This window comes from Seriola aureovittata, chromosome 18 (genome assembly GCF_021018895.1).
Source record: "Seriola aureovittata isolate HTS-2021-v1 ecotype China chromosome 18, ASM2101889v1, whole genome shotgun sequence".
Lineage (NCBI taxonomy): Eukaryota > Metazoa > Chordata > Actinopteri > Carangiformes > Carangidae > Seriola > Seriola aureovittata.
This window is the reverse complement of record NC_079381.1, coordinates 3,221,357-3,282,500: the sequence shown is the minus strand read 5'-3', so window position 1 is coordinate 3,282,500 and position 61,144 is coordinate 3,221,357. Positions and strand designations below refer to the sequence as shown.

At 40.7% G+C, this 61,144-nt stretch overlaps 1 protein-coding gene across 2 annotated transcripts; it reads right to left on the bottom strand.

Moving 5' to 3' along the window:
* Positions 1-6,166: 6,166 nt before the first annotated feature.
* On the bottom strand, positions 6,167-29,842 carry st8sia3 (ST8 alpha-N-acetyl-neuraminide alpha-2,8-sialyltransferase 3). 2 transcript variants are annotated; one of them, XM_056404205.1, is made up of 5 exons: positions 27,214-29,842; positions 19,962-19,991; positions 16,499-16,618; positions 14,478-15,035; positions 6,167-11,293 (listed from the first exon to the last, which is right to left on the bottom strand). In XM_056404205.1, the coding sequence occupies exons 1-5, from the start codon at positions 27,465-27,467 to the stop codon at positions 11,011-11,013; spliced, it is 1,245 nt and encodes a 414-aa protein (XP_056260180.1). In that variant the 5' UTR covers positions 27,468-29,842; the 3' UTR covers positions 6,167-11,010. The 2 variants fall into 2 exon arrangements, with proteins under 2 accessions (XP_056260180.1, XP_056260181.1); XM_056404206.1 differs by lacking the exon at positions 19,962-19,991 and having other exon boundaries at positions 27,214-29,836.
* Positions 29,843-61,144: the final 31,302 nt, after the last annotated feature.

The following is a 61,144-nucleotide window of genomic DNA, read 5'->3' as shown; positions in this document are numbered from 1 at the left end:
TGTCCTCTGGCTTGTTGCTACTTTAATCATAACATTTGATTTATTGATTTCCTCTCGGCCTAAAGACGGTGCCAACCTTCAGCGTGACGGCCTCAGACTGAGGCTGAGAGTTTCTGAGTTTTTGCACTTTCTGATCAAAGAGAGGAAGAAGAGGAGGAGGAGGAGGAGGAGGAGGAGGAGGAGGAGGAGCTGCATTAATATTTCTGATCTCCACACAGTTGAATTGGAGACCACCACAGAGAAGAACATAAGTGCATGTGCATATGATCATCTCATAATCATTATTCATGGTCATGATCATTTATTTTTTACACATTTATCTAAAAGATCAGTTTCGCTCTTTCTTTGCTCACCCCTTGAAAATTGTATTGATATTTTTTCTAATACATATATTCCACTTTATTGTCACATACATACTGTATACACACACAAACACATGAATACATGCATTCACACATACACATATGCCATATATGCACAACAGCTAAAAATGTAATGCACCCAAGTGCTTAAACTGAAACTCGAAATAAAGAGTAAATGCTGATCATAGCAAAGTGCAAAGGTCATTGACCCTAAATGCTGCACGTGTTGCACAATATAGATTCTTTTTCATTTTGTGTAATTTGAGTGTAAACACTCAGATGTCTTTCTATTTTTTTTTTTTTTTTACTCGATGATAGTGTAGTTTGTGTTTGCTGGTTCTTAGACATGTGGACATGTGTGTGTGTGTGTGTGTGTGTGTGTGGCTTCCTCTTTCTTTCTATTTTTCATCTCATAATGTCACCATGGATACTCCGAGATCTTCTGCGACTTCAATTGAATTCATCTGTACTTTTCTTTGGACAAACGTGGGGAATGTCTGTGTGCTCAGTGACACTGTGAATTTCATTTCTTCTGTTTTCACAATCTGTCTTTTATTTCACAGTCATTGATATTTCCATATAAGTTCTGCTGTTTTTATAATTAACACTTTAAAACCTTAAAACCAGTTCTTCACATTGCTTCTTTACAAGTATATATAAAGATTTATTTGACAGATTTTGTGATTATTAACCCATTTGCCTGTTTGCACATGTATTTATCTATTTGCTTACTTAAATTATTAGCCTAATTATTTATTAATCCATGTCCTTTTTTGTTTGTTTTGCACTTGTTTGTGTTTTCACCGTCAGCTCCTCTCACGCTTCGCTGCTGTTGTGACCTCATTTCCTCTTGCAGCAATCGATAAAGTGTTTCTCCTTATCTGTGAACTCCAACAGTCACACTGATCTGATCCAGTTCATATGAACTATTTTCCTTTTACTTTAGTTTCCAGTGTTTTGTTTTGTTTAGTTTTGTTGTAGTATTCTTTAATTCATCTCTTTAATTCTCATATATTAATTGTGTAAAAATATCAAACATTATCTTCACTGTGTGTTGATTAAAAGTTGTACTTTCCTTTGAAAATATGCAAAAAAATAAACCTACAGTGTATTAGGAAGGAAAAATATTACAGCAGTTTTTAAAATGCATGAAAATTTACAAATTGCTTCCTTTAAATACAAAATAATCCCAATCTGTTCGCTTACAAATCCAGTTGTTGACTCCTGCAGGTTTTCTTTTGTTAGCAGCTGCTGACATGAAGCAGCAGGATTGAAAGGGTCAGAGGTCAGAGGTCAGCCACCCCCGGCGCTCGCCATCTGACCTCTCTCATTTACATACATGCTGACCTACATTCTTATGGCGGTTCTTTCTGTTTCTTTTCTTCAAATATCCCCACTTAAAAAACAGAACAAGATTTATTTCAACATGAAAGATTTTCTGTAATTTAACTTAGAAAATAAAATACTAATATATAGTATTATATAGTATTAATAGTATTATATATATATATACATATATACATATATATTATTTTTTTTGTGTGTGTGTCTCTATATATCCACAATATTTTACTTTTTGATTTTTAAATGTATTCTTTGTTGTTCATCACTCATATTGTACCAGTTATTTTGGTTTACATTATCAATACCATTAGGATTATTATTGATTATTTGAGATTTGTTGGCAGAGGAATAATGACATCATTCATCAGTAGGTGATAGTGAGTGATTATGAGTTAGGGGGCAGGAGGGCTGTGAGGTTTTTTCTCCATTTAAAAGCCATTTTTACTTCACTTCAAATGAATTGTTGTATTATATCACTGAGTTAGACGTCATTTTGTTTTTTAATCCTTGAGATTTGTGTGATTACTTATTTTGTGAAAAAGCACAAGTAGGATGATTATTAAAATGTAATTTAAAAAATGCTGTAGAAAATGACTCGACTCAAAATTGTCTGTTACTTTGAATATGAAAAACAAAACAAAATCATAGTAAGAAAAAAAATAGTTTTATTTCTAATAAAATTCCCATTGTCTCATCTTCCTGTCATGTTTGCGGTTGAGAAGATGCTCTGTAACCTCTGACCTCTGAGGTTGGACAATTCACCACGTTCCCCTCCCTGAAAACCAGCAGGACAGTATCGACCTGCAGGCTGCCGCTGCCTGACATCATCTCTGTTTGCAATCCAGAAAATGTGTGTGTGTGTGTGTGTCCATGTGTGTGTGCGATCTTGTTCTTGTATCTTTGTGGGGAGTTAATGTTTATAAAGTGACAACATTTATTTAAAGTGAGGACATTTTTTAAAAAAAAAGACAGAACAGCTGTTTTCACGTTTTAGAAAAGTAAGGGCAAAGTTTTTAAATGAGGAACGTTTTGTAAAGTGTGAAGGTTTTTAAAAGGTGAGAATATTTTATCCAGTCTTCTCTACTGAGGGATGTTTGAGGGTAAAAAGGATTAGGAAACAGATTATGTTAAGTGCAAACACCACACACACACACACACACACACACACACACACACATAAATGAGCTTAAATGGTTGATTCTTAAGACATTCATTAGGAAAGCAAATACAAATATATATATATATATATATATAAAAAATGTAGCTGTAATATGTATGGTCTCCTCACTACTGAATACAGTTTTACATTACATCTTATGTCATCAGTCTGATGATCCCTGTTTGTAATTATTTACATGTAATTAAACATGTTTTAAGACTGTCACTGTCTTTCTTTCATGTTGTTTGTTCCCTCTTATCATTTTAATTATTACATCACAACAAATAACAAAAAGAGAAGATGAAAATCATGAGTTTAATCTGATTAACATCCATATGATGTTGTTTATATAATGCAAGACATGTGATGAGTGAAATAATCATCAACACCATGACTGAGTGTTTCCACCTTGACCTGCAGTGAACCAACAACAGTCTCATAAACACAGATTCAGACAGTCAGGGTTTCATACGTCACAAACCTAAGGAACCAATCCTGTCAACTCGTGGGGATGGGGGCGGGGCTAGAAATGACCTGAAAACTTGTAAGTACAGAGAGAGAGAGAGAGTTAGCATTAGCACAACCACTAACACCAACAGCTTGTCACGTTAATCAAAATATTAATCATAGCAGAGGATTTTTACTAACAAGATTTAGACAGTAGTATGAAATGAGACGGGGCAGCGGTCAGTTTGACATTTCAGATCAATTTGAATGACGGAGCCTCATACTCTCTTCCATTCTGTTCTGTTTTCAACATCTGGCTCCTTCCTCTACAGAGGTTAAAGGTCACAGAATCATGTCTGACCCTTGTGCAACGTGGACAGATCATTTTTTACTATTGATTATGTGGCACTGATACACACTAACACACGCACACACACACACACTTGGATCATAAGTGAGTCAATGATACTAATGAGGTGAGTTGTACCACAGGAACATGGCTGTGCAGCGTCACTGTCCAGAGTTGGAAATTTGGGTCATTTGACACTGCAACAGTCATTACTTTTAGAGCCATCACATTATGACCTCAGCTGTTGAACAGGTGGACATTTTGACCTTTTGGAAGCCAGAAGGAAAGTTCACCAAAGTCATCTTCCTGGGGACCATGAACGTCTTCACTGAACTTCATGGCAAAACTTCCTTGCCCATACATACGGCTAGAAGTGTACTGTAGATTCCTTACTCCCAGGCTAACTCAGGCTTAACACCAGTGTTACCATGGTAACAATCAATGACACCTAAACTGAACACTAGCACCAAACATAATTTGTGGTTGCTAACATTGTTATGGAGAGAGCAGCCATTTATTGTTCCAAGTCAGACTGTTCTTTTTATCATTCACTCTTCATACACTCTCACTCACTGTTGAATTCTTCCAAAGACAAACATCTTCTTCTGGTGTAAACGGAGCTGAGCGGTCTGATGTTCCTCGGTCGGCCATTTTTTTTTCAACAACCCCTCCGACCTGAACGACCACACAGGTCGTGTTTTTCAACCCTCTGACACGACCCATGGGATTGTCTCCTGAATTATGCCCCTAGTTGTACTGGACTTTGGTTGTCATGGTTGCAATAATAAACATGCCAGTTGTATCGACAGCGGCGTACCTACCTTCGTCGCCATGGTGACTACAATAAAGGTCATGGCCTGGCTAGGTTTAGGCACTAAAACTACTTGGTTAGGTTTAGGTTAAGATCATGATTTGGGTTAAAATAAATACTTCCTTTGTTGCCATGGTTAGGGGTTAGGGTTAGGTGGTCATGGATTTTTCCCATTGCTCCTGTCATCATTACTACGACCACTAGATGTCGCCTAGCAACAAAACGTGACTATGGGTCATAATAAACTAATGCACAAATGACCTATGGGCTTGGTTTTTGAGGACGACAGTCTCTTTTGTAATTTTGAAACAAGTTTTAATTTACCCAGAATTCATTGTATCACAAGATAGTCAAGAACTAAACTGCTTTGTAACAGATGAATTCAGACGTCTAGCTGAAGTCTGACTATTTGTTATTTCTAAGACACAGTCAAAGCCTGTCTTTGAGAAACCAACCCCTGGTCAAAGTCCTCACATACTCCAACTTTACATCCATTCACCTTATTTCCATCTGTCTATGTGTTCCAGCTGACTGTGGATGTGAACGCAGACTCTCCTGTGTTGAGGAGACAGTGCTAACCTGTACGTTGCCCCTTGAATCAATGAAAGAAGAAGCATTGCACGTGCTGCAAATACTCACAACGGAAGTGTTTCCCACACACACACACACACACACACACATAAAAGTATAAAACATCTAAACCATTGTAAGGTTGTTGTTTTATTCTGTTTTAAACCTCTCTCCAGCTCTCAGGACTGACGCATCGCTGCTGCTGTGCCCAGGCTACTTCTTCTGTCTGTAAGACGTGTGTGCTACAAGTGATGCAACACAGGGGACGTGCAAACGGACAAAACACAAACACATTCAGAAAAACATCTTCATCAGTTTGACAACACACGAGCTGCAAATACTCACAACACAACAGAAGTGATGAGGCGGCGCCCCGGAGGCTCACCTGGTAGAGTGCATCCGATGAAGGTGGAGTCTTAACCGCGGCGGCCTGATGTCGAGTCCGAACCCGATGAAGGGGAACGAGGAAGATGGGGGACAGACCCTTGGGAGCTTTTTTGGACCTTTACTAGGACTGATAAATACTTGGCTCTGAGCACCAGTGACTGAGCAGGACACTCCCTCCTTTTCTATTGTGAACTGAATTTTTCACTTCCATATATGTGAGTTAGAATCTTATGTATTTATTTGTTTTTCTTTGCATTGCTCAGCACATTTCCTCTTTATGCACCATGTTTCACAATATCTATGCCTGAACCAGTAGCTGTACCACCAACCCTATAATGTCATTTAAATTCAAAACTTAAATAACAAAAGTCACAACTGGGCATTGAACAACAAGTGCGTCCCAGCAGGTCCATCACTTTTCAGAGTCCCCTGGAAACACTTCTGTTGTGTTGTGAGTATTTGCAGCGCATGTGTTTCAAACTGATGAAGACGTTTTCTCAAGTTGTTTGTGTTCTCTCTGTTTGCACGTGTTTCCCTCAGGGCCACCGTAGTTTATCCTATTTTGGACAAAATATGATGAAATATGAGCCTTCACAAGAATGTAGATCAAAATTTTTTAAAAACACAACAAAACTCAAACTTCAGAATACATGAAAAATTGTTCTAAACAACGGAAAGGATGAATTCAGAAAGGATCAGTAAACTTCCACTCAAAACAAGACAGGACTCACTTTGTCAAATTGATTATTTCATTCATTTTAATGACTCAATGATGAAATAAATACAGAGTAGATATATTTTATTTCAAGTATCGGATGACTAAAAGATATTTGTTAATGTACAGCTTATTGTGGATGATATCTAAATGTGGTTTTTAGTACATATTATTTTCATAGAGTGAACTCTAAAGACATATTGATATGGATCTAACCAGCGTCATTAATATGAGTTTCATTCAAGATGCAAAAAATACATTCTTGAAAAACATCACCTGATGCTTACTGAGATTGTATATTAAAAAAAAAAGAAGGTGAAAAACAAAGAAAAAAAAATGCATCTTATTAACTTTAACGAGTTTGTAATGTGCTCAGGTCAGAAAATAACATCATCACTATTCTGTTTAAATGGTGAATTTAACCATCATGCCAACAATCGTTTCGTCAAAGTCCTGAAAATATCACATTTCAAGTCACAGACATCTCATTTTGGAAACGAAACAGTAGGAAACTAAAAAAATAAACAAACAAATTAGAGGCAAAAACAGCAGCTGAGATTCTGCTGCAGATTACAAAAATAGTTCCAGTTTCTCTCGTCTCTGTCGTCTCAATGACACACTGCAGCAAATATGAAAACGCATGGAGAAAAAAAGGAGTCACTGCCTTGCAAAAAAAAAAAAAAGCATGTTGAATTTGATCATTCATATTTGATATGCCTGGAGACCACATGTGCCTGTATGTGCATGTAAAATGCTGTTTCACATGTGGAATATGCCCCTTTGCTTTTCTATAAAGGCTGGGTGGTGTAAAGGGGGGGGGGGGGGGGGGGGGGGGTAGTTGGACAAAAGCCCTCCTGTTCCTGTTAAACAACAAAATCAGTCTCTACCTGATTCAGGGATCATGCACCTGATCCGTGACCCCTATGATTGATTATTATGATTAGTATTGTTAATTCTTATTCTTATTCTTACTCGCAGTACTTTTGTACCCTTGTTGAAGAACCCTCTTGATGACCAGGCCACCTGCCTCTGTTAAGTTTATACTGTATATTTGTGGTTCTGCAAGAAATGCAAATTGCTGATTACAGTGTGTGGAACAATCTGGATATTTCAGAATATGAGGGAAATATGGATCAAGTCCAAGGTTAAAACCAACGGAAACCAAATATTACTGAGTTTTTTTAATCAGAATCATTAATTAATTACCAATGGCAAGTACTAGATGGATCTGCAAAATATTAGCATACCACAAAACACACACAGAAGCAACAATATATGTACTTTGTACAACTGCACCCATTCACAAAAACCTGAGTATACAAATGCACACCACTATGGGATGCCAAGAGGGCCAAAATCTTTGTCACTAAATTGGATTTTTGCCATTCAAATGAAAGAAAACCTGTAATTATGTTAAAAAATATGGTTTTCACCTAATATGTACAATGTGGAATTCATGGTTAACGTTGCTTTCTTCTTCTAATTATTCCTCTTACTTCATGTCGGACACATTGGAAATGATCACATCATCACATGAATGAGCCAGCAAAGAGGGAAGTACAGGTAGTCTTTCATCATTAGATGTAGACTCCCACTTTGTAGCATCCTGTGGGTTTTAAATTCCAGCTCAGTATCTCTACGTTTTCTGTTCATAATGAAAAAAATTAGCAAAGCTTTGTTTCCACCCAACGCCAGCGTTCAGTGCCAATACAGGAAGTAGTGTGGTGGAAAGTAAGGGTGTCAAGGATCGGTTGATGGAAGGGGGGGGTGTAACGTATCCAACTTTTGTGCAGGTGACTGGAGTTTGTCTCCTCTCACTGTGTCCTTGTAGAGTCACGATCCAGCAGCAACAATCATTTACATTTATTCATTTGGCAGACGCTTTTATCAAAAGCGACTTACAAGTGAGGGACGTCACTGAGCTTCAGTGCGAGAGCTTATCTGTGCTCTTCATCTGTGGCCCTTGTAGTCACTCATTTATTCAATTTAAGGATTTACAAAATAATTTAAAAACTAATACTGGTTTACATTCTTCTCATTAACTCTAACAATCTATTTCTTATAAAATTGACATGCTAATATGAAATGTGACACCAAGAAAGTAATATTGATCCAAATATCCAAAACAATAAACCAATCAGGATTATAATTTACTGCCTGAGTCTACAGGTGAGAGACAAATTGAAGGATTTGTGTCCACTACATATCTTTATTTACTATCATTGCTAATGGATCAAATGCACCTGCCTCCCAGTGTTCAGATCAAAATCTAAGCCCTCATTGACACCCTCCAGCAGCAGCAGCAAAGCTACAGAATACCTGGGTATGAATGGAGCCACCTGGCTAAAGTGGCGATTCATGCTGCGGGACTATGAATCTACTTTAATCCTGATGTTTCTTTAAAACACACAAAAATATAGGGGAAGAAATTACAAAGTGAACCTTCCTCATATGTTTTTTTGAACACAATTCTATGGAAGCCAAGAAAGGCCATACTCGCAAAAAACCTTTATATCCCGTTACCTAAAGATAAGGAGATAATTATTCCGTTATCTCGAGATCACAGGATAATTATTTCATGATCTCGAGATAACGGAATAATTATTTCATCTTGAGATAACACCATTATCTCGAGCTGAAGAGACAGTAATCTCCTTATAATTATCTCCTTATCTATATCTTATCTCGTTATCTCGAGATAACAGGATAATTATTCTAGATAAAGATAATGCCATTATCTCTGTTATTACATTTGCGAGTATGGCCTTTCTCAGCTTCTGTACAATTCACAAAGCCTAATTCTAAACTATATTGTAGACTTGCTGTTGATGCGTTCATTCCTGGTGCCTCAACTGTCTTACTCAACTCCTCAGATTCGCTGTCGTGGTAACGCCACCGTATGTACAGCTGCATTTAACCAGGTCAGAAGACAGCTCTACCTTTATACCTTGTTTTCAGCGTCAACCTCTGTGCTTCTGTGGCTGTTACAGATGTGTTGTGGACACACAGCCTGACTCGGTATTCAGTCTAAGCTGTTTACGGTTTAAGTCTTGTAACAGTAACAGGGGCCACAGCAAACAGCTAAAGGTGTTAAACAGCCGTAGCTCTAAGAGTTTATACTTTAATTCATTCTTAAGCAGTGCTGTAGAAGCCAGATATTTTTCTTGGGAGCTGGTGGAGACCAAACCAGAGCTAAAAAGATTGTATTTTGGACTTAGATTCATCCGGTGGATACAAACACAACTCAAATGATAATAATGTTGCTCTGTGTCTGCTGGATGTGTTAATAGGCAGCTTGTTTGCATGTTAGCTGAAACAACTTTGTCAGGTGATATGTCAGTGTTGCTTTTTCAACTTGTTCTGAAGTCCCCCAAAATTCAGTGAATGCAGCTTCGCAAATAAATGTACTGAAATCTGGGTAACAAAGTGACTACATTACTGTGCACCTGGCTAATCTATGGTTATCTTATTTAAATTTTACATTTATGTATGTTCTTATATAAGAGCGTCCGCCAACTGCCTACATTTTAAATGTACTTGATTTAAAGTGTACCACCGGTGTGACAACCCCTGCCCCTCTGCCTGCCAGCGTGGTTTGTTGTGCTACTTCTGCAGATGCTGGGAGTCGGATGGTAGGTGGAGGTGGGAGGGTGGTCTGCTCTACCTGCCCAGGTGGGCGGGGCTTCCAGAAGACATAAGGGAAGGAACAGCCCTCCTCAGGCTTTCTCTCTCAGCCTGGCCTGCTGCATCCTCCTACAGCCTTCCTGTCTGTGTCCAACATGCATCACACTCATCCTCACTCATCCATACACTTCAGACAATGATATCTCTCTTACTTTCACACCACACCATTTAGCTATCATTTTGGTAAATTTGAGTTGAATAAATGAATTCTGAATGATATATCTGTGTGTGGCCTCCCTTGTTGTTGCCGGCTGGAAACACTGATACTGTCCTGTTCACCTCAGCTGCTAAAGAATTATTTATAAAACAAAAAAGTGTAAGTGCAAGATTGTTCCTGGTGGGTCCGAATGTCGGGTCCAAGTGAAGATGACACACTGGTACCACGTGTTAGCTGTCCTGCACTGACATCAAAGTCCAGAGGCCAGTATCACTGTTGTTTTCAGACTACAGAACAACACGACTAGTACCAGGATCAGACTACATTACATCAGCTCAATAAAGGCCCGACCCAACAGATACGCAGCGGTGGGAACGTCCTAACAATGTCCCAACACGAAGAAAAGAACTGATATTTTTGCCTTCTTTGCCCATTGTGATAACTTGTACACTGTGCTCATGTCATTGACCCCCAGCAGGACGGAGCCCTCAATGCTTAACAACATGGTGAGGCAGAATGATGGCGGTTTCATTTGAATCGATCAGAAGGATCTGCCTTTTTTATTTATTTATTTATTTTTTTAATGCAGTGCTAATGTTGGTCCCAGCCTTGGTTTTAAATGGTCAATCTGCTGATTCGCAGCTGTGGTGCCAAGAGTGATGAGTGATAAAAACACCATTAAGTAATACGAGCCTGTGATATTCTGCTGAAGAGCAACGCCGCCTGGAAGTTCAGCTGCAGCAGGCTTTTCCACAAAAAAACAAAACAAAACAACTGAAATCCTGCTCGACTTTAGGTTCTAGAGCAGTAAAAAATAAATGCACCTTTTTTCATCTTGAGTGCAGGATTATGGGCTTTAGGCTGAACACAGTTTAAGGACCCATTGCACCAACTCAGGCGTAGAGCCAAGATTTTGCTTCTGACAAAATCACTTGAATCTCGTCCTTTTCCGTCTTGTCACTTTGACAACTCTGGCCCGTGGAAGCATCGGAGAGGAGTTCAAAGGAACTGCTGCAGTTTTAGCCCTAAGCGCAGTGGGACAGGGAGAGCTTCAGCAGTCCCTCCATATGCATCTTGTAGAGGAGTCTGAACTCTGCGGGCAGCTGATGGGACTCCTGCCATTTGGTGGTGAACTTGGTGCCCTTCTTGTCGTAGTAATGGTACGGCAGCTCCTTACCCGTGTTGGGGTCCCAGCCGAAGGGCCAGAAGCCATACAGGTGGATCTGGTCACACATGGACGACGCCAGCGTGTACATCAGGATGCCGGTGCTCAGGCGCTTTGGCGACAGCTGCTTGGTTTTCCAGTAGCTGTTGACAAGAGAAAAGAACAATTGAAATTACATTTTTTCATAATAACATTAAGGTGCAATGTAAATAACATGAAAGTGGAGCCATTTAATGTTGCCTCTGCTGCTCAGTTTGCTCTTGCATTAATAATTCAGGGTTTTAATAACTTTGTTCATGGTTTATTTTAGGGTTTATTTTATGTTAAAAAGGCACACAATCAGTTTATTTTGAGAAATGGGGAAAAAAATTGGTTTCAAAGTTACTAATAAACTATAGTTTAACTCTAGCTTGTTGTTTTACCCATAATTCTCAAAATGCTGGCAGGACTTTTACTACCTCAGCTGCAGATAAACAGTTCTTACATGTATATTGAAGACAGACCTCAGTGTTTCCTGTTTGAACTCGTGATGATACTGTTTTCTGTTAATGCTAACTCAGCCGTTCCTCTGCTTTTACCCTTTATCTTGACAAATACAGGATCACATGAATTTCCAAAGCACTAATTCAAACAGATTCATGTTATATTCACCACCCTGTTGTTTCGGGTTTGTCTCCTCTAACAGAGATGCTGTTGTCATTCACTAATTAATTCAAAGTGTTTCTATTTTCACATCACTTTGAAGCTACTATCAATTAATCTCAACACTTCCTGTCTCAATGATTCATAATAAAAGCCTCTCGATACCAATAGTGCAAGGTTTTTCTTTTCATTGCCAAATGCTTAACACCGACCATAAAACGGCGTAGTAGAAATAATCAGTATGACTTCATTAATAAGCATTAACGATGCTGATGAGGAAATTTACAGCACATTATACTGACACCTCCATATGAGCCATTAAAATACATGTCATTATAATAATTAGCACAAAGCTGAATTTCAGTAAAATAAAAAAAAATTTAAAAAAAGGAGAAATAACTGTTTGCACTGGTGTCAGGTTTTGTCCATTTATTTCTACATGTCAATCATAATTCTGAGCCTCAGCTGTTACTGACAAAAGTCACTTCAGAGAGTTGAATGGAAAAAAAGGAAATAATCTGATCACTGCTGATGCTTTCATCGGGCAGTCCTGCTCTGCAGCATCACAGAGGGGAGACTCTCCGAACTGGCCTCAACAAAAGCGTCTCCAAGAGTCCTCGAGGTGCTGAAAGCCGTCTGAGCTGCTTAAACGTGGTAATTCTTCCAGAGCAGGTAGATTTAATGGGATTGGTGAAGATTACGCTACTGTACGAGGTGCCTATTCTGCTGCTACAACACTAAGCACCAGACTTAAATCCCTCTCCACACACACTCTTACAGCTCTGCACCATACCTTTCACTAAATAGCTGTTTCCTTATAATCCGCTTTGGAGCCTAAAGCTCCTCTTTGCCATATAGAGCACAGTTCGATACAATACAACCACACGTTAGCCAGGTTCCACTCACTACTACAAACTGGACAGAGACACAGGGAGACAGATAGATAGAGGCAGACAGGTCCTGACACATTTTCAAAGAAACTAGAATAACTGCCTCGTGGTTGTAACCCTCCGCCATCCAGACAAGTTACAGGAAATATGGTCACAATCTCTTCCTCCGGAGTGACAGCATTGAATAATGGCCAGAGGTGTTTTTGCAGAACATTATGAGAGAATAAATTGACCTTTGACCTTTAGGATATAAAATGCCATTATTATATTTTATCCTTATGGACATTTGAGGTAAATTGTGTCATAGTTGGTGCATGAATTGATATACTGCATTCACAAGAACGTGAGATCATCTGGACCTTGACCATTAACTTTTAACCACCAAAATCTAGTCAGTTCATCTTTGAGTCCAAGTGAATGTTTGTGCCAAATTTGAAGAAGTTCTGTCAAAGCGTTACTGAGATATTGCGTCACCGAGAATGGGACGGACGGACGGACGGATGGATGAATAACCTGAAAACAATCTGACTGTTTCCAGCACGAAGGAATAAAAACTGAGCAGCGTGTGTCCTGAGTAACATGTCATTTTTAGGGGACATGGTTGACCATCCTTGCCAGGTGGAAATGGTGTCACGACGCACAAGGTATCTCTGACAAGCAGAAACACTACTCAACATTACTCATATTTTTGTAAAACCAATGAATAGTATCCAAATTTAATTTTTAGAGAATAATGTTGGACTGAAGGACTGGACTCTGAACATATTTTTTCCTATTGACAACAAAACCCATACCCAACCATGTATTGTTGTCAAAAACTATTAAAACACATCATTGAGCCACACTGTAGCACAAGGTGACAAGTTCCTTTAGTACAATTTACACAGTGGTTTACTTTAGCCAATCCTACATACACTGTCCTGGAAATACTCAGTAGAGCATCAAATGTGTATCAATTCGCGGCTTAACATTTGCTTAAAACTACAGTGCCCAGCTATTTTAGGAAATTACTGAGTGTTAGAAATGTAACCGTACTTTGAGCTAGCCTGGAAACCAGACCAATCAGCATGCACGTGAGAGAGTTCAGGCCAGTCACAAACATTTATGTAAAATGGGGCTGGTTTGATACGATGACTGACAGAGGAGCACCACTGAAGCATTTTCATTAAAAACCAAGATGGCCGTCGCTGATGTGAAGAGGTCTGTTGAATCCTTTACTGCAACTGTATTAAAAAAACTGGATGGTATATGTTTTTAAAAGAAGGACAAGTAATTGCACGTTGCGTTTGATGATCAGAAAGATGTGTTTGCCATACAACCAACAGGATTTGGTAAAAGTTTAATTGACCAACTGGCCCTGCCGGTTGCTACTCAACGTTTCGTTGGTCTGATTGGTTCTAGGTCTATCCACTTGCTTCCAGAGGAATTTTGGTCTGTGACCCTTGAAAACCCACCTTGGAAATCGAAAATGAACTGAGAGGTTCAAGTCACATTCACAAAAGCGAATAGGTCTGGCAATGAAAGGCTAAAGTATTGAGAAATGCATTGCCAGTTTCGGTCTTTTGACAGGATTTGTTGACAATAATAAAAATATGGAATAAGACAAGCCTCATTTTTCACCATGCAGTAAATACATGCAGAGTGTGAACAGCCAGGTCACACTTCACCTTGGACGTCATATTGTATATTGAGATTTGATCTCAATCAATCAGTCAATCAAGATAAAGAGAAAACTTATATTACCAGGTGTGATTCAAAGGCCTGTGACCAGATGTGGTAGTGTGGTGTATCTTACTTGTTGATGTATTGCATGATGTTTCCAGGCCAGGCCAGCTGGACCTTCAGCTGACCTCGATGCTCCACGAAGAAGTCGACCAGTGTTCTCGTCACCGTGGCCGATGTGTGGAAGAAAAACGCCGGGATCCACAGGATGGCACCGTCCAGCTTCTTCAGGCTCAGAAAGAAGTTGTTCCTGTCCTGTACAGTCAGTAAATTGTTGTAGTATTTCTCCAGGATACTAGGGTTAAAGGTTGTCATGTTGGTCCGTCGCCCAACGTCCTTCTTGAAGATCTCGGTCGGTGCAAAGTTGCAGCGGAAGACGAAGTCGAACTTCTCGATCTGGGGTCCGCAGCGCGAGCCGGTGAGGATGCCGCTGTTGCCGACCACAGCGCAGACATTGTAATGTTTGTTAAGAATCGGCGACGCCTCAGGCAGGAGCGAGCGGAAGTTCTCGCCGATGGAGAAGACGTACTTGTGGCTGGAGTAGTCGTAATGCATTAGCTGTCCGTTTCGGACTGAGCCTCGTGTCAGTGTGAAGTTGTGCGGGATGTCGATGTACTGAGAGATTTCGTTCCTACGAGACAGAGAGACATTTCTGTTCATCGCTGCATTCTTACAGTAAAAAAATGTCCTTTTCTCTACAGCTACCAGACAAAATAACACCAATAGCTAGACATGTTGGACTGTAAGCTCGTCTGAGTGGACAGAATAACATGGATCTTCGCATTATGGTATTGTATTGCACTCTATACTATAATTGTTGTTATTATCGCCACCTCCTGCAGTTCTAAACTTGTAAGTCAATGAAAAATAAGCAAATATTTTGGCATACTCGCCAACAGTACCATGACTTCCATATTTCTCAGTTTGGTTTTGTTTTGAATGAGTGTGTAGAAAAGTTAAAGGTGCAGATTCAAATAAATAAATAAATAAAACTTTTTTTCCCACTTACCCTTAGTGGTATCTATCCATGCAGATAGTTCTGGTTTTCATGTTTGGTTTGAGACATGCTTCTGAATCTTTTACCTCCACCAAAGATACATAACAAATGAAACCAAAACTATCTCCATAGTAGCTGCAAGGGAAAGTTGGAAGATATTTTTTGTTGTCATGTTTGTGAACTGACCCTTTATGATCTTCTGGTTCTATGACAACAACTGCAAATAAACCAGCTGTGACTGTTGCATATCAAGGAATTTAAGCTTATTTTACAGCTGCAGTCACTGCCCTGGATATGAAATATAAGTGTATTTGTAATAATGACAAACATTGGATCAGAGGAAAAAGCTGATGAAGGGTTTAAAACTAATGGTGAACAGATCTGATGAACTATAATCACAATAAAACCAGTCAGTGTATTGGAAGCGCTCCTCTGCTTCCCTTCAGTTGTCAGTAGACTGCCCATAACAAGGGGTGTAGCCCTGAGCCCCCTGTTGGCATTTTGACAAGACTTGACTTGGACTTGCCTTGATTGAGTTGAGACTTACAGTAACTTTGGACTTAACCTAAAACTAGTCTGAGTCTAAACAGCTGCGCTAAAAGTTCACGCAGCTGTTTTTTTGTGAAACAATCAGCTGATAACATCACATCAGTTATTTTTGTCAGAGTCTATATCAAACTTTTCTGCATATTGTAAAATAATTTAATCCCTGAGTTTTAATCCATTATAAATATAGTTACAAATTTTGAATCATGAACCCAAATAAATTCACATTGAATAAGCAGATTCAGTACTGGAATCAGATTCAATAACCAACAACAACACCAGCCAACTTGTTTCAACATAAACTTTTTTGTAAACAATAAATGTTCCATGTGAATTCTGCCTTATGTTTGTTACTGTGACACTGGTGAAGTGCTCTTTGCTCAAGAAATAGAAACCTGAAGTTTTTTTTTTTTTTTTTTTTTTTTTACAACTAGTGCTCACTGCTGTAAGTGCTAAAAGCATGCAGAGCTTTCAGGATCATCGGAAAACACGACAGAAAGAGGGAGAAGTGTGTGTGAGTGTGTGTGTGTGTGTGTGTGTGCACAACCTACCTCTGCTGCATAAAAGCAGTGCTGTTGTACCTCCACTTAGAGGAGTTCTGCAGGTCCTCGCTGAGAGCATTGGTCAGAGGGGTGAAAGCTGGATCCAAATATTTCATCGCCAGCTGGGAGCTACACAAAGCGGGAGGAGAAGACACGGAGGTTAACCCAGGCTTCCCGCGTTAGGAGGTCAGCTTCATCCACTTGCACTTTAAAATGTTTTGAGAAGCATTTTAGCTCTTCTAAAACCAGGTCTGTTGGAAGCGTCCTCTTTTAGCAGCTTTGAAAACCACCATGGGTGATTTGAGGCAGGAGACAGGAGCAGTCAGATGATCAGACAGGTTACAAGACAAGAGTTTAGCCGGATTTATCACTTGATTTGGGAGTAAAAGTCCAAACTAAATTTCCAAAATAAGAAGTCATAAATTGTGCATAAGAACACTTCACACTTTACACAGTGAAAGAAGGTGCTGAGATTATCCAATCAGTCAAACACAACTCTTTTCAGGAGGCTACAGAAACACATGGATTTAACTACTTGCGTGATTTTGTTTGAATTTCTCACACATACATTTAAACTTGGTGTGGAAATACCACGTGAAATGTCCATAAGTATCCCTCATCCCACAGTAAGTACAGTGAGTCACAGATGAGTTAGGAACTCGTTCTGTAATCTTGTTAGTTGGGTAATAATTTTACTGTTTGCTTTTGTTTTTCTTTCCAAATAATGGACTGTCTGAAACCTGTCTGATTGTCTGATCACACTTTGTTGGAGCAATGTTCAAGAAAAAAAGGCCAAAATGATAAAAAAAACAACCTGAATTGCACTATCAAACAGCTTCAGCTGAGCTCTGATGTGGTTTCCTCTATCAGTGATACCTTCTTCAACAAAGCTAAAATGCCTGCAAAAGAAGTTGATTGAAATGTGCAAGTGTTCGAGGAGCCATTCAGCATACAAAGTGTTGTTCCTTTAGGAAACCAGCTGCAGCTAAAACTGATTCAGGCGCTTTTATTTACACTATCAGCTCAGTGTAAATGCAGAATCACGGCCTTTTCCTACTCGTGAGTCTAGTTGAAATCACTTCAGTGTACCGTGGGAAAATGAGCAATCAGGCCAAACTGTTGCAGCAATTCTGTCCATCTTAGCAAGTTATTCATAATTAAACTGGGTATGTGACGTAAAATATTTACGCTTCATCCAAATTCACTTTCATGTACTTATTTCATCCCCAATGACGCCTTGTTTTTTTAATACGGGGGCCAGGGTACTTGATAAGATGAACATTTTTTTGCAGTGCAAGATGCCTCAACTTTTCCATTTCCCTGTGACAAGTAAGTAAATTAAAGCCAAGACTAAACCATGAGGCTCACCTTGTACAGCCCATACTTTGTAAGCTTTTCTATGGAAATCTTGACATTTTGAATGTATTTGTGATTTTCTTGTCCATGGTGCTGTCACCTGGACTTCCTTCTCAGGTCAGAGCTCAGTCCACATCTCCCGTAAAACCAGTTTCACCCGGAGTCAAATGAGGAAATGACAATGTGCATCTAGTAGAGAAGACAGATCCAGGACGGGATTAGCTAGTTTAGCTCAAAATGTGGAAGTAGAATAAAACTCTACTGTCACAGGTAGCTAGAATATTGAACACTACGAAGATTGCCTATCTTCCAGGGAGTTTGTATTTTCATTATGAAGCTAATGAGTGACATAATGTCTGGGTTTCATGCTGTCGGTCCAGGGGCTGGACTAACTACAACTCTACAGGGAAACATGTGAAACTAACTTGTTGGCTGGCAAGATACAACATGTCAAGCAGCACTGTCACTTTCTTAATAGAGAGAGGATAGCAGTTTCTCACTTCAGGTCTTTGTGCAAGGAAGGCTAAATACGTCCTGGATTGGATGCACAGAGATGAAACCGATCTCTCCTCATCTGACTCTGGGAAACGACTGTTCAGGAGGAAATATCAGGAAAGGTGGTTAAATCAGAGAAACCTCCCTCTGCTTCTCCGCTACCTTTGACTGAACATCAAAATGTCAAGGCTTCAGGTCAAGGCTCTGCTATGGCAGACACAACCGGTCAAATAGTATTTGCAAGTAAGTTTGGTTCATCCAGCAAAGAAAACCGGGCCGGTGGAGATAACTGGTCCGTGTACTTTCAGCCACTTTGTTTAATCACTTCAAACCAAAAGCGAAAAATGGACAAACAGAGACATTTTTCCGTTGCTGTCAGAATTAAAAAAAACGAAAATCACGAACATCAAATTAATTTGAAATATTTTCCATTACTTCCTTGTCACCTGACTAACTTTCTTCATTCCTCAATTCAAAAAAGAAAAAGGGAATTTGCAAACACCAGAATTTCTTCTAATTTGATGTTCTTGTTTTTCGTTTTGTAATTCCGACAACAATAATGGAAAAAGGGAGAAAATGGTTCTGTTTTTCCGTTTTGTCGTTTTTGGTTTAAAACAAAAAAAACAATCTGCCTGAAAGTACACGGACCATCACTGCATCAGGACAGTTCGGATGGTGTCAGAGGTTTGATCACTGATGTTTTGACGAAATCCATCGGCAAAAGCTTCTGTGATCATTCACACATTCAGTAACTTTTCATACTGTCCTGCGTGGCCAAACCCAGCCCCAGCTGGTGCCCAGCCAGGCTAAAACAAACCCTAAAGAGTATAAATAAATACTGTTTGACCTGGATCTGATGGCAGTCAGACCTGCAGCAGCCTCATTTTATTGTTGCAGCGTCTACCATCTTTGTAGATAGTGAGACTCAGCCAGAGAGGTGCAGTGCTGGATCAGGATCAGCATAAAAAATAATGATTAGAATTTGCCAAAAGGACTACTGTGGAAATACTAATAATTTGGAGTTGAGAAAACATCTCATTTTGTATCAAGACTTCTCAGTTTGGGCCAAATATGCAGATGATTCACGGAAGTATAAAGGAATAGAACCTAAGAAACCCATCTGTAATGTGTATTTTACTGTTTATTTCGTAGAATACTATGGTTATTTCAAGTTGTATTTCATGCTGTTTCACATCCAACACCACACCATCCAAAAGGCTTCCACGAAAGTGGACTTGATGTTTCTTTGTGTTTTGTTAGCGGCACAAACAGTTCGATGGCTGCATGTCCCAACCCTGGGCTAAAAAAAAAAAAAGAAGAAAAAAAAAAAGCTGAAGCAGAAGCTGATGCCGATTTTACAAATGAGACTTAAGAAGATACTAATTCTACAAATGTCAACGACTCCCGCACTTCAAATGATCGACAGTTGGAACTATGCTTGTTGCTTAATGTCATACGATAGATAGATAGATAGATAGATAGATAGATAGATAGATAGATAGATAGATAGATAGATAGATATCAAACTGCCGTAGACTAATAAAAATGTTAAAAGGAAAAAGACAGAGAGACAGAGCACATCCTGGTGTTTGTAATTAAAACGTCAGCACTCTGTATTCACCTCAGGTCTGGTTTGCGAGGCGGCCTCTCGCTGCAGCGGGACGTGAAACAAACAAAAAAAAAAAACATAAAAAATCTTATCTTCATCAGTTTTCGTTAAAATGACATTCAACTGAAAGAAACGAAGACCTGGCATGCAGAAGTAAAGCGCATTTCAAATACTTACTGTATGTCATGTTATTGCGACAATAAGACACTTATTGTGATATTATACAGCTGTAATGGAGACCGTTTTAGTTGTTTGGCACTTTCTGCAACAATTACAAAGTGCTGACGAAATAAAAAGACAAACATGTTGCCGGTCAGGTATGATGAGATGCTCCACCCATCCATCCATCCATCCATCCATTCATCCATCCATCCATCTGTCCGTCCATCCATCCATTTGCTATAATGCTTGTCCTTGAGGGTCACAGAGGGGCCAGAGCCAATCCCAGCTGACATTGGGCGAGAGGCGGTGTACACCCTGGACAGTTTATCACAGTGCTGATACAAACAACCGTTCACACTCACATTCATTTGAACATACAAATGAAAGTAAACCAGCTTTTCAGTCAGATGGATTCAGATAGGCTCATTGCCTTTTTTAATTTTTTTTTTAAATTTATTACGTCAGAATCACTTTTAATGGTAACGTTTAAATGTACAAAGATTCTTCAAGAATGTTTTGCAGCAGTTTATTGGTAGGTAAATGTAAAAAAACACACATGAAGTATTCAGGGAATAGGCAATCTAAACAAATATGATGTACCAAATTAAATCAAAAATCCTGCTGGTGACTGCAATGTTCCTGACATTTTATACAGTATTTTAATGAGGCAAAGTTCTTACAGCTTTTTATGTTAATGGCGATGCATTTCAAGTTTGTTTCATTTGTTAAATGAAAAAAGGTTCGTGTAGAATCGACAATAGTTCGACTGTTGACCGATAGATTTGACATAGCAATTTGAATAGACATTCATGGTTCCCAGACTTTGGTGATCCCCTGATTTCCCCCAACTCTCGTGCCACCAAGAAGTTCACATCTGTACCTTTGAGTGAAACATTTCAACAACTGCTGGATGAGCTGCCAAGTGTGTGTATCTGACAAGTAAAATACTTGTCAGATACTTTGATTTGTGACCAAATCCCAGCAGAAGCAATGACATTCCCATCAGCCCCAGCTGTCCTTTCTGTTCAGTTGTAATTATCAAATATTAGCATGATGACGTGGTGAACAAAGGTGGCCCATTCATCCATCCATTAGCTATAACCACTTCTCCTGGAGAATGGATTTTCAAAGTGAAAGTCAGAGAACATAAAAACAGCTGTGCTACCAAAATCAATGAATTCTTGCCATATGTATATCTGAGTTTATCGAACCAAATGTTTATAGTTATTTTTTCTCACGCTGCTCCTCCCCTGAGGTTGGAACCTCACACTTGGAAAGCCTCTGTCCTAGAGGGTCGGGGGATACGCCCCCTGGACTGGTTACCAGTCAATCATTGGGCTTAAACAAAGACGATGAACATGGTAATCACTACACCTTCAAAACACGAGCATGTTAGCTCAAGCACCATTGTGTCAACAGTAAAATCTCACACAACTGCTTGCACGGTTGTTGACTTTCCACTGAAATGAGCAGGTATAAGCGGGTTTACAACTGCAAGGAGTGATGTCACCACATGCACACTGGTAAAACAGATCTGTCACATCTCATCCTCGGGTTGCTGCTCCTGTATTTCCTCCTGTATTATTTTGGGGCTGCAGCTCACGCCTTCATCCCTGTGTGCAGTGTAGCTGCTGTGTTTCTGGTGTTTCTGGTGTAGAAGCACAGTGCTGGACAGGTGACAGGTGTGTCTACAGTGTCTGTGTTCCTCTATTAAAGGTAAAAGAGACAGATATTTCTTCTTCATGCAAAAACAGTGTTGAGTGCTACAGGAAACAGAAAGGCACGGTGAAGGGTAGGCCTACATGTATGACTGAAAAAAAGCTACAACTTTGACTTTTGGGAAGTTCTTCTGTGACTCAAAGAGTGTTGGGTCATTCACCTGGTATAATGCATCTTTACCACTGAATAACTTCAACAGCCAAATTAAGGGGAAACAAAATTATTCATTGATCTGTGGCTTGACCCTATCTCTCATAGATCTTGAATAAAAGCTCTGCATGTGCAATTAGTGTCAAGTCACAAAATTTGGTGCATGACCATGCCACTGCTTGTAAAGCCAAGGTGCCTGAGGATGCTCCATTGAGCGTGAACAAGGCTTCAGTGAATTTCATAGAAATCTGACCATTAGGGTGAAAATTTCAGCCAGCAGTTTTTCAGATGTGTCGACCTGTTGTGTGACAGTAAGACCATCAGTCTGACCAACATCCTCTCCATACACTGGCCGCACCGCATACAAAAGCAAAACCACAAATTCCCCAGAATCACCATGTTCCTGATGATAAACTCTCACTCTCCAACAACACGGCATACTGGTTTGTCCACTACCAGAGTGTTTTCTCTTCAAAAACCTTCACATCTAACTCACTCTGAAGCGTAACCTTGGCCTGCGGCGACAGCGAGCCGGGAGGAAAATGATTACAGGCAGGAGGAAAATGAATGCGGCTCCTGCGCTGTAAATCAGAGCCAAAGACGGCTCAGTGGCCTCCAGAACCTCCGTCAGAGCGGTGCTATTTTAGCATCCCACTCCAGACCTGCCCGAACATGTTGGACAATCAAGATTTACAGAATGATTTCCCATCGAGCTGAACTGCGGTGGCCCCGCGAAAACCTGTTAAAAAGTATCAGATCAGACCGGTGTCAACAGATATCCCGTTTGGACTAGAATAACAAGCAGGAAAAACGCAGTAAGCTGCACCTCACACACACTAAAGATCGGACCGTCTAAACTTGTTCTGGAGATGGTCAGATACACAGCATCATTAATAATAAACTCAGAGCTGAATCCCCGCCCACTCTCCTCACTCTACTCTGTGCCTTTACCCTCTGTTTTCACCACTGGTGCTTTCTTTTATCAGTCTTCCTGAGATGTTGAAGCACTATCCTGAAGCTTGCTAAACCACATTTGAATATGAATGAGAATCTGCTGCTGGACCAGATGGTATATGTATCTTATCTCTTCAGAATTTGATTCAGTTTCAGAAAGTCCAGAATCGATTCATTTCGATTCAATTAAACTCAATTCAGTTAAATTATTCATGAATCATTTGCTTCAGATAAATACCAATGTTGTGTCTCAGCATTGTTTCTTTGGATATCAAACTGTCTAAAGGGCACAAATTGGACAAACATTTGTATCTGGTTTTAAAACTGTGGACCAAGGATTTATTTTCCTTGGAAAATTAAGCAACTAAAACATTATACATTTATATTTTGTAGGTCTATGTTTGCAAAAGAGTGACACAAGGATGATTAAAAAAAGAATACCTGTACCACTTACAAGGGCTGACTGATGCCTGCAGAGGGGAGCGTGTCTATGTTCCCACAGCCCTAACCCTAACCCTAAATTCCCACAGCTGTAACCCTAACCCTAAATTCCCACAGCTGTAACCCTAACCCTAATTTTCAAAAATTTCTGTGAAAAAAAAGTTCTAAGAAATGTGGGAACATAGGGCTGACCCCCTGCAGACAGCTGTTAGCTAGCGTTAGCTACGCGGCAGGTACCAACTAAATAGAGTATAAGCCACACACTGTTCACTCAACTTCAACAACCTCACATTTCGTAGCCAGACATTACATGTCTTCAACAAACACAAACTCAGATTGTTGTGGCTCAGGAGCTAACATAACTATCAATCAGCTCCGTTATTTTTATTTTACGATCTTTGTAAAGGGGCCATTTGTACGTTTTGCTATTGCTACATGGTCAACATTAGCGTTAGCAGCCATTTACTTTACCGGTCTTGCCAAGAGCCTCAACCATTGTTGCATTTACAATACAAGTGGTTGGAACAGGCGTAGCCCTCTGAGCAGCGCTACTTCCTCATGGCAGACTGGACGCTACAGTGACTTGGTATCGGAAAGTGATGAGTATGAGCTAGCTAGTTAGCATGCTAACTTCTGTACATGAAAAGAAGTGATGCAATTAGAAGCAAAAGCAGTTTGCTTTCCACCAGACAGTTCTTGGTGAGTAAAGAAATGAAGTGTGATGCTGAACTTGCAACGTTTCTTCCGGACTGGTAAGTAAACAACTGTTAATGCTATGCACATTGTAATAACTCAGTGCCCTCAAAGCAGTTTGCACATCAATCACCCCTATCGGAATCACTTACAACAAGTAATCATTGTATACACATGACATTTGGCACAGATGATCTTATTCAATGAGAACAGGCGAAAATGCTCAGCCTTGGGATTTTAAGCATCAAGAGAGCCAGGCTGTTTTTGAAACTAATAGAGATCTTTATTACTAAACCCCTGTTTTATATCACAGACATGTATCACTATAAAGATCATATAGTTGTCATGCTCACAATTTAGTTCTCAGTGTTTTAATCAAATTAAGCTACTGTCAATAAAAATAATCATTTCCTGCACATATGTTTCACATTAAAAGCCCTCCAGTATCTCAAAGGAAATAACCTACCCCTTTCCTGTTCGGCCTTTAGTGTCAAACATCTGCAGGAATAGTTGAGTTTCACTGCTAAAACAGCATTTATAAGCACACAGCATTCCCTGTGAAATCTATTCACAAAATGAGTGAATCCCACCCATTGGGCCCATTTACTGTCTAAAAGCATAAAATAAAACAACTGTAAACAGTTTTGTTTTCACTATTAAAGAAGTTTCATCAAATTTAAATCATTTAATTTATTTCCTATAAATGATTTTATGACAAGCAGTAAAATACTTGGCAAAGTGACTGAAAGAGAGACAGAAGAGCTGTGAATGAATGAGCTGATCTGGTTCACAGCTGTGGGATTAAGTGACAGATGCCCTGTTTTCCTTCAGGCTGACACATACTCACACTGACTGGAAAACACACTGACATGTACCACATTTAGATCAGTTCATTATGGAAAAGCTGTCTACGGATTGGCTGGCTTAACTAAAAATTAAGACAGCCAATCCGTGTCATCCACCACTGACATGACAGATATGATGCACTTCGCCTATAGACTTTATCAATGACACACTAGCAGTGTTTGAAAATAACTGCATCTGCTTGATTCCACATTAGGGAACGTATCAGTACTTCCTGTGTCCCATTTAACCTGCAGTCTGGTGGATGAAGCTGTTGATAATTTGAGATTTGTTGGTTCAGCACAGAAAGGTGATCAGATTGTCACTAATCATCTGTCACCACTTAAGACACTCTGAATTCATGTGGTTCCCAAACACTTTAGCTCAGGGGTTTCCCAAGTTGTTGCATAAAAAAAGCTGTTGCATACACATCTTTACTTTTGAAACATCTTATTTGAACACTTTTGTTTAAATAAAATAAGTCTTTTTAAAGATTAAATAAGAAGTCAAACGATTATTGAACACAGCAAAGTAAGTCAGATACCAAACTAAATCTTCAAAGCGCTGCTTTTTATATCGCTGTCTCAACATCGTGCGTAAATCCTTTCAATATAAGCTCTCGGCAAACAACTGATTTGTGGAAAAATGAAGGTGATTTGCCAGATAGTGAGAAAGAACACTTCTCTGCAGAGCCTCATGCGTCATGGATGTCACTTAACACTGTGCAAACACATAATATGTCACAAAGTAAGCTCTGACCTTCTTCGGTCCGTATTCTGATGTTCCCCCTGACTGATCCAAACATCTGAAGCTCATTTCCAGCTCACTCTGCCGGCGCGCAACTGGCATGTGCGCCGGCCTATGTTGGCACATATTACTCTTTTGACAATGTGCACTTAAAATAACAGTTAAATACTGCACTTTGTTGGTCAATCACTTTCTGCTGACTAAAGATAACAATGTGCTTGAACACACCTCATTTTACACGCCCATGGGTGCACATGGGCGCTGTACGGGGAAAATGACAACTGTGCCGGTTTGAAACTAGCAAAAACACTTGAGTTGCGTTTTGCAGCGCCCTGCGTCTTTAATACGCACTGGTGGTTGATGCGGGGATGCGCTGTAGAAAGGAATAAGCGTGGATCGTACTTCCTCCGTTTTCTCTTCACTCCAGACTCTGTCTCCTCTCTCACTGCAGGTACTACAAATCAATCCATTTTACCACATGCATAGTTGAGTTTAGGTAACCAGATGTTTACAGTTATTTCTTCTACTTTATTTTTTCTCCCATGGCGATCTATGGCGCGTACTCTGGCAGCTAGCAGTAGTAGCAATAATGCTAACACTTACAGTAACAATACCAATAGTGGAACTGCAGTAAAAGGGTAGCGGGAGTAAGAACTCTAGTAAAGTATTGGTAAATGAAGTGGGGAAATAGTTAAATAGGTATAATAGCAATAATGGTAGACATGGATTAAAAAATAGCACAGTAGTATTTTATAGAGCAGCAGTAATAGTAGGTGTAGTAGTGGTAGTGCTAGTAGTACTGCAGTAGTACTAGTAGGAATCAGAATGCTGGTAGCGACAGCGGTTACAAACGCAGCAGTAGCAGGAAACAGTAGTGGGGAAGAGAAGTAGTAGCAATAATTGAAGTAAATAGTTCTGGTGTGCCTATATGTAGTAACAGCAGTATGAGTCATGGTGGTGTGACTACTAGTAGTGTTTTGTGTGACATGATGGAATATTTTGCAAATTTAAACGGTAAAATTAAAATGTCTGTACATTAATTAAAGAGCTGGGACAGAGAGGCAATTAGCTTAGCTTAGCATAAAAACTAGGAGCAGGTGGAAACAGCTAGTCTGGCTCTGTCATAAGAGAAAAAATATAAAGGAGCTACTGTGTCTCATCTATACACAAACAGAGATGTAATTATGGCATATTGCATGTGACCGTAGCTGCACAGTGTGTGAGCTGTGAGGCCTCACACCACAGGGGCCTTCAGCTGAGTCCGATTAGCACAGGGCCACATCCTCCAGAGCTACTTTCAAACATATTTCATCATACAATGTTTTTTCTTATTTTATAGCTCCATTCCTCGAGCACAAACAGACTATTATAGTAGAATTTATGGGGATTTAAATTCATTCAAAACCAAAACAATCAAGAAATAACCTATTAGAGGAAATGCTGCATCAATAGGTCAAAAACAAGTCTTTTCTACCATGTCAGCATATATACACCACTGAAAATGAAATCCAAAGACTCCAAACATCTGCATCTCAAATGCCTTGTCTGGACTCACCGAAACCCCGCGTGAAACATGTACATCCTGGGTCCTCCATTAGGTCCGTATCTGGGGGTGCTGAGCAGGAAGTCCTTTTTGATGGACACGTAGCTGATGAGCGACAGGATGAGCAGCGCCACGCTGAACATGACAAGCCCCAGCGCACTGGCGATCCGCACCATAATGCCTCTCTGCGGGAAGCAGCCCCCCCGGACCAGAGGATCACTGACCGGCCAGGACGAGGAGACAGCGAACACCCAGGCGCACCGCATCAGCGGCAAAGCGAGGGCGGAGACGCAGAGACGACGCGTGCTTCACGCAGAGTCCATGTATAGAGGAAACGTAGATGCGGTGTCGCGCGGGTGCAGCGTTATCTTATGGCGAGTTTCATCGACTGAATGGGAGGTTGCGCGGCAGCGGTAACGCATCGGCGGCAGAAATGCAAAAGGCCGGAAAGGCGAAAAAGGACGCGTCAACCGCTGATTTACTGACGCTTTCCACAGAGTTCATGAAGGCTACAGAGTCCACGTGTGGAGCAAGAGTGAAGAGCAGGAGGTCGCGGTTTGTAGCAGAATTTAACAACCTGAACGTGAGGCAAGGAGGTAACGACGCGGCGGCGGAAGAAAAGACGCAGGAAGAACGAGTGTGACGCATGGACAGTCCATGTATCCGGGGATGGAGAGCGGAGGACGGAAGAGGGTGGGGGGATCTTGGAGGTTTTTCTGCAGGCATGCAGGATCAGATTGCAGCCGGTTTCATAACCGCAAGCCGGTGAAACGAGGCGGAGTAGACAGAGGCGGCTGCCGGATGCTGTTCCCACTCTTCATCTGCATCCTCGGCATCTCTCTCCTCCTCTCTCTCCGGTGGTCTAATTAATTAAGCCCCAGTGTCGCTTTAAGGAGACGCAGCTCTTGTATCGCGGTAATCAGATGAATAGCAGCAGCAGCAGCATCCGAGGCGGAGCTCTGCGTCCTGATGGAGGCAGAGAGACGCAGAGAGACAGGACACCCTCAGGGCTGCAGGGGCGTAAAGTGTCAGTCTGTAAACAAACAAAAAAACCTGGCTCCACACACATTTAAACCCATCTATTTTCTCCCCTTGTCTGTAGTCACTTGTGTCCTATGAACATATAGCTCATAGCATAACTAATAGAATACAGAACCCATATGTTCACATCATATGTGGAATTTTTTTTTTCACACATTATAAACAACAGGCCTAGGTCATGGTAGGCTTGTTTTTTAATATACTACTGTATGTATTGCTATGTATTATTTGAATATGTTGTGAAATATATATCTTTATACTAAACATTAAAATACTATGATATATGATTTAATTATCCTATGTTCTTAAGTCATATGAAAACATGGCTACATATTAGCCTATAGACCTACAGTGGGTACGTACAGTATGGACTCAGGTATGATGAAGCCTCATACAATTTTAGTTTTTTTCACAAAACATTTGAAAATCTTTGAGCTAAATGCTAATGTTAGCCTGCCAACATGCTCAGTAAAAATGCCAACATGCCAATGTTAGTGTAGGTAATGTTTACCATGTTCATCCTCCTATGGTGTGTCACACAAGTCAAGTCAATTTTATTAATATCCCAAAATCATAGGTTAAAAAGAAAAGAAAAGAAAAAAATTCTAGCTCCATCATCAGATCAATCCATCCAATCGTTATTAGAGATATTTCAGCCTGGATAAAAGTGGTGAATGCAGACACAAGAAAGTGTTACAGTGTTACAGTCCTTACAGTTTCTTACTTGTTTAACTAAAGCTCTCAAATAAATGTAGTGGAGTAGAAAGTACAATATTTCCGCTCATGTGGCATTTGGCCAATGGTGGAAATATGATCACTCACTCAGTCAGTCAGTCAGTGACATTTGTCATTATAGGGCTGGCCCCTGCCGTTGTGGTCCAGCCAAAAAGGGAAAAGACTAACTACACCACCACAACCATACAAAAGACTATTAAAATGAAACAATAATCAATATGTGCATGTCAAAATATGTACTACAACTAATCATCCATTGTCTCACTGACTGAGCACCAGTGTTTGTTAAAATTAGATAATATATGACATTTTATATTGATAATTAAATGACAAGTCAGCACTAGAAATGAAAGGCACGCTATCATCTAGCTAACATTTGTTAGCTAAACTGTAACTTAAGGCAAAAATTAGAAACTAGCTAACGAATTAGCGTTCATCCATAGATACTTGACAGAATCTAATTCAGAAACTCAGAAGGTAAGAAAGTGTAAGCCCACAGTGTCTGCACAACAAGGAGCAGAGATTTGAGGGCAAGAGCCACTGCTGGAGTGAGGCAGACAGACAAGACATTCAACTAACATCAAGGTTAAGAAATGGTACGGTCCACTTTAGGGGTGTGTGAGTAAGGGAAATATGTTGTAATATACTGTTTACAATTACAGATAAGTAGGATATATAAATGTATATATATAAAAGTCAAGAAAGCTCTCCAGGATGTAGGCGTACATGTTTCCTTATCAACAATCACGAGAAGATTTCATGACCAAAACCTCAGAGAATTCAGAACAAGATCCAAACACCGAATGAGTCTCACAACAGAAACCAGGCTGAAGGGCACCATGTGCTCGAAGGGCAGCATCTCACACACAGTTCTTTCTATATTGATGTAAACCTCAAAATTAAAGCTGAGACTTCTATTTCAAATTGAAGAATAAAGACTGAAGAATAGAAAATGTGTAACTGTCCAAATACTGTAAATAAGTGTTGATTGTTATAACAATGTCTGTAAAATTGTATTAGATATTGGTGACTGACACACATTTATATATATATAGTATACATGTAGTTTACACATATGGCAATAGATCTGATTCTTGTATGGGATATCTAGCAGTTATTTAAGTTTAATGACCCTTTTGTTCATTATTCCAATAATTAGTTCATTTTTATCATCTTTAGTTAAGACTTCAGCACTGGTCTAACCCAAATGTACATGAAGTTGACCAGAGGGATACAGAATTATACTTAAAAGACATACGAGCTGTGTCCCAATTCAGGGTCTGCATCCTTCAGAGGCTGAATCTGAAGACCAGTTGCATCACAGCAGCGCAACTTGAGCTAGAGAGGTGGCCTTCTGTTCCTGGTCATCAAAGGCTCCAACGGTGGATCCTTCGTGGCCCAACCTATCCCAAGATTCATTGCGTGCCAATAATGCAAATAATACGGCGGCAAAATACACCAACAGAGACCCTGCGGATTACACTTACAAATGTAAGTGCTGGGTTTCAGCTCAGTTCAACAGTTAACGGTAGAAAAACTATTAAAACCAAGGACCTTAAAACATCAAGTTTTTTGCGAAAAAGTTTTTTGCCTTTGAGGTCTACAAAGGGCAACACCTTAGTGGGACGCAGCCACAGTGACCTCTCAGCAAAAAGGTAAAAGAAATATTCCAACCACTGAAACAATGGGTTCGTTTCCCATTTTAAGTTTGGTTAACAGCGGTAAAGCCACTCTAATGCACGGACCATAATTCACCTCAGCATTATATGATTACAGATGTAAGCGAGGGATTCAACATGGCATCACCTCCTGCTGTAGGATTGTGTCTGGATGTCTAAAGGATTCGGTCACTCCAGTCAGAGGTGAAGAAACACATGTTCCCCACCACTGAAGGTTTCCTTCATGTCAATCATTTCACACAATTATTTCACACGTTCGCCCCAAAACACAAACAGACAGACAACAGGAGGCTCAGTGGAGACGTCAGGCAGACAGACAGGTTGCCACGGCAGCTGGCATTTCAACAGTGACCTTTCTACTGGTCTTAAGGCCTGAACCTAACACACACACACACACACACACACACACACAGACCAACAGCAGCAGTAGTCCCAAACTTACCAGTCAGTCCTATAGTTTCCAGGTGATGCAGAAAGCCACTGATGACAGAAATTGTAATAGGTGCGGTGTTTTCTACTGACTGTACAGGCAGTAGGTGATGGAGAAAATGTGCTGTTGAACAAAATGGGAATATCACAAGTCTTCCCTTTGGAAATGTGTATAGGTATGAGTCCTGAGCAGCACTTATTTGCAGTTGGGCCACAGAAACACAATTACAGTAATTGCCTGAGAGGTATAAACATTTCTAAGAGCAGACCTGTCTGTGTAGGAAAAGAACAGGTGTAAGCAATAACATTAACAATGAGCCACGCTCTATTTAGAGTGAGTCAGCGAAGCCTGTAAACAAGCAGAAAACAGCCATTATTAATATTAGCAATCAGATCCTGTCCATCACAAACGCGCTGCGAGGTTCCTTTCTACCAGATCGGCCTTTTGCACAGGAGGAAAAACTAATATCAAAGTAATGATAGCTGAACTCCCTTTAGCTGCTTCATCAGTTTCAGGGTCCAGGCGTTGTTCATGCTGACTCACTGTCACACTGTCATGAACAAACAGAGTCATCCTTAATGTTATTACACACACCTGCTTTTCCTCCAATCACAAGTCAAAATGTGTGCTACAGAAAAAAAAACCCTGTTAAAGGATGTGATGCCATTGTTCCACTATCAGTAATAAAAACATTTTGAGCAGACCAATCACAAACTGTAAAAAGTGTATGAGAGCAATGGAGCAGTTTGTAGTCTTGTAATGTGATATTGTACATGGTGACGATGACAATTAGAGTAAGAGCAAGAAGAATAATTTGAAAACAAGATATATATATATATATATATATAAAGGATAAAAAAAATGAAATTATAAATATGTGCAAAGTATATATTAGCATGCTTGGGTGCAAATGTGTAAATATTAAAGTTAGGGGTTAAAATGAAATACATTATTAGCTTATTTATTATTCAATTCGATGGCTTTCGTTTTTAGATAACATAAAACAGTGCATGTTATAGCTTACAGTGCTACAGAGCACTAAAGGGTACCTCAGTAACTGGTCTTGAAGTCTAGCAGTTAGTGACCAGTAAACATGTCTTAATGTCCCCCAATCAAAGCAGTCTGGAACCAGGCCTGGCCGGTATGACAGTCCTAATGTTAATACCAAAGCTCTCACAGTATCGCTCACACTAGCTGACATCACCGGTTTCCTGCTGAGTGAAAATGAATGATAATGAATCATTTAATCTAAATAGCTTTGAATATGTGACTAAAACTCTAGACAGAACTGACATCACTGACCTGATACAGTGTCAGAGGCCAGAGAGAAAAATGAAGTGCCATAATTAGTTTGGTCAAAAATACATAAACCTACAGTAACTAAACAAAAATGTATAACTAATATATGAGGGAACTAGAATCACCTCCTTGTGGTTGTCTGCCTCCTTCACTCAGACTAGTATCAGATTACATCTGTTTATCCAGAGTCATAGAAAATATTCACCTTTTGTGTGAAAGCTTGTCATAATTGCTGTGTGAAGTCTTTAGTAATGGCTAAAAAGTGTTTTGTGCGGTCACACTGACTTTGACCTTTGACCTTTGACCACCAAAATCTAATCAGTTAATCTTTTAGGCCAAGTGAACGTTTGTGTCAAATGTAAAGGGATTCCCCTTGAAGACTTCTCAAGATATTGGGTTCACCGTGACCTTTGACCTTTAAACATTGGCCTCCAAAATGTAATCAGTTCGTCCTTGAGTCCAAGTGAATGTTTGTTCCAAATGAGAAGACGTTCCGTCAAGGCTTTACTGACATATCGTGTCCGTGAGAACGGGATGGACGGACCTCCGCCTCTGGCTGTCGCCGCCATGACGGAGTAAAAAGAGGTGCAGAGGAAATAGAAAAAGAAGGAGGAAGTAAGAGGAGAGGGGCTGGAATCAGTTAAGGAAACGAGATAAGGGAAGAGTGAAGTAAAACGATACTGTGAGGAGAGAGGGAGGAGATTAAGAGAGAACCAGGATGAAAATATTGGTGTATCAGCTTCCAATAGATAAAACAGGCCATCAGGTTTATTTTCTTCAGAGAGCAGCTGACTCTGTAATGATGCATCTTCATCCCTCTGAGCCCCGCAGAGTCACCAGCTGTTGCTGTTTTACACTCAGTGTGTAAACATACGGACCACCACTCACGGATTGTCACTACTGTTACATTATAGCACTGAATACAATAACTCAGACAGTTTGGTTTCATCTGGTGAGGTTTGGAAATATCTCCTAGAATCCCGCTCAAAATGACATCTAATAAATTCAACAGTGACGTGTCTGTCAGGCGTCACCACGGAGACAGTCCACGGTGACGAGCCTCCACTGTCACAATCACATTTCACTGTACTTCCCCTCACTATGTTTTATGTACACTTCTTCAGTTCAGTTGGATGCATCGCTCTTCCCCTTGCTTCTCTTCTGTGAACTTGTACAGATAATCCTGTGAGCCAAACTTGCCTTGAAGGCTCCAGGGGTGATGCGTGCAGTTAGACGTGCTCCGAATTGTCATCCAACCAGGGAAGCAAAGGGATCCAGCAGTAAAAATAAACACTAAAGGTCCCTATGCCTTCAGATGGACTGGAGGAACTGACAACGACGTGCAGTGTAAAAACGATGTGGTACTGCTGGGGTCCTGAGGGTCTACCTGAGCTCTGCAAACCTTCAGGATGAGAGAGGTAAAGGGGAAACGTGGGAAAAAGGTCATGGACTCAGGCAAGACTCCACATAATGTTAGTTTAACGCCAAACATAATTATGATTCCAAATTAAATTTTTCATGGGGCAACATAACGTTTGCACAGTACCTTGACAACTTTTGACCTTGGCTCTTACTGCCAGCCCCAAATTGTTGTTCTAGCCAAAATTCAAAATCCAGATCCAAAAGTGAACAAAAACCTTCCATCCTCACATTGTCAGTAAAAATGTATTCATGTGTGTGTGTGTGTCATAAGCAGACTTATGTAGGGGCGTCCAGCAGCAGACACAGCTTTGAGATGGGCCTGCGCAGAGTTCTGGTCTGGGTTTTAACTTCAACTTGTCTAACCGGTCCTCTGGACTCAGGCGTGCTTTGTATGACCCGCCCTAGGATCCAGGAGTTGCCAGTGGTGGTATCACCAGGGACAAAGTTCCTTCTTTTCTGTATCCATTTTTGACATTCTTGTTAATTCAGGCAAATACTCCTGTTTTCTTAAAAAAAAAGGTCAGCCATATATTGAACCTGCCGCCATTATTTCACTGCATCGCACTTCGCTGCACTGTTCTTCCAAACGTCTCACTTTCACTTCATTATTGCACTTCACCTCACTACACTGTACCAGGGGACAGCTGAGAAAGGAGACAGTGCAGTTAGACAGCTGAAGGACATTTTTCAGACAGATCAGGAGAAAATGAACTTTATTCGAGACATGTCTCTGTCTCAGCAACAAACTCTCACGAGATCTCACAACACAGATCTCGTCTCTGTCGGTTCTGGTTCTGGTTCTGGTTGATCTGGGTTGATCACATGTAAGCTGGCAGATAAAAACGAGCAGCAAAACAAGGCTTAAATTTAAACTGTACCTATTGTATTCTTGCTACGTTTTGAATGAACAAGCGACCATGACCACGCCCCCTCAGAAGACAAGAAGTGTATACTATTTCTGACCATTGGTACAGTTTCTAATGCTTCATCTTTGTTATGGAGTATCTTTACTGCTCTAAACCTGAATTCACTTCATTTTATTTTCAGAGATTAGATTCATGTTTCCATTCAATCTATGTTGTGTGCCCTTTGTAATAAACTTCAGTATCGCTTTGATGGAACTTCTTCAAATTAGACACGAACATTCACTAGGACAAAAGGATAAACTGATTAGATTTTGGTGGTCAAAGGTCAAAGGTCAAGGTCACACTGACCTAACAAAATAAAGTTTTTTGGCCATAACTCACAAATTCATTTACTAATTATGACACAATTCAACTCAAATGTCTAAAAGCATAGAATTAAGTGATATTTTATTTCCTAAAGGTCAAAGGTCAATTTCACTGTGGCATCATAATGTTCTGCAAAAGCATTTCTCAAACTGTTATTTTAAAGGGTGATTATGTCGGCCCTGAATGCACCTGTTGCTCAAGCAGACGACACGGTTCGCCCACTGTGTTACCTGTTCCAAAACATAACATCACAGCTGTATGTAGCAATGGGTGGGGCAGCAGCTGCTGATTCAAAATAAAGGCAGTCACACTCTTGTGTTTTTGGGTCACAGCGGGGTTTTAAATAGAATGACGCTTCTCTGCTGACACCGTTTATTTAACATGATGCTTTTTTTATGGCGAGAAGTTTTGCTAGAATCACGTTGTCACCAGTATTTATACAGAGAAACCAGCTGATGCTGAGCAGCTCCTGGACCAGCTCCAGGATCAGTGCCTTGTTCAGCAGCACAAATGCATTTTAAGTACAGTAATTCCATCCAAATATCAAACCTAAAACATACAAAACTTTACAGTGAAAGGATGAAATGTGTGGTTTTTTTTCCTTTGTTCCTGCTCAGCTGCAGCAGTCCACTGAGCACTTCGATAAAACCAAAATCAACTCATGAATCAGGTTGATCAGATTTTCATGTGAACTCTGTGATATGAAACCAATCAGAGGAGCTCACATCCATGAAAGCGTCAATTAATAATCAATAGTCATTAGAGCAGAGGGAGGGTGGAGCTCCACATGAGCCAGAGGAGCGTGAAATTACTGCACTCTATGTACTGTACACACACATATCCACACACACACACACACACACACACACACACAGAAACACACATTCATAAAAGAACTGGGTAAGCCCCGCCCCCTCCCATTTTTGTCTTCCTTGGACAGTTCATGTGATAAATTTGCATGATGTTGGGCATGAGAGTGCTCCTGTATCCGTTTGCAACTAATGAACATGAACGTCAACGTGGTTAAGTCTCGCGAGAGTTAATGATGCTCCTGCACCAGAAGGTGGCGCTGATGCACCTAAAAGCTGTTTGCCAACCGCCAAAAAACATCAGAAGAAGTAGAACTGCGTTTGATGGCACCCGACATACAACCTGAAGTCATTGCACATCTTTCAGCTAGCGACCGTAATGAGGCCACTGGTGGAGCCTGTACCAGCCTGTGGCCTCCTTCCTGATGTTTTTCAACTGCTGCATAATTTGGTTCATGCAGGCTGAATACAATTTCCATTGCATCTACAGTCTACCTTTGCTGCACCTCTTTTTGTCACCTACTCCATTGCAAAAAACACATATATAGCGCTGAATCATGTTTGTGAACCGATTTGTTTTGAGCTGTCCTGCTTTATGAGGCATTGTTGAAGTCGTAAGACAGATTTTTCTTGGCCAGAAATTCCTAGGCATTCCTGATATATTGCATTCTCAAGAATGTGAGATCACTGTGACTATGAACTTTGACCCTTTGACCACCAAAATCTAATCAGTTTGCCCTTGAATTATTGTGAATACTTGCGCCAAATTTGAAGAGGTTCTGTCAAGGCGTTACTGAGATATCTCGTCCATGAGAATGGGACAGACGGACAAGCCTCTGGCTGTCGCTGGCACGGAGGCAGAAATAAAATAACTCAGACCCGCTCATATGAAAAAAGGGAAGAAATAAACATCAAGTAGTTCATTTTAATCCATGTGAACTGAACTTTGAGCTATAGCTCCTGTGAAGTGTGAACTTGAACTGCGCTGGATATTTGCACATGATATTATACTCCACATGTGAAACAGCAGCTTTCCAGAGAATATTGCACAACATGGTGGCTTCATGTTGACTGATTCTTTGCCTCCATGTAATCCATTATAGGCTTCAGTATAAGCTCAGTCACTCAGAGACCCACCAGTGTTTGTTTAGCAAATGAATAAAACACTACTTTATTTAGGATGACGCACCATGTGAGCACAACATAAAGTAAAGCAGAGCCCCTCTAGAGATCACAAACCATCTTTTCATATTTTATGTGGCGGCACAAATTCAACAAATCTGTAAATTCAATCAGTAAAATATTATCAAATAAAAAAAATAATTCTAATAATCAATACCAGGTGACAGGCCATGAACGTGGGGCTTTTGGGGACCCTGGAACAGTTGCCTGCTTTGCCTGGTTGCTGATCCAGTCTTTCTCTGATTGTTGTGAAGTAGTGAAGACGGTCAATTTCATTTAAAGCTGAATTAAAATAGCTGTTTTCACTGCTGTTAAAGATGTCATGTCTACGTGAAACTGCCTGTAACATAAACATATTAACTGATCAATACAACTGATTAAAGTGAAACTTTACACACTGGAAAACATAAATCTATTTTAGTATCAGGAGTGAAGGTAACCCAGTTTAAAATTTCTGGCCTGTTTTTCAGTAGTTAGTAAATATATTATTTATTTCCTGTTTGAGTGCGGATGTCAGGTGAGGCGGAGCTCAGCAGTTAAAGAGCAGACAGTGAGTGTAAATGAAGCCTCAGCTGAATGTCCAAGGTCACACTGAAAAATCCACTTTCCACATTTCATAATTCATCATCCCAACCTCAAGATTGAACCTGTTCCTCTCTGAAGATGAGGACTGTGTGTATGTGTATGTGTGTGTGTGTGTGTGTGTGTGTAAATGGAGTAGGCTGCAGTGCTTTGTTATGTCCACTGTATCGATGGAGGACAGCAGACAGATTGTACATCACTCATAGTTCAGACAGCAGACAGCAATGGACTCGGCCTTCTTTGTGGGTGTGTGCGTGTGTGTGTGCGTGTGTATGCATGTGCGTGTGTGTGCGTGTGTGTGCGTGCTCAGACAGCAGTGACGGACTGTGCTATGAGGCTAAATAGGCCAAACTGGCCAGAGCCCTACACAGACAGAGTCAGGTTGGTCAGGTTGTGACTTCAGGGTCCAGATCTGAGTCGACAAATCTAAAGTCTGGTTTGATTAGTGTGAACTCTGTATACCATGCCAGGGCACGGATCAATGAACCATGCTCAGGCCCACTTGAAAAGGTGTTGTGAAGTACAGTTCATGTGTACGGTTTCACATCATGCGATAATACCACAGAACCAAACAGTCGTGTTCTGCTCTTTAGAATGTGACGTCGTCGTCGACGTGGTAACAGATCCTTACCGCCACCTCCTGTATCACAGTGTGGAGATATGAATGTATCCTTGGGTAAAGAACAATAACACTAACGTGAAAGCTGGGCAGTGGGAGGGTGGAGAGGAGGGCCAGTCATACTTAATCCTGTGATATGATTCATATTTTGTTTAACATGGTTTTCCCACATAAAATGTGAAAAAAAAAATCAAAAACTGGGGCTGTACACACATCTCCTCTTATTTCCTCACTGAAAAATCTGGATCAGGCCTTGTGCCCCGCCCACCACTGCTGCGTGGTTGACAGGTGAAAGAACAGAGAATATCAGGATGGTTAATTGTTCGTGTTGTTAGCTTATAACTGGCAGTGGCTGACACAGTGTTTGTGGTTGTGCTAATGCTAACTCTCTCTCTGTACTGACAAGGTTTCAGGTTTATTTAGCCCCGCCCCCCGTCCCCACAATTTGACAGGATTGGTTCCTTAGGTTTGTGACGTATGAAACCCTGGCTGTGTGAATCTGTTTTTATGAGACTGTCATTGGTTCACTGCAGTTCAAGGTGGAAACACTCAGTCATGGTGTTGATGATTATTTCACTCATCACATGTCCTGCATTATATAAACAACATCATATGGATGTTAACAAGGTTAAACACTGGATTTTCACTGGAGGGCGTATTTAAAGAATCTGCAGGTCAGTGCCGTCGACAACTTGTATGTTTGTCTTTTTTTAATCCTGTTGGTCTGAGTTCAGTGTCCAGACTCTCTGAGAGTGTTCACACTTAAAACTGTTCCAAGATTATGATGCAAAAAAAAAGTGAGAGATACAACTGACACTTCTTTGTGTCTCATTTCTTCTTCATGCGTCCTGTCATGCTTGTTGACAAAAGAAGCAAAGCTGACACACTGAAATCTTGCACCAGCTGTGACTTGATGAGCTTAAGACGCGGAAGAGGAATCGTCTTAAAAGTGCATTCAAAATGGCCACAAGAGTCTCAGTTTTCTGCTTTGTTTTTTGTTTTTTTTTCATCACAGACACTGAAGACATGTTTCATTTCCATCTGGACATCCTCACATTAGTCCATACATGTCTAGTTTTGAAAGAAAAATCAATTAACAATTACACCACGATTATTGAGACTCACTTAAGACTCACTTTTATTCCTTTTGGCTGGGTTCAAATACATATTAGGCTTCATTCTCTCAAAGTTTAGTTTTTTTCAGTCCAGGCTAAAACACAGTGTCAGCATCTTTCAGAAAGACAACATCGTAGTTGACAGTGGGGCCAAAATGGAGAAAAAAATGTGCAGTTTCAAATTAGCCAAACGTAAGTATGTAACCACGCAGGTAATTAAATCTTTGTGTTTGTGTTGCTTCTTATAATCAAAAGATGTAACTTTTGGACTTGTGTAATTTTAAATCAATTAATAAAAGAATTTCAAACTCATGCATTCTTGCACTGATTAGATGCATCTGAAAAAAACATGTTCTGTATATGGACTATTTTGTCAAAATATCTTTTGAGTGAAAAAAAAAATAATAATACATTATAATAGTCATTATAATTTCCTGCATTATTTGCAATTTAAAAGTTTCTGACTCAACTTTGACTGTAGAATATTTAGAAAAACAGAAATTATTATTATTTATTTCATAATGACTCCTCAGATCTGCACATCCCAGCCCCTGTGCAGAGCCAGACTCCAGCTGCTGGACTCTTCCTCTTTAAGGCTCTGGTTTGAGTCCATTGGCTGAACTCTGTCTCCACAGGGCTATTGTCTGAGTCCAGCGGCTCCAAATGTCCAGAGGCTGAAAGGTCAATTTCTTTCTATTTCAGAGCAGAGAAAAGATAAATGGGAGAATTATGTGAGAAGAAATGGTCTCTGTGCTGCAGAAAATACACCCCCCCCCTCCTTCTGCTCCTCCCTCACTCATCCCTCCATCACTCCATGCTTCCTCTCCCTCCTAGCCAGCCTTCATATATTTCACCTCTCTTTTTCTGTCTTTTGCTACCCATCTTTTCCTCATCCTCCCTCCATTCCCACTCTATCCAGTTTTCCCTAACATCTTTTCCTCTCTCCATTCTTACCCCATCTTTCTTTCATCTTTTTCACTTGTCTCCTAATCCAACCCTCCCTCTCTCTCCCATCTCTTCCCCAATCCTCTACCAGTCATCTTTTTCCCCATTTCTCCTCTTTCTCTTTTCACACATCCACAATACCTGGATGAGAGCAAGGGAGAGAGATCAGCTGTTGCCAAGCAACCTGGCTGACCAATGAGGTGTGGAGAAGTAAAGGGGGTAAAGGCGAAACGAGGAGGAGGAAGATGGGAGAGGAGTTAAGGGAGGAAGGAAGGAGAGGAGGGAAGGAAGCAAGATAATGAGAGGGAGGAAGAGGACAGGGAAAAAAGAGAAGGGAGGAGGATGAAGGAGGTGAGGGGGAAGAAAAAAGAGGGGGGGATATGGTGGTGGTCACTGCCCAATGATTGCAGGAGTCGCTCCGGCCAATCAATTTCAGCAGGTGCGTGACCAGAGCTGTCCAGCATCAATCACTCAAACACACACACACACACACACACACGGCAGAAAACTCATTCATTACTTTAGTTACAATTGTTGAAAGTAACAAGAAGAGAAACAAAAATAGTTTTTTGTAAAGGAGAAGAAGAGAAAACAGCAGAGGAGTAAAAGAGGAGAAATAAAGGAGGAGAGTTTGGAGACGAGGCCTCAGATCAATGTGTGTGTGTGTGTGTGTGTGTGTGTGTGTGTGTGTGTGTGTGTGTCTTTAAAATTTTACACTGTGATTGAGCTGAACACCACAAACTAATTCACTTTATGTTTAATCAATAATGGCCATAACAATAATATGCATTAATAATCAGGAAGAGGACAAGCAGTAATAGAAAGAACAACATAACCATGTTGGCATGTTAGTGAGTGTAACTGCTGCAGGTCACACTGAAGAGGCCCGACTGAGCGCGGGGGGGGGGGGGGCAATGCCATATCAAATGCTCCGAGCATCCCACCAAATCGTCCTGCTTCATCCCAAAATTAAAAGAATAACTGAAAAGTATTTTATTTTGTCCTCGTCGACTTGACCAATCATAAACATGCTACATTCAAATTCAAATATTTATTTATATCTGATTGTTGGTCTCCATACACTCAGGTTACCAGCCTACTGTGCTCACACTCAGTGACTTGACTCCAATGAGAATATCCTGGTTTTAGTTTTAGTTTGAGAACAGTACTTGATGAAGTTGAAGTGATTGCACCACCTAGTAACAGTGGCAAGAAGCAGCAGCAGCAGTGCAAAGAGCACAAATGGGTTTTTATCCTCTCCCTCTCCTCTCCGTTTTTATCTTTACTTCCTTTTTTTGACTTGTGCAGCTGAACACAAACTCAAAGTCAAAGTTCCAGCAGAGCAGTATTATCAGTAGTAGTAGCAGAGTTGTAGATAAAATTCCTCCCCTCCTTTGTCTCCCTCCTCTTCCTCCGTCTCTGTCTGTCTCTGTCTGTCTCCTTCATTAAACTAGAGGCTCCCAGACATCAGAACTCGCCGGTTTTACTGATCAGTCTGTCTCTAAACAGTATTGATCCGTCCTTATACGAGCTGCCATTGATCTGATCTGTTAGGATGATTTTACCCCATGAGATGAACACTGTAAAATATGACAAGCCCCACAAATCACTTCACTCCATCTAACCCTGTACTCAGACCAGAAATGACTGTCAGTGGCGTTTGTGTCTGTGCTGGTGTGTGCGTGTGTGTGTGTGTGTGTGTGTGTGTGTCTTTGTGTGTGTGTGCACAGTAAGTGACATGCTCCTCTACTACTGTTAGCACCAAGTGCCGAAATCCGGGCGGAAAAAAGAAGCCAACACTGAAGTACCAAAATCTGCAGTTCCTCTAACGACCACTAGAGTCTGGCTCCAACAGTGAGTCAGTCCCCATAGACTCCCATGTTAAACTGTCCAACTTTACAGCAGAAATAAACATGTTCACAGCCTGGTACAGAAACAATTTTGGTCTCTAGAGCTAATTTCCTCCTTCATGACAACTGTTTATATAATTCACCTGTTTACATTTTGTTAAGACGAGTTTGAGTGGGTGGGTGCCGTCACAGTTGACTAGCCACTCAGTGTCTAGCCGTTAGCTATCTGCTAGGCATCACCTCAGCTGATTCGATTGGCTGAGTTTGGGGTGTTGGTGCCTTCTGGAGAATTTCTCATGCAAATATTAGACAGATTATTCTGTTTGTGTGCAGTCAGTAGACTAACAGGTGAGGAAGTCTGTTCTCCTTTTTAGAGGTGAGTGAAAGTCTATTATTATTTTATTTACATGTTAGCACTAATTAGCAGGTATCGTTGTCTGTGCTCACCATACCTGGCTTGTTAACTTAGCTTTTTAATGCCCAGGCACCCAGCTATGCTAACGATGCTAACGGGAGCGTGTGCTTACAGTTACCAAACTGGCATATAGTATCGAAGTCTCAGCTCCACACACGCCCCACTTCTTTGCCCATTTTTGGATTAGCAGGGAGTTAGGCGGAGTCTTACAATGCCAAGATGGCAACAGCGGAGCAACACACTTTTCAAAAACTTTGTGAAAAGAATACTGTAGAGAAAATGTCGACTTATAGAAGATTAAATCACCTCAGACCCTGTAGCAAGCACTGTATTTTTCCATAGAGGCTTTCATTCATCACTCTTTTTGAAAATTGGAAACATGACAGGGCACAAACCATCCTGTGCAAGGTTTGTCTGTACATGTTAAATAGGGGAGGATCTAATACTGTGCTGAACCAGTGTCAGTTTAATAAAGATAAAACACTGATTATTTAGTTGAAATTAAAAAACACTATCTGCCACCAATAATTAAGATAGATAGATAGATAGATAGATAGATAGATAGATAGATAGATAGATAGATAGATAGATAGATAGATAGATAGATAGATAGACTTTATTGATCCCAAATAGGGAAATTATTTTGTTACAGGATATCCATAATAGAAAAATAAAGTTGAGTACAAAGTATTGATACTGGAAACTGAGTATACTGCACTGACTGTGTATGAGTCATTTTTTACAGTGTACCCACCATCACTTTGAATAAATAGGGACAGTCTGACACATGAGGCAAATGGGCACTAACTGAGTTCATTTCAGAAAATGTAATCTGGGATGTTTGATTATGAGATGATGAAGGTGAAAATCAAAGTAAATGTGATCGAGATTCAAAGAGTGATTTACACGGAGTCGTGGGAGAGAAGAACAGACAGTGGCAGAGGTACAACAGAGAAACAGAGAGAAGATTAAGTAATTCCGCATTTCACATTTTTACATTTGCTTCATGTCCATCAGGTATTACCCAGAATCCCTGAAGAAATCTGTTCATAGATGATGTAATCAATGTGGGTTTGACCAGAATACATAAGAAGTTTAATGTTTTTAAACAGTCCAAAACACTCTGCTCCTTCTCCATAGTTTAGATATGTTTACACATATTCAGTTCAGGGTTTTAAATGAAACCTGTAGTTTCAGTTCTAACTCGCCAGCTAACTAGCTGAGCAGCTAACTCATATTTTGTATCTTGACATTGGCATGGAGCCACATTTCTTTTTGAATAAAAGTTGGCAATGATTTGTTGCGCAGTGCACTATGGGAAAGCTCAGGGGGAGTGCGCTAGATGTTCCCCCTAAACTAGCCATTTTTCATTCTGCATTCATCTCTGTACTTGTGCTCTTGTGAAACGTCATCAGTCTCAGCCCAAGTACTGTTCCAATTCAAAGTCCACATCTACCCCAGTACAGATCAAATATCCAGAAGGATGCATCGTTACGTGACTGCAAACAGGGGACATAATCCATTTCACACCAAACAGCGACAGTGACAGAGACTGTGAGCCAGGCTCATAGTGTTGTTTCAGGTGAGAAAGTGACCATTAAGACTTCATATATGTTGTCAGTCTATCCACATATAACGCCTGTTTGGAAATCTGCTCTGGTGTTCTCGGAGATGTGAGGGCCGTCCTGCTGGGTGAGACAGCAGCTCGCCTCCCAGCTCCAGAGGTGACAGTGAGCGCCGTCGTCCCGGTAGAAAAAGTGTTGTCTCAACGAGCCCTTTAACAATTTACTGAAGGCTCTGTTTCTGTTGTGTTTTGATTTATGATTTAAAAAAAAATCCTTTTAGAAAATGAAGATCCTTTTGTCGGAGAAGATGAAGCTAAAAAGAAGCAGTTTTATCTGGACAGTTTAACAACAGTTCTGCCTCTGGGAGCTTCTGTCTACAAATATACCACATTTCAATATAAATAAATATATTTCAATGAAAATGAACAGAAGCAGTGTGCATCATATTAAATTTCATTCGATATTTAATATATATTACAGGTCGGATATGACGTGTATCTTTTACTACACTGGAGATCTGAGTTTATAGGAAGAACGCTGCCGTTCCAAATGTAAATAGCCCTCCTGTCCTCGGGAGTCTAGACTTCTGAGTTGAACTTGTAAAGTTCGACCTCCCAACTACAGGAGTCCCAACTTTGCCTCTGTCTGAACGTGCACTGTTGTCCCCTAATATTTAAATTCCCCTTTGCCTTCGAGTGCAGCCATTCAGATCAGGTACAAACACTTTTAATGGCTTAATCTATACTGCCGAGTGGATAAAATATTACACTGTTAAAGAACTTAGCACATCAAATCAATACACTCAGTATTCGATACGTCCTCCTCTGGATTCAAACTAGCAACCTTGCGCTCACCGGTCTGCCTCAGTGTCCTTCTGAGGCAGAGCCAGCCTGAGGGGTTCAGCACCACCAGGGCCTGTGGACCGGACCACGATTGAGAAACCAGACGTGTTAATCATCTTCAGAGGAAACGATCTGTAAAAATGACCATCAATATCTATCCAAATATTAGCTCACACACCTCATCACTGCCCTGCCTCTCAGCCTGAGCTGTTAAATCATTGACTGGGAGTCAGCGGCACATTTTAAGTGGATTTCAGTAAGGGGTGTGTATGTGTGTTGACACCTACACACACACACACGCACACGCACCCTCTTATAGCTGCTTTGTCGTTTCCCAGTTTAACCATTGATGTCCTGATTGTTTACTGACTGATTGTTGCTATCACGGTCTCCTTTCGCACAATGACCAATGGTTGATGTATTGCGAGTTCCACTGTCAGCGCAACACTCCCTAGTGACAGTATCTGAGGTCCTTGGCACTGGCAACAGATGTTATGTTCATCTTTGTCAGTAAAGTTTATTTTCTAAAGCAGATTTACACACAGCACTTGTGAATTGTCTTGACATGATCCATCTGACATTGACAGCATCTTTGTGTTTTTATCGTCACGAAGCCTAGAAAATAAAATAGCAATCGCTCGGTGGGTGTTAGCATCCCGTGCTCCCTTCAGAAATGAACCCTCACATTAAGACATGATTTTACTCGTAAACCGAGCAGAGGCGACAACACGGACGTGACATTTCCTCTCCTCGTCCGTCCTTTTTTTCATCTCTCCTGTTCCCTCCTTTGATTTCTTGTCCTCTCCCCGGCGTTGTACTCCTCCTCCACTCTCCTCCTGATATGTAGTAATATGTAGAGATGATGACCTATTGATTTCTGCTGGAGGGATGTTTGACAAGCAGGCAGCAGCTGGAACACACTCAGGTTGTAATCTCACTTGTTCACTAATTAGCAGTTGACTTATTACACTGTGACGGAGGATCTGACACTGCGGGGCTACAGACAGGAGCTAACTCGTGCTTTTATTTCATACATTTTAGGTTTGAATATTGAGATATTACTCTGTAACTTCAGTGTCTTCATGCAGTAAACTATGAATTTCCTAAAATGAAAAAAAGTTTTCTGGAAAGCTCAGAACACAGAACGTTAAAACTCCAGTGAAACCTTAGTTACAGTCTTACTACTGCCAATCCCATTACAGTCAAAACTCACTAGTAAAGACGCTGCTGAGAACTTTTCTGTCAACTGTCGGCGGTTGAGCATCTTGTTGTGCATTTTATGCAATTTATTAATTGTTTTATAAGGTATTTTATTTTACAGAAAAAGTGGTATTTGTCTAACTGTATTCAGACAGGTGCGTAGGAGAATAAATACAGCTCGCAAATATTTTTTATCTCGTTATCTCAAGATAACAAATCTTTGTTATCCGTTACTTCAAGATAATGGGATAATTATTCTGTTATCTTGACATAACGGAGCTTTGTTATGTCGAGAAAACAGAATAATTACCTCATTATCTCAAGAAAACAAAGCTCTGTTATCTCGAGGCAACGGGATAAAAAAATATTTGCGAGTATGGCCTTTCTTGGCTTCCGTAAATAAGAGATGAGTCCAGGAAACAGAATTTACTGGATCTGCACACTGTTGACATTTATGGTGGATTTATCAGCTGATGAAGTTTGCCTGATGAACGCTGCTAGACTAAAATGTGGCAGTTCACTGAAGGCACACACGTCATTGATGCTGCAGTTGAGGGTCCACACTCGGTAGCAGTAATGCACCACAACGCTGTTTGTCTACCTCTATAAAAATCCAGAAGAAGAAGCAGAGCAAGAGGAAGGTGCTTAAGGAAAAATAAGGCCAGGAGTTCAGGGCATAGGGGTCCAACACAGACCCTCGCAGACATGGACGGATGACGACATTTACATCACGGAGACCAAACAGAGCTTCGCTGACACACGGACACAGAATGAATGAAGTTCAGCATTTTGGCATGCTAACATTTGCTAATTTAAACTAAAAAAATAAGTACAGCTGAGGATGACGGGAATGTCAGTAAGTTTGCAAATATTTGGTAAAAAAAAAAAATGTATTGGACTGATAAAATGTTGTCGTGCTGATGGTGCTTCAGGAAATGTGAAGGGATGATCAAAGTTCTGACTATTTATCTTCATGGGGACAGAAATGTGTTACAACCAAACGTGACTGTGCTCTGTCCAATAATATGAGTATAGACGGAGTATAAACCCTTAAAGATATTAATAGTTACTATGATAATCAAAATGATGGTGTAATGCTTAACGTGATTATTCTAAATGCTAAATTCGAAGAAGAAATTTGCCAAATCAATTCCTATATTTTCACCTTTTCATTTGTAACTAAATTCCCTACTCAAGTCACTCGGTTTATTATACAACCAAAAGAGAAATAAACTTTTGAAAAATGATGACATCATTTCTCTATCACCTCTGAACTAATATGATAATATTTATTATGTAACCTTCTACCTTTTTTTCTCTCCTTATTTTTTAAGAAAATTTTCTTTTCTAAGATTTTCTCTGTTTCTATTTTCACCTTTGTACTTATGTCATTTAAGTTAAGGTTTCTGTTCTCTCATCTTACGTTATCTCACCTCTATATTTCCTCTGGTTGAGAAAAAAAAAAGGTAAAAGATATTTCCCTGAAAACCACAGATGTCACTCGTGGTGGCACTAGAGAAAAAGTCAGTGTATCATCATAGCCATCGGGATACATCCTCCATCCGGACAGAAGAGGCAGATGTGAGCTGATTATCAAAATGAACATCTCTGCTTAGTGGAAGCATTGGGTCCTGACAGTCATACAGACATAGCTGTATGGGCAAAACCTGCACTTGTTGAATATGTATAAGAATAACAGCCCTGCAGGTGGTGCAGCTGTGTGAAACATTCAGTACTAAAACATAATGTAATGTCTTTCTGCATTTTACTGGGGGAGAAAATGATTGAAATCGTGAATCATCCCCAACCTGGACATACACTGAGATTTTCATTTTTGAGCTTTGAAATTAATGCAGTAAATAACGTATGTGACCTTCACGTAGTTACAACACACATTGTTCTGTTTTGTCGCTAAGTGACTGAGCTGTGAGGACGAGCTGACAAAGAGTCACACCAGCTGCATGCTCGTCATTACTAATTTATATCCGATCCTGTCGGCTGAAACTCAAGAGACCAACACACAAACACACAGAGACGACTGAGATGAAAGACTCATTCTGCTGCGTTACGAAGACGCTCTGTGTGTTTAGCTGAACAAATCAGAGCTGATTGTTGAGAGATACAATCACTGTGATTAGGGGACAACACTTAACGGAGAGAGATGGAAAAGTCACTTTCAACACACACACACACACACACACACACACACACACACACACACGTACATCTGACAGGTTATAAAATATGGAACATGCTTGTGTCAAAACTTGGTTTCTTTTCTAATTTGGAGATTTTCTTTGATATTATATTAATTACCTGATGTTTACAAGCTTAAGCAATTTCATCCAACCACAGGAAAAGCGTCAGACCCCAGTTCTCCTTGGTATGGTTGGTATGGGTTGTGATTTGTGATCTGGATCGGGAAAAACGAGATATTAACGATGGATCCGCTCTGTTCAGTGAGGCAGAACGCACAACACCAGGAACCTGAAACTAAAGCCAATAAATGGAAGTCATTCAGATCGAGTCGCCATGTTGTGACACGTCCTTCATTAAGCCTGATGTTGAGTTTGTGTCAAGCATCAACGTCCAGGGCTGAAAAATGAAGCCAACACGGAATCGCCGAAAACTGCAGTTCCTCAAACGGCCACTAGAGTCTGGCTCCAACAGTGAGTCAATCCCCATAGACTCCCATGTTAAAATGTCCAGAGAGTGGCAATGATTTGGGGCCAGTGATGGATGGGTAGAGGGTGGTTGAAAAAGAATATTGCCCTTTATTTATTTATTTTTTTAAAAATGGAACAAATGAATGTGAACTAGTTTATTTTCATCCGTATGAACTGAACTTTGAACTAGTTCTTTTAAAGTGTGAACTGGCACAACACTGACCCTGAACTCTGGCATCAGCAGGTGGAACATCCAAAGACTGCAACTGATACAAAACGCTGCCGCCGAGCTTTTAACACGCTCTAAGAGAAACAGCTGGTTCCTGGTTACCTGTGAGTTGTAGAATTGATTTTAAGATTTTACTGCCTGTTTTTGAAGCCTTGAACAGCCATGCTCCTGCTTTATCTATGATCTGGTAACTCCTGAGCGAGTCAGCAGTATATTCAGTAATCTGTATATTCGATATGTGCACATGTACTGTATAAAGGCTTGAAGATGTGAGTATACTTTTTTGTGAGTTGTGTGTGTGTGTGTGTGTGTGTGTGCGTGTGTGCATCCTCTAACTAAATGGACGGGTCTAATCACCTCAGAGGGAGGAACCTCTTCCCCTTCCGCCGCCTCTTAACATTAACGGATATTAACGGCCCCCAACGCTCCTCCGTTTCCTACTGAGAAATGAAATACATCACTAATGGTTTATCACAAACACGGCTAATGCTTTATGCAGACCTCTTACCATTAATAAATGATGGCATGTAAAGGGGGGAGGGGGTGCAGTGAGAGCTGACGGGGCCTAAAGGGGGAGAGTTGGATCAGTTTCAGATATTAAACAGAAAAAGGATCGTTCGATTTGTCTCATTTTGTGCCAATGAGGTGATTAAATCTGTTTTCACCATGAATGGGTGCTCAAGAATTCACACTCAGATGAATAACAGGGAGTTTTTTACAAATCTGTGGGGAACACATATAATATTAGTACTGTCTGATTGTAGAGGGAAAACAACCCTCAGTTTGGTTATGTGCTGTCAAAGAAATGAATTTGTTCCCTTAGATTACGTTCTTAGAATTATTAGAGTAAGGTTATCACCTTTGTGTAAGATTCACGTTTTGTTTTCTTTCTCTTTTTTTTGAATGGAAATTACCCAGATTTAGAGACCCAGAAACTGGCTCTTGTCCTCATAATTTTGGCTGTCTGGACTTTGCATCATAAGAACATAGTCAACAACAGTCAAAACATCTGGGAAACGCAACTCCAGTAAAACAATGTATAACAGGACAAACGCTTGTCACTGAGTCCAAATAAAAGGAAACATAGAAAATGAGTAACTGCACAGGGATCGACTTTCCGGCTAACCACTAACCACTTACATGCTAGAAAATATAGTAGCTCCTTTGCTCCTTGAGGGAGGTAAAGTATCTCCGGGTATTGCTTGCGACTGAGGGTAGGACGGAGCAGGAGACTGTTGCAGCAGCAGTTGTACTAGACCGTCGTGGTGAAGTGGGCGCTGAGCCAGAAGGCAAAAGCTCCCTATTTACTAGACAATCTTCATTGTGACCCTCACCTATGGTCATGAGTTCTGGGTAGTGACCGAAGATGTCCGAGATCAAGGTGGGCCTTAGAGATAGGGTGAGGAGCTCCGACAAACGATAGAGTGCTGCAGGGATGGCGTATTTCTGGATGTTAGCATCACCCTGGTTCCCTCCACAAAAAGACAATGGGAATTTAACATTTAGATTATTAGAGAAAATAAACAGTTAATGATCCTGACAGTTTTTGTTCAGCAGGATCATCTTCACTAAGGAACTCCACTTCATGATGTTTGAAACCTAAATACAATCAGCAGAAGTAAAAAGCTAATGTTATATACTATAAACCAAGGTCACATGACTTCAACACCAAGGTCACATGACTTCAGCCTCACCCCCACTAAACTTCAGCTTGTAGTTTGATTCAGCTCTGGCCTCTTCTTCCAAAGCCTTTCCTCTGACGGAGATAGAGACAGTTTGTATAAACACAGCGAGGCTGTAAAGGTGGACTGGAGAGTAGATCAGTTTTCATGTTCAACGTGATGATGTTTAACGTCCCCGACAACCTCTGTAGTCTCATTTAGACACTTGTCAGCAACCGAGACGTAAAGGCTTAAAGAAATCAGGACTGGGGTCTTAGAATAAAACGTGCTTGTATTAACCATCTTATTTCAATCATCTAACCAAAAACAAGTTCAAAGAACCAGAGGCTTCAGGATGAGGGAACAGGAAGTGCTCAAAATGCAACTAATTTCCAATTTCAGATTTATTTTTCCAACAATGACAAAGGATAAGACACACCTAAATTATGTCCTCAAATCAGTAGTCTCAAACAACATATATTGTTGTTTGATTTGAAACAAATTATGATTCCCAAGCTGAAGAAACAACTCTGATGCTCAGTTTTTCCTCTTTGTGTAGTTTAATTAGTCTCATTCCGAAACTCCATTGTCAGTAAATGCGGAAAAATTGGTTTTAACTCTCCTCATCCTCAGTGAAGGGAGCGACTGTCCACCACATGCCTAAAAAGTCAGCTTTTATCCTTGAGAACTCTGGTTTTCGCACACACACACACACACACACACACACACACACACACACACAAACGTTTGACCCTCATGCCCAGTATCCTACATGCTCCCCTGTGTCCTCATTAACCCAACTTCAGAGGCCGCCATTCATCTCTCTGCTCCCGTCTCATTCCCTGTAATAACATCCTTGCCCCATCGCCTCGTTTAACTTTTTCAATTAAAAGAGGAGGATCGCTCTATTAACCCCACGCCTCCTCCTGCAATTTTTCCAGCCTAACGTTGTTTTGGAGAGGACCGCGGGGACGGCCCAGGCGGCCGTACGTCAACCCGAACCTACGTGGGTCTCGGTGCGGTGACAGCGAGCGGCAGGCGGGGCGGTGAGTTATGGAGCCTCCATGTAGAGGGCAAATCATAAGTTTGTGTCCCGTCCTGCTGCCGATCTGCGAGCAGGGAGGCGAAGGAGGATGGATATATGAGTAGACACTGCAGCGGTCAACACTTGCACCTGTCCATCTTACTGTCTTTTCACCTGTCTGTCTTTTACTGCTCTTATCTCGCTCTGAACCTGCTTGTGTTTCTTTCTGCCTCTCTGTATCTGTCTGTCTAATACACTCTGTATCTGTATCTGTATCTGTCTTTCCTATAGTCTCTGTCTTTCTTTGTACCTGATGTGTACATATCCCTCTGGATATCTTTACTTTTTCTGCCTGTCTTCCTGTCCTCCTTGTTTTTCTTTCCATATATTACAACTACTATCTCTATCAGTCTGTCCATCTTCCTCTTAATCGTGGCAGTTCTTGTCTACTCCCTTTCTTCTTATGTTTTCTGTATCTGTTTCTGTTCTTCATCTCTGTCTTTATTCCTGTCCTGTCTGACAGATTAGAGGTAAGGCCAGAGCAAACCACGTCCTATATGAGCTGCAGTTATTAAAACGTCACCACACTATTACCTTCCTGACAGATGACATCACTGTGACATCATCATCATCATGTGTGTGCTGCTGAAGGTCACCTTGCTTTGGATGAAGTTGGACCAACAGTCGATTTTCAGGGCAGACAAAAAAAATTATTATTGAAGTTCATCTCTGAACATTAACCTGCTCTCATATGAAACATTTGATATGAACTTTAACATGTTAGAAACAGGAGGTGGAGCAGGTCCTTCACTAATCAGAGGAGCGGTGGTTCGATCCCCAGCTCCTCCAGTCCACATGTCGAAGTGTCCTTGGGCAAGATACTGAACCTCAAATTGAGGTTGAATGTGTTTATGAATCATAGACTGTAAATAAAGATGGACGTAGCCTCCGTGGCGTCACCCACAGGTTTCTGAAGAGCAGTTTTGAAGCTCAGAGTGGGCTGCTCCACCGCCGCCATCTTTGCAGTGCCTGACTGTGAGACTTCGGTGCATGCGGCCTTGTGTCGAGCACGATCACCCACCTGTCACTCAAGGAGATACGCCCTCAATTATAATAACTTTAAGGCTTAATAAAATACAACAGGTGAGTTATGTAAACAGCTGTCATGAAGGAGGAAACTATAGAGACCAAAACTGTTTTTGTACCAGGCTGTAAACATGTTTATTTCTGCTGTAAAGTTGGACAGTTTAACATGGGAGTCTATGGGGACTGACTCACTGTTGGAGCCAGACTCTAGTGGTCGTTAGAGGAACTGCAGTTTTTAGCATTTAAGAGTTGGCTTCATTTCTCAGTCACCAAGGATCAGTTGATCAGTTGGGTGAATGGGTTAATGTGACTAGTAGTGTTTGAGTGGTTGTAAAGACTAGAAAAGTCTAGTCCCAAAATCACATAGGTGTGTATTATATCAATACACGCTGATTGTTGCATTTTGATTTAAATACTTCTTACTTTTGTCTCTCTACTCATGATACAACATATACACTTGAAAGAGGAGGCTATAGTTTGTTTACTGTAAAAATACAGACATAACGCCAAAACACAACTCTCACAAGCATTAACATCTTTTGGAAGGATACTGAGGCAAAGTGTTGACTCTCACTCATACAGGCATCATTTTGTGTGGCCTGCACTCATGTGGCCTGAAAGATGCACAGCACACGAAACACTCAAAATACTGAGTATACAAAAAACTGTACCTGCAATATAACACAGGAGAGAAATACCCAAACATGCCAGAACTATCTAAGGGCTATTTCTGTGAATTCATTCATGCATCAGTAAACGCATACAGATCTTATGATTAGAATCTTGATTACAGTCACTTTTATATATAGTTGGAAATAACTTTATGTAAAACGTAACTTAAGACGCATCATACTCAAGATGCCTGATATTTTCCTGTCACTGGACCATAACAGTTTAAAGTACTTGACACGAGGACACTGTAGCTGTCCTGAGTAAATACTGTGGTAAAGGTCAACAGCGAAACATCAGCGAATGTTTCCAGAGCTGCAGACACGATATGAACGTTCAGTCCTCACTCAGCAACTTGAACTTATCATTCTTCTAATCACAAAATAGTCACACATGAAACCCTATATGTACACACAGACACAGGCTTTACTAACTCTGATTGGCCCTCCTCATACACCCCACCCCACACACACACATACCCCTCTGTTTCTCACACTCACACACACACACACACACACACACACACACTTTGCTGTACAGCCATGCAATTAGGCTTTGGATCCATAGTAGCTCTGCCTGTATAGAGCTCAACATGTTGTCTATTGATTGGCCTGTGAGTAGAGAACAGACCAGAGGCCATGTTAAAGTAAGTGTGTGTGTGTGTGTGTGTGTGTGTGTGTGTGTGTGTGTGTGTGTGTGTGTGTGTGTGTGTGTGTGTGTGTGTGTGTGTGTGTGAAAGAGAGAAAGAGGAGGGCCAATCGGAGTTAAAAGCTAAAAAGTGTGAGCGACAGAGAGATGGAGAAAGAAACAGATGAAGAAAAGATGTGATGATGAGAGAAAGAAAGACAAAAAATCAGAATCGATCAGATGTATTCTGTGAGTGACACCGTGCTGCTCGTCCAGAGAGTCACTGCCACCAAACCAGTTTCCTGTCTACATGTCTTTAATGTCTTCTCCGTCTGTTTCTGCCTTCACTCTGAGGTGCAGAGTTCTGCCTCTTCCCAACTTCTCTTATCAAGCAGTGATATATATCCAAGCTGTCAGAATATTTAACACCGTTAGTTGAATGCAAAGCTTTTTGACTCGAGAACATTTGTGCTTCTACATGTCCCACTCCCAACAGTCATCAGTCCAGCTCAGCAGTCACATGCCCAAACAGCGTCAGTCTAATGTCTGTCTTAAAGTGACAGTTCCTGTTGGGTTTTGTCTTTATACTTTTGTCCTATCTATAATAAGATTATATTCACCTGTTGCACAAAACAACCAACTTAAAATCAGAGTTAAGATTTTCTTAAAATGAAAACAGCTGCACAAAACACCCTCAAGTCTTCTCCTCACGGTTTCCTTAAAATGTTCCCTTAAGTATTTAAGGTTTTCTCCTTATCTTACTCTTATACTTAAGGAATCACTTAAAGTCAGTTAAACTATTGCACAAAAGACCTTAGCGACCAAACTAAGGAAAAAAACGCAACATGGTTAGTCCCGAGAAGAATGGGAGAACCCAATGGACACCAGTAATGATGAGGAGCTAGTTCTACATCACAGGTCTGACCGGCGGTCAGTTTATAACTTGTCTGACCGTCTATAGTCGGTCTTTCCACAGCTTAATGATGCTCTACAGTTTTATGCCACAAGTCGAGATATTTCATGTCCACGAACCCACAATGGAAACAGTAGAATTTTCCCACTGTAAAATCTCTTTCACTGCTGCAAATGCATCATTTATTTTTCCTTAACTAAGGAAACCTTTTCAGAGATTCTGTGTAACACCCTTAAGTAACTCCCTCGGCTGAGGAAAACTTAAACTGAAAAAGTGTCAAATTTAAGTAGAAAACGTAAGGTGTTTTGTGCAACTGCCCCCAGCTTCCCAAAAGTGATAACAGGTGTCACACGCTAATGCCAGCAAACAAACAGTCTCCATGGAAACAGTAGAATTTCATTGCTGTAAAATTTCTTTCATTGCTGTTAATAAATGAACTTTTCCCCTCAACTAAGGAAACATTTTAAGAGAGTCTGTGCAACAACCTTAACTTCCTGAGCTAAGGAGAAATTAAACCATAAGTGTCAAATTTAAGAAGGAAACTTAAGGTGTTTTATGCATCCTAAGGTGTTTTCCCCCTTTTTGTCTTCTAAATCAGTCTGACTGACCTGGATCATCTGACTGCTCATGTTTATCGACCTGACTTCTATTCAGTGATGTCGCTGCGTTACCATTCAGTGCCGCTGTCCAATCACAACTTGTCTTGTCTTGTTGCTGTGGTGAGAGGAATAAATACCTCTCATTTTTACTTCACAATGTATCTGAACAAACCATCAACCTCTTCATTTAAGGTGTGTGTGTGTGTGTGTGTGTGTGTGTGTGTGTGTGTGTGTGTGTGCGTGCGCGCGCGTGCGTTAGCTAATTCCCTTTCAGAGAGAGAGGGCATGGGAACAGGGCGATGGAATCACTGCAAATAGAGCATGAGAGATGACTTCACTACAGGGGAGGCAACATACACACACACACACACACACACACATACACCCACACACACACACACACACACATACACCCACACACACACACATACACCCACACCTAGAGGGTGCTGGTTTGTATGTCCAGCAAAGAGGCTCTAAAACATTATTTATGTTTGTGTCAGTTTTGAGTTTTGGGGATTTAATGTCTAATGTTCTGTCAGTATCTGATTATCATTTATTGAGCAACAAATCACAACAATGATTTCAACACGTACACGAGCTGTAAACATCTGTGTGCTCCAACAGTGAACACACAGAGTGGGCAAATGTTTATCGGACACCTTGGGTCAACATTTGAGTATGAAACTTCATTTTTAATCTTGAGAATAAAGTCAAGCTCCACTTACCAGCTTTCTTTTCAGAGAGAGAGAGAGCGAGAGAGAGAGCGAGAGAGAGAGCTCAGCGACATCCCATGGGCTGCAGCAGTGAAAGAAATGAGCTCATCTGACCTGAGGGATGAAATTTATCTACAGCGGAGTCCAAAAGTCTGAGACAACTCTCCCATACATGTGGTAGATACATGGAATTCCTTTGATTTCCCTGTATCTCCTTCAGTTTCAGGGTCCTGGTATTGTGCATGCTGGCTCACCATCACACGATCCTTCATGATATTTTGAACTTTAAAAGTTTCATGAAGCAAATGTCACCATTGCTTGGTCCTCTCTATGACGTACGTTATTTATTTGCCACTACCACATGTGGAACCATGAAAGAAAGCCAGTTAACTAGAACCCCTCCTTCCTATAACGAGGAGCAAATACAGCCCTGAGTGTGCAGGAGGTGCTGCTGATTCAGCAGGTGTTGAAATGACATGAATCTTATCACATCAAGGACCACTTAATCACTAAAATAAAACCCACCGACCACCGACCTCCTCGTACAAAGCAATAGGACATACTATTCCAATAGAACTGTGGCAAGCTTGCGCAGCACAGTGTCACCTGGGACAGGTTTGTTCTCACAGGACAGTGAGAAGGGTCGGAAGCGTGGGGTCGAGAGGGGGACGTGGGGATGTCATGCTGGAGTCGGGATTTGCTACTCATTTTTACGCCCATGTGGGATGCACCCTGACCGCTCGGCGCCACTTTGAGAAAGGCTGATCTAGTGGAAATCAATGCTAACGTTAGCTAGTTCCGCTAACTATTTCCATTTGGAGTGGAATACAAACCTGACAGCACAACAGGTCCGGGCCTGTGAAATGCTGTAAACAGGGCAGATGTTTCAACATACTCACAGCTTACAGCTGTAACTACAGGTAACTACAGCAACAGTATCGAAGCTTCAAACTGCATCAACTCTTACTGGTTAAACTAACCATTGGTTAAACTGATAACAAACACACAAGCCATAACCCCCCCACCCCCAGATGTTCAGGCGCCCCACTCACACGCCTCAGAGAATATTCATGTAGTGTATAATATTCATATGTTGTAGAGTGCAGCAGCTTGTCACAGGTCCGAGTGAGTTCTGTCCAAGTGAAGGCAGGTGTTAGAAAGGTTCAAATGGAGGCGTGGATACAGAGAAAAACAAAAAACAAAACAACGAACCTGCAATAATAGCATCTCTCGCCGTGTGTGTGTGTGTGTGTGTGTGTTGTGTGTGTGTGTGTGTGTGTGTGTGTGTGTGTTAGCGCGTGTAGAGATGGGCTGGAAAACAACAATGGATCAATAGGTTTACTGTGGCCTCTAGCCAGCGGCTCTAACACTCTGCTTGTGTGTGTGTGTGTGTGTGTGTGTGTGTGTGTGTGTGTGTGTGTGTGTGTGTGTGTGTTTGTTTGTTTCTCTCTCCTCTGCTCTCATCAATACTTCTATTCGGTCAGCCCAAGGGCCCCAGGCCCCCCCACAGTGATCACATTTATTTTTAGAGGGCCGACAGAGTTTCACTGCAGGGGTGATTACTGCTCCATGTGTTTGCACTGCAGCAGCACTGTACACAGTCACTGTAAAACTCACTAATGTATTTTCATTTCATCCATATATTACAGGGTTCATGGTCAAATAACGTAATGTCACACAGAAGAAGTGACCAGCACTTGTTTTAATCTGATAATTAGCATTTCACTGTTGATGTTCACATTAGCTGTTTTCTGTTGAAGGAGTTGTTAATTTACCCAAACCAATCAGCTGTTACTGTGTCTGTCCTCCGCCAAAATCATTTTCAGTCAGCATGGAAGTTGTGTGTGTGGTTGCTATAGGAGCATATAACTGAAAGAAATGTGTTGATTTACTAACAACTCCTCCATCCATCTCACAATTCTCCCCATTTGTGGCCATGTTTTGGCCGTGGAGTCTGGAACTACAAAAAAAAATCATCCGTCCACACGAGGCTTCAGACAGACAATCAAGTTTATTTCCATTTCGAGGTTCCATTATACTTGTTAGTGGTTTTTCTGCATGAGGATGATTTGGTGTTGTGCCATAGAGATCTGGGGCCAGATGCATGAATGATGTGTACACACAAAAAGCATGCGTACACCATTTCCCGCACATAAAGTGGCATTTATAAACACAGAGTGGCACCTCACACATTCCTTTTCCGAGTTACACTGACGTGAAAATACAAAATAAACAGAGTAATTTAACGTAAAATTAAATAACAAACTTCACGGAGCTTTATAACTTCATAAACAGAAATAATCTGGTTGTCATGGTTACCATAATAAATATGAAACTGTACCAAGAGTGGCGTACCCGACATTGTCGTGGTTACTATAACAGTCATGGCTTGGTTAGGTTTATGCATTAAAACTACTTGGTTAGGGTTAGGAAAAGATCGGGATTTGGGTTAAAATAAGTACTTCCTTAACAATCTTTGTTGTCATGGTTACAATAATATTATATATAATAAACAATATAAACTACTGTTTTCACATGGGAATGGAACAACGCTGTCTTGTGTCATATTCCTCCATCCACCACAACCTCCTCCTGACGTGGACTTTCTTTACACTACGTCACCGCACGTTTCCCTTTACTCCTGTCATCATTACAACGACCACTAAATGTCGCCTAGCAACAAAACGTTACTACGGGTCGTAATAAGCTGCTGCACAAACGACCTGTGGGCTCGTTTTTCACAGGAGGACAGTCTCTTCCTTCAGCATGTTTAATGTCTTTATTATTTATTATGAGTCATTCTGTAGTGTTTTATATGATTTTAATATTTACTGAGAACTGTTCTCAGAGCCTCTGGAGCCTCATTCAGACGTTTCTAGTCCCAACAAATGAAGTTCAGAATAAAACAGGACTTTACATTAGAGTGATTTTACTAAAGTAAACTGATGCATGTTTTTAGCTCAGTTTCACAATCAGTGAAATTCTTCTTCTTTCTTCTCTTTCTTCTCTGTGTCTGATCACTCTGATCACACACTGTTTTTTATGCAAAGATTAAGGGAGTGTCTTCACCCAATTTGAGTTGTTTGTGGGTTTAACAAGGTCAAACATAGATTTATATGTTTTTGTGTGTATATTCAGCAGTGTGGCAGGCCGCAAAACCTTTGACTTCCTGTCTTTCACAAGCTCTCTACTCTCATATTTCCAGTTTGTTAAGTATCACTATATATCATATGATATATCACAACATTCGTCCCTCTTTAACCAATGATGCTCGAGGCCTTTATTACTGTGTTTGCTAAGAAAAGAAATTTTAAAGTTCCTCTCCAGACATGTTTTAAACTCTGTACAAATACTCGTGATGATTAATATTTTGTTTAACGTGGTTTTGGCACATAAAAAGTTTTTTTTTTTCAAATCAAAAACTGGGGCTGAAGCTCGTCTGCTCTTACTTCCTGATTGCTCCAGGTGGACAGGTGACAGAGCAGAGAGATGGTTAGAGGAGGAAACATCAGAGAGACTTGAGCTTCAATCAGACCCAGACTCAGATGAGGAGTCTGTTGAGACCAGAACCAGAGACTAGCAGACAATAAAAATATTCAATTCCAATGAAGTGATGCAAACTAAATGATTCAGTCTTGTTTTGTCTAAAATTTGTGTGTAACAAACCATTTTTCCCTCCCTCTCTCTCTCTTTTTCTCTCTCTTAATTCAACTCATTCTCCCTCTCTCTCACTCACACACACAGTTTCACCCCGAGTGGCTCAGGATATTACCTATCAACTGGAGCTTGATTAATTAGTCCTTAATTGGTTGTCATGTCACTGACCAATTGTGTGACAGCACCCCTGAGGGCCGGGTGAGACAGAGGACACTAGAGAGAGAGAGAGAGAAAGAGAGAGAGAGAGAGAGAGAGAGAGAGATAGAGAGCAAATGTGTGTCCTGAAGGAGGATAAATGATGAGCTACACTCAATATTCTGCTGGCAAAAAGAAACATACACACACACAAACACACACACACACACACACACACACACACACACACACCTATTTGAGAAATAATAACAAAAAAAAACACTGTCTTTTGTTAGTGAATTGTTGTGCATGTGCAGCCACTTTAATTTAATGAATGTACTATATTGATTGGATGAAATTGAATTCCTTATCAAATCTCATGAAGTTGAGCTTTTATCATTTGCCATTAAGTAAAATTATAAAACAGCTCAAAGTCAGTGTTACAACCGTGTTGTTGGGGGAAAGGGAAGCAACATGACCAGCTGGACATGGTAAAGCAACATTTTTCGGGAGGTAAGGAGGGTAAACAAAGGTAAGTCAAAGTATGAGGGTTAGGTTGGGGTTAGGTTCAGGGTTAACTAAAACAGGGGAACAGGGCAAGCGGATACAAAAGATAACAAAAAGGACTCAAACTAAACATGAGTTGACAATTTTACATTCTCATCTAAAAACAAAACCACAGGAAGCAGCACCCCTGTTCCTAGTGGCACCAACAAGCCTTTTACTACATGTCTGTTCACTTATGCTAAATCCAGTTCCCGTCTCCACACAAACGAGTTCCTCAATCACAAAACAATTCACAAGCTTCACAAAGTGACAGAGAACAGGAGGTACAGTGGCAAGTCGTCTAACTGACTGCCTGAGGCCTTCGAATCCTTGGTCTTGTGAGTGGCTTCAGCTGCTTCAGTGGTTGGGACGTCAGCTGATCCAGTGGGCAATGCGGCCGAAGACGGGTCGTAGGTTTTTCAATAGTATTTTATCAAATTTAGATACAGTCTT

Coding starts and splice junctions, on each gene's coding strand:
- st8sia3 (XM_056404205.1), bottom strand. CDS start 27,467: ATGCGGTGCGCCTGGGTGTTCGCTGTCTCCTCGTCCTGGCCGGTCAGT. Junction 16,619..19,961: donor CCTCGCAAACCAGACCTGAG/GTGAATACAGAG, acceptor CGCTTTGTGTAG/CTCCCAGCTGGCGATGAAAT. Junction 11,294..14,477: donor ATCATGCAATACATCAACAA/GTAAGATACACC, acceptor TCTTGTCAACAG/CTACTGGAAAACCAAGCAGC.